This window comes from Mustela nigripes, chromosome 1, assembly GCF_022355385.1.
Source record: "Mustela nigripes isolate SB6536 chromosome 1, MUSNIG.SB6536, whole genome shotgun sequence".
Lineage (NCBI taxonomy): Eukaryota > Metazoa > Chordata > Mammalia > Carnivora > Mustelidae > Mustela > Mustela nigripes.
Genome location: NC_081557.1, coordinates 6,227,942 through 6,294,149, shown reverse-complemented (window position 1 = coordinate 6,294,149; position 66,208 = coordinate 6,227,942). Strand labels below are relative to the sequence as shown.

The 66,208-nt window shown below is 54.1% G+C and overlaps 7 protein-coding genes across 11 annotated transcripts in view; 4 read left to right on the top strand and 3 right to left on the bottom strand.

Annotated features, from left to right (window-relative positions):
* CTSW (cathepsin W) overlaps window positions 1-831 on the top strand; it is a 4,259-nt gene extending 3,428 nt beyond the window's left edge. The window contains exons 8-10 of the mRNA XM_059401358.1: window positions 177-241; window positions 316-519; window positions 600-831. Of these exons, the coding sequence (XP_059257341.1) occupies window positions 177-241; window positions 316-519; window positions 600-710 (380 nt within the window). The 3' untranslated portion in view covers window positions 711-831. The remainder of the gene's footprint in view (window positions 1-176; window positions 242-315; window positions 520-599) is intronic.
* A 182-nt stretch (window positions 832-1,013) lies between these two features.
* Window positions 1,014-5,232, bottom strand: FIBP (FGF1 intracellular binding protein). The gene is made up of 10 exons (XM_059401368.1): window positions 5,060-5,232; window positions 4,668-4,866; window positions 4,355-4,481; window positions 3,175-3,275; window positions 2,582-2,715; window positions 2,142-2,250; window positions 2,002-2,065; window positions 1,650-1,736; window positions 1,465-1,562; window positions 1,014-1,135 (listed from the first exon to the last, which is right to left on the bottom strand). Exons 1-10 carry the CDS (start codon window positions 5,142-5,144, stop codon window positions 1,066-1,068), a joined length of 1,074 nt encoding a protein of 357 aa, XP_059257351.1. The 5' UTR covers window positions 5,145-5,232; the 3' UTR covers window positions 1,014-1,065.
* Window positions 5,233-7,341: 2,109 nt separating this feature from the next.
* CCDC85B (coiled-coil domain containing 85B) lies at window positions 7,342-9,038 on the top strand. Its single transcript, XM_059401344.1, has one exon. It carries the CDS (start codon window positions 7,489-7,491, stop codon window positions 8,095-8,097), a length of 609 nt encoding a protein of 202 aa, XP_059257327.1. The 5' UTR covers window positions 7,342-7,488; the 3' UTR covers window positions 8,098-9,038.
* Window positions 9,039-9,135: 97 nt separating this feature from the next.
* On the bottom strand, window positions 9,136-14,844 carry FOSL1 (FOS like 1, AP-1 transcription factor subunit). Its single transcript, XM_059401331.1, has 4 exons — window positions 14,409-14,844; window positions 12,245-12,442; window positions 10,426-10,533; window positions 9,136-10,011 (listed from the first exon to the last, which is right to left on the bottom strand). Exons 1-4 carry the CDS (start codon window positions 14,496-14,498, stop codon window positions 9,592-9,594), a joined length of 816 nt encoding a protein of 271 aa, XP_059257314.1. The 5' UTR covers window positions 14,499-14,844; the 3' UTR covers window positions 9,136-9,591.
* A 13,048-nt stretch (window positions 14,845-27,892) lies between these two features.
* C1H11orf68 (chromosome 1 C11orf68 homolog) lies at window positions 27,893-30,179 on the bottom strand. 3 transcript variants are annotated; one of them, XM_059401268.1, is made up of 2 exons: window positions 30,010-30,179; window positions 27,893-29,315 (listed from the first exon to the last, which is right to left on the bottom strand). In XM_059401268.1, exons 1-2 carry the CDS (start codon window positions 30,162-30,164, stop codon window positions 28,559-28,561), a joined length of 912 nt encoding a protein of 303 aa, XP_059257251.1. In that variant the 5' UTR covers window positions 30,165-30,179; the 3' UTR covers window positions 27,893-28,558. The 3 variants fall into 3 exon arrangements, with proteins under 3 accessions (XP_059257251.1, XP_059257269.1, XP_059257258.1); XM_059401286.1 differs by having other exon boundaries at window positions 27,893-29,318; window positions 30,010-30,106; XM_059401275.1 differs by lacking the exon at window positions 30,010-30,179 and adding an exon at window positions 29,601-29,619 and having other exon boundaries at window positions 27,893-29,318.
* Window positions 30,180-30,316: 137 nt separating this feature from the next.
* DRAP1 (DR1 associated protein 1) lies at window positions 30,317-32,664 on the top strand. 3 transcript variants are annotated; one of them, XM_059401319.1, is made up of 7 exons: window positions 30,317-30,623; window positions 30,872-30,944; window positions 31,057-31,150; window positions 31,452-31,571; window positions 31,671-31,785; window positions 32,025-32,113; window positions 32,190-32,232. In XM_059401319.1, the coding sequence occupies exons 1-7, from the start codon at window positions 30,582-30,584 to the stop codon at window positions 32,215-32,217; spliced, it is 561 nt and encodes a 186-aa protein (XP_059257302.1). In that variant the 5' UTR covers window positions 30,317-30,581; the 3' UTR covers window positions 32,218-32,232. The 3 variants fall into 3 exon arrangements, with proteins under 3 accessions (XP_059257302.1, XP_059257284.1, XP_059257292.1); XM_059401301.1 differs by lacking the exon at window positions 32,190-32,232 and adding an exon at window positions 32,445-32,664 and having other exon boundaries at window positions 30,319-30,623; XM_059401309.1 differs by lacking the exon at window positions 32,190-32,232 and adding an exon at window positions 32,445-32,664 and having other exon boundaries at window positions 30,321-30,623; window positions 31,692-31,785.
* A 3,323-nt stretch (window positions 32,665-35,987) lies between these two features.
* Window positions 35,988-65,942, top strand: TSGA10IP (testis specific 10 interacting protein). The gene is made up of 9 exons (XM_059386964.1): window positions 35,988-36,071; window positions 56,954-57,145; window positions 57,885-58,018; window positions 58,119-58,840; window positions 59,001-59,148; window positions 61,455-61,625; window positions 64,392-64,491; window positions 64,702-64,826; window positions 65,517-65,942. Exons 1-9 carry the CDS (start codon window positions 35,988-35,990, stop codon window positions 65,638-65,640), a joined length of 1,800 nt encoding a protein of 599 aa, XP_059242947.1. The 3' UTR covers window positions 65,641-65,942.
* The last annotated feature ends 266 nt before the right edge of the window (window positions 65,943-66,208 follow it).

Here is a 66,208-nt window from a genome sequence, read left to right as displayed (position 1 = left end):
CGTGGGCAGGCCTGGGGGCAGGATGACAGGGACGGACAGACAGACCAGGATAGAGGCAAAAAGACTGGGCTAGAGACAGAGATGGAGGCACAGAGTGGTGGGGGTGGGGGAGAACCAAGAGCCAAGAGCAGGGGGCACACGGGAAGCAGGGCCTAATGGCACCTTCTGCCCCTCAGCGATGGCCAACTACCTGGCCACCCATGGCCCCATCACCGTGACCATCAACATGAAGCTACTGCAGGTGGGAGAGGGTCAGGAAGGGGGGAGGGGCACCTAGGGGAGGTGGCCCCAGACTGAGCTCCTCTGCCTTTGCAGCAATACAAGAAGGGTGTGATTAAGGCCACACCCGCCACCTGTGACCCCTACCTTGTGAACCATTCTGTCCTGCTTGTGGGTTTTGGGAAGACCAACTCAACGGAGAGGAGGAGGGCAAAGGGAGGCCACTTCTGGCCTCATCCTCACCGCCCAATCCCATACTGGATTCTGAAGAACTCCTGGGGTGCTGAATGGGGTGAGGAGGTGAGTGTGATCTTCCCAAGGCGACAGGGCGGGTCAGGCCTCTCCCCTACTTCTGGCCCCATGTCCCCTTGACTTCCTAGGGCTATTTCCGGCTGCATCGTGGGAGTAATACATGCGGCATCACCAAGTACCCGCTCACAGCCCGTGTGGACCTACAGGGGAAGAAGGCCCCAGTGTCCTGCCCCCGCTGAGCTTGTGCCGCCGAGCCTCAGCCCTCTCCCACCATGCCCGCTGCCTCCTCGTTGGCCCCAGCAAAGGCTTTTGCCCATCCTCCTGATCTTGCTATGGCTTGAATAAACCAAGATGAGCTCCTTCCCTTGCATGTGAACTCAGCTGGGGTGGGGAAATGGGTTGGCAGAGCACAGACACCCCACACTCTGACACATCTTAGGCTCTGTGGGGCCCCCCGTCCCAAGCATCCCTATGCACAGTCACCGGGATGCTCAGAAACAGGTGTGCGTGCGCCCAGGCACACTCCTGTGCACAGGCTCCTCCAAAGTCGTGGCAGCTTTATTGTCAGTTCGGGCAGGGCGGCGGGAGGGAACCTCAGTCATGATAGAGGCGCAGGAGGCAGCCACGGAGGGTGCCCATGTAGCGGTCCCAAAGGGCCTGGTGCCTGCAACGTGAACAGTGACAGTGGCCATCACCTGAGTCCCCAACCACGGATGCTGCTCCAAGAGCTTCATACACCTAAGCACTCCCTCCCTCCTCACACTGTTCTTACGCTCATTATCATCATCCTCCCATTCTATGGGTGGGAAACAGGTGTGGAGAGGTTCAGGACCCTGACCAAGGTCAGGTCCCAGTCTCTAAGTGGGGTGGTCCACACAGAGACTTCCACCCCGAGGGCAAAAGACAGAACCCTGAGTCTGTAGGAGGGCTAGGCCCTGGCAAGAGGCTGGCTACAGCCAGGCCAAGCTGGAAAGGAAGCCTGGGCTCTCTCACCGGAAGCCATCCAGGGAGTGGACGGACGCCGAATACTGATTCAAGAAGAGCCGCACGTCACTCAGTGGCCAGTGGTCAGAACGGCAGGGTTCCACGAACTGTGGGCCCAAGGAAAAATCTAGTATCAGTACAGTCCAGGGACAGGCCAGGCTGGGGATCAGAGGGCAGCAGGCAGGATAGCTCACCTTCTCCACGAGGTCCACAAACAGGTCTCGGACATCCTTATTGTGGGTCAGCTTGGCAGCCACATTCACCAGTCCCCGGGACAGATTCTGTGGGGCAGATAGCCTGGAAGTTCTGCCTTCTGTCCCAGAGGCTGCAGGCTGAGCCCAGAGGCTGGAGGAGGGGCCAGGGCCCTCCCCAAATCTACCTCCCTCCCTCAAGCCAACAACTCCCCCAGTTTGTTCCCCGCTGCCCAAGGTGGGTAGGGGGCGGAGCAGGGCTACCCGCCATTCAATCTCCAGCATGAGCAGAGCTGGGGACAGTGCAGTGAGGCTGAAGATATCCAAGGGACAGAGGCCGGATTGGGCCACAGACCTTGAAGTTGGCTTCCATCTCAGAGAATACACCAAGCTTTCCCCGAAGGGCAGTACACACCAGGCTGCAGGGAGACAGGGTAAGTCTGGAGATGCCTGGGCCCCCACTCGCGCCCCGGCCCGAGGACCCTCCAGGGTCACCTCTTGTGTAGGTCCAGAAGGTCCTTGTCAGCCACAAGTATTTTGAGCTCCTTCAAGTCCTGGAGAAACTCCTTGTCTAGATCCACGTCCATGTCATCCACCTGGGAGTCTGGGGAAGGCCAGCAAGGGAATTGGGGTAGGGGTAAAAACGTCTCCAGTGATGTCCCAAGCTTTCCACGCCTGCCCCCTCAGCACACCCCCGTGAGACAGAAAAGGAAGTGTGAGAAGGGCGGAGTCACTTGCCCCAGGCCACAAATCAGTGGCGGGCACTCTGTCTGCAGATGAGCTGTGCAGGGGGGACACGGGACTAGGAGTAGCAATGTCTGCATAAAGAAGAAAGGTCGCTGGAAACCGGGGCCTGCAGGAGAAACTGCTGGTGGGGACGCAGGCCCTGGGAAGTTGGGGAGGTGTCCGGGCAGCTGGGTGTGTGTGGGCCTCACCCACGGCTCCGAGGGTCCAGTTCTGGATCATGAGCTCAGCACAGTAGGCAAAGTCGCCAAAGCTCAGATACTGCAGTTTTTTCTTCCCTGTCTCGAAGCGGTTGTTGGCAAAGAAGACGATGGCAGCGTAGTCCCTGCAGAGATAGGAGAGTGGGCCTGTCAGGGTTTCAAATTCCTTTTTCAGGAGCAGCTGGCACCGGTGACATTGGCCGGGGCATCTGATTTCTGGCCTGTCTCTGTCCCAGCTCACTATGCGACGTGCTTCAAGCTACTTCTCTCTGGGCCTCCCTGTATGTGTGTGTACAGAGGTGGTTTCATCCCAGGTCTCCTAAGGGTGGGGGAGACCTAAGGATAACAGTTACCATTTACCGAGCCCTTCCTAAGCCCCAGGGGCTACACCACAGGCTTTACATGTGACAGCCCCCTGGTAAAGAGCCGGTCTGATCCAAAGCACAGACGGGGAATAGGAGAGCCACTGCCCAGTACAGCCAGGGGGTCAAGTGGGTGGGGGTGGGGAAGGTGGACCTGCCTCGTGGCCCAAGGAAGGAGCGAGCAGGAAGGGGAGATGGCTGGCTTCTTGGCTGGCCCCTCACCTGGCCAACCGGTCAGACAGGAGGAAGTGTTGCTGAATGTTGTCCACCAGGGAGCCCCGCATCTCCTCCACCACCTTGAAGACTCGTTTAAAGTTGTCAAACTGCAGGGCAGTTAGGGGAGGAGGGAGGGAGGACTGGTCAGAGGCAGGTCATCTGATAAAGCGATTACTGAACATCCCTCCCTCACCTATGCATCTAACCAGTCAACAGATGCTGACTTAGTGCGTAGTATTCTTTTTTTTTTTTTAAAGATTTTATTTATCCATTTGACAGACAGAGATCACAAGTAGGCAGAGAGGCAGGCAGAGAGAGAGGAAGGAAGCAGGCTCCCTTCCGAGCAGAGAGAGAGCCCGATGCGGGACTCAATCGCAAGACCCCCAGATCATGACCTGAGCCGAAGGCAGAGACTTTAACCTAAGCCACCCAGGTGCCCGAGCATGTGGTATTTTTAAGTAAACTATTAACTGCTAATACCTGTTATCGATTCAAGCATCTTGCTCTGGATAAATGTTTACTCACTCTTACCTCTGAATTCCTCTTATTTTATATCATGCTTTCCAGCCCTTCATGAGCTCATGCTGGAACTGACCCTCCTGGCTAAGATCCAGGAAGTAAAAAAAAAAAAAAAAAGAGCAAATGCTAAGCTATACATAAGGAGTACACAAAAGACAGAGAGAAAAAATAGTAAAGGCCCAGAAAGGTTGCTTCTGCCTTCTGGGCCACCAAAAAGCCTTGTGGAGAATGTCCAATCTGACCCTCTGCTTTGTATTTCAAGGGGGCAGATGAGACGAAAAATAGTATACCCTCCAGCGGAGTGGCAGGAACAAAAAGAAAGCCAGGGGCTGGAGAAATATAAGCTGAGAAGGCTGGCAAGAGACCAGATCACAGAAGAGCATGACAGTCAAGGCCAAGAGGTGTGGCTACTATCCAGGATGGAGTGGGAAAGCCAATTAAAGTTTACGAGGAGGGGAAAGCTGTGGTCGGATCTGAACTTCTGAGAGAGCAGCTCCCGCCAGGGAGTAGGAGATGCTTTGGAAGAGCAAAACAAGGGACAAGAGACTGGGTATGAAGCCCCTGCCACAGTCAGACGTAGGAAAGGAGAATGGAGCTGGGGCAACGACCAAAGGGTTGGAGTGAAGACAGGGGATGTTGTGTTGGGGGACAGGGATGCAGTGCCCACTTGTCTCCGGCAGCTCTTGAGGGTGATGCCTGTTTTGGTGCTGATGTCGTCCAGGTCTTTCTTGGTGCCCTTGGACAGCTTCTTGCCCAGGACCTCCCGCACAAAGGCCTCGTCAAAAGCATAGTACCTGCGTGGAGGCAGAGGACACCACTGACTTCTACATAGGAGGGAAACGGGGGGTTCTAGCAGGACCTAAGTTTGGCCCCTCCCAGTCACAACTTTCTCAGACCGTGTGTAATTACGTCCCATCCCAACCCGGGCCTCGGTTTCGCCCTGCGAAATGGGTATATGGTCAGACAGGTTGGCGTCCCACCTCTCGATTAGCAGCGCCTGTCGGGAGGGCGGGATCTGGAAGATGAGCTGGTGCAACAGCTTAGGCGGTGCGTGCAGCAGGCGCTCGAGCATGTGGAAAGTACGGTAATGGTCCATGGTGTCGCTCTGCAGCACCGCTGCCGTGGCGCCCGTCTGCTCCAGGATTCCCGAGCGCACCCTCAGGGCCACCGCGTCGCTCACTGGGGAGTGGGCGCTAGCTTTAAGCCCCGCTCCGCGAACCCCCAGGCCCTCGGGGGATCCCAAGTCCGACTCCTACTAAACATCCCTCACCCCTGCCCACTTCCCCAAACAACCCGAGTCCTGGCCCCGCCCCCTCTCCCATCCCAAACAACCGCTCCTCCTGACCCGCCCCGCAGACGGCCCCACACACACCCGAGTAACCATCCAGCCAGAGGCGATACACGTCCTCGTCGATGAGGGTCGTGTTCCCCACGAAGATGTCCAGCTCGCTGGTCATGGCGACGCCCGGACCCGGGCGCAGCGGCAGCGCCCCGTTCGGAGCGAGCACGGCCCGGGCCGGGCGCGCCGCCTGCAGGCTACTTCCGGGAGCGCCGAGATTCGGCTCCGGGCACCCGGAGCCAGAGACGGACCACTTCCGGGACAGAGAGGGTAGGGGCAGAAGCGGCGAAGAGGAGTAGCCCCTCCTCCTAGCGGGAGGGGCAATCCCAGGCTCCTTGTGTCCCCCCGCCCCCCCCCCCCCCCCCCCCCCCCCCCCCCACCAGGCCCGGTAGTCCTACCAACCCTCACTTCCATCCTGGCCCAGTCTGCAGGAAGACTTCGGGAGTCGGGGCCGACGGACAGTCTCCCCTGCGCCGGCAACCTTCCCCTACACTTCTTTCTGGCTTTTCTCCTACTTTCTCATCCCTACTTTGATGTGTATCTTAAATGTAGGGGTTTCACAGGTCTCTATCCTAAATCTTTTCTCTGCAAAAAATATGTTTGACTTAATCTCCAAGGGCCCTTGCTGGGAGCCCCTCACTCCATTCTGCGGCTGAGATCCTCATCTGGGCGTAGGGCACCTGCTCCCATGGTTTTAACTCCCTCACTCCCTAACTCCTCCCCCCACCCTCCCCGCACTAATAATGACCTCTCTTACTCTGCAGCTCAGAGCTCTGGCTGGAGTCCACGTCAGGAGGACTGCCTAGATGCTCCTCTTTCTACGCTGTCTACGCTACAGGCCCCTCAAAAGCTAGACAGCCCTCTTTCCAATCTGTTTCTTTCCTGCGTTCCTATCTCAGTGACAGTCCCAACATTCACCCAGTTCTCAGACCAGAACCCTGGACTTTCTCCCGGAGTCCTCATTCTTCACGTTCAGTTCTGCTGATTTGCCTCCTGAATATTTCTAGGATGTTTTGTCCTCTCCACCCCTACTGGCACTGTCCCAGCCCAGTCCTCCTGCAGAGCTCTACCTTGCCCATTGACACAGTGTTCTTACTTGTCTCTCTGCCTACATCTCTTCCCCATAATCCATCCCACATAGAGCAGCCTGAATAATTTTTTTAATGCACGTTTTAAAATGGTACTCCTCTGCTTAAAATCCTACTGGCCTGTGGCAACGCTCCAGCCCACTACCTTTTTAGCTTCTCTCCCTCCCTTTAGCATTTTCTCCACACAGCTACCTTTCGGAAACATCCAGCTACTTTCAACGTCCCTAAAGCAGCTAGGCCCCCAGCATCTTTCACCATGCTATTCCTGCTCCCTGAACTAGCTTTCTCTTTATTTGGCAATGCCCTATATGTCTTTCGGGGCCCCTCAGATTACCACCCCTTTGGGGAAACCTTTTTTGGGGGGGTGGAGCTCCCTCAGACCATGCCTATTCCCCATTTACTTCTGGTTTTACACAGCCTGTTTCCCCCACTAAATTACGACCCCATTTGGGCCTGGGTGGCTCAGTCGGTTAAACCTCTGCCTTCGGCTTAGGTCATGATCTCAGAGGTCCTGGGATTGAGTCCTGGATCAGGCTCCCTGCTTAGCGGGGAGTCTGCTTCTCTCTCTCCCTTTCCCCCTCCCCTGCTCATGCTCTCTTTGTCTCTCACCCTTTCTCAAATAAATAAAATCTTAAAAAAAATAAATTACAACCCCTTGAGGACAGGATCAGAATCTTAGTCAAGTTTATTTCTGTCTGGGCTTTGCACACAATAAAAGTTTATTGAATAAATGAATCCCTATATGCACCTCCCCCCAGGGCAGGAAACGTTCCAACAGCGTGTAGGCTGATGATGAGTCAGGCACGTTTGGGCTCAGAGTTCCGAAAGGCTGGGAGCGATGTTCATTGAGCCGAGAATCTCCAGTATGAACTAAGTTAGGAAAGTTGGTAACGAGAACCGTCTGGGTTCCGTCGGGGAGTGGGCATGAGTCTGTGGCCGACGTCGGAGTCTTGGTTCTCAGGAGCTGAGAGGCCTAGGCGAGAGCTCGAGGCAGTTTGAACTGGGAAGTACCAAGCGCCTAGTTTGGGGTTCGCGGAGGGTAGTGGCGCTCAGACCCCCGGCGCAAGGGGGTCTGTAACTCCGCGGTCTGGAGTGGGCGGGGAAGGGGAGCTCCCTTTCTCTGTATTCTGCGCTTAAATCCCGCCCCTTTCCGGGGAGCCTTCCGTGGATTGGCTGTCCTTCCTTAACGTCACACGGCCCCGCCCCGGCGCGCGCCCCGCCGCGTGCCCACCCCCGGGCGGCTGCTGCAGCCTACGCTACACAGGCGCTGCCTGCCGCCCGCGGAGCCGGAGCTCAACCGCGAGAGCGCAGAGCTCGACGTGGGCTCCTGGGCCGCGGCGGCGGGCAGGCGATGCTCCAGAGGCCTGAGCAGCCATGGAGGCCGAGGCGGGCGGCCTGGAGGAGCTGACGGACGAGGAGATGGCGGCGCTGGGCAAGGAAGAGCTGGTGCGGCGCCTGCGGCGGGAGGAGGCGGCGCGTCTGGCGGCTCTGGTGCAGCGCGGCCGCCTCATGCAGGAGGTGAATCGGCAGCTCCAGGGTCACCTGGGCGAGATCCGCGAGCTCAAGCAGCTCAACCGGCGCTTACAAGCCGAGAACCGTGAGCTGCGCGACCTCTGCTGCTTCCTGGACTCCGAGCGCCAGCGCGGGCGGCGCGCCGCACGCCAGTGGCAGCTCTTCGGGACCCAAGCATCCCGAGCTGTGCGCGAGGACTTGGGCGGTTGTTGGCAGAAGCTGGCCGAGCTGGAGGGCCGCCAGGAGGAGCTGCTGCGGGAGAACCTGGCGCTTAAGGAGCTCTGCCTGGCTCTCGGCGAGGAGTGGGGCCCCCGAGGCGGCCCCGGCGGCGCTGGGGGCTCAGGCGCCGGGCCGACACCCGAGCTTGCCTTGCCTCCCTGCGGGCCCCGCGACCTGGGCGATGGAAGCTCCAGCACCGGCAGCGTGGGCAGTCCCGACCAGTTGCCCCTCGCCTGCTCCCCAGATGACTGAGCGCTCAGCTTCCTTCACGTCGACGCCCGACCAGACTGCTTCCCAAGCGCCGGGACTGCGGTGGACCTCGGGACCTGGACGCCGTGCCGCCTGCGTACGAGGGGCCGCTGGCATGGATTTGGAAACTCTGGCACTAAGGAGGGCCCCTCGCTTTCGCTGGTGGGGCAGCAGGGGAACTGGAGGCTGGAGCGGAGGGACTTGCTGGGGGCGGGGTGGGGGCTAATAAACTGGAACGGAAGCAGAGCCCGTGGCCTGGGCAGCGTCTGTTTGGGACTCGCCGGGGTGGGAACGAGGGCGGGGACGTTGAGACAGGGTACCATTGCCATCTGGAGGGGCTGCAGAACTAAGGCGGCTGACTACCCCAAGACCTCAAGCCTGGGGCGGGGTGTGGGACCGTGGTGAGCCCCTGGCTTCCCCCATTAGGCCTCGGGACAGGCCGTGATCCGGCCCCTGAAGTGGCTCCAGCTCCCTTCCCGGCTCCTTCCTGTCCAAGACAATGGGGCAGGAAGCAGGTGTTGGGGGCCTAGAACCCAGTCTGCAGCCTCCCCCGAGGCTGGAAGGGGCGTAACAGCGCCCTCCTATGGTCCGCGCAGGAGCGCTGTGGGCCTCCCAGGAGGAAGAAGATAATCCTTTTGGCTTGCGCCCAACAGCACTCTCTTTCTCCCCTCAGTCCTGGAGATGAGGCAGCGCAGATGTAATCTCATTCGTCAGATAAGACAACTTAGGTCCAGAAATATCAAATATCAAATAATTTGTCCAAACTCGTTCAGTAAGTCCGTAGAGGTGAGACTGGAGCCTAGGGCTTCTGATTCCTCTGGGTTCAATGAGACCAGGCCAGAACTTCAAGCCTTTTATTCCATTTTGGTAGGTTTGTATAAAAATACTCTATGTAGGAAAATAAATAGCAGCTGCCTTCCTTGTGGAGGCTTGGATTCCCTGGAGCTGAAGTCTTCTCCGAGCTGGGGGGCTGCAGGTTGGCTCATCACAGAAGACTCTGGCACTCTCCTGCCATTCAGGAGGGGCCAGCAGAATGCCCTGGTTCGATCACTTGATGCTGCTGGCAGTGTGGGGCTGGATGAGTTCTTTAGTGTTCTAGGCTGGTAGAGTATCACCTGTCAAGAGCAGGATTGGGTGGACTAGAGGAAGAGGGCGATGAAGACTGTAGGTGTTGTCTGGAAGGGCTTGGGGGCTCTAGAGGACCTCGAGGGCTCTACAAAGTCCTTTTTGGTTGCCAGGAGTTCCCTCGTACAAATGGGAAATATTTTGTTTCCGATTTAGTGCAAATTCTGCTAGAGAAGCCAGCTCTGGAAAAACAGTGGGTAGCTTTGGTGGCCCCAAGCTGACTCTCCGAGGACCTGGAATATGCCCAGTGTCATCTGGAGGGATGGAGAAGAGCCTGCTGGGATGGGCATGGGATACAGTCCAGACCAGCTGGACCAGTGGGTGGGGAGACATTGGCTAGAGTGGCACCCGCCAGTAGGGGGCTGGGGTGCCTCATAAGGCAAGGAGGGTGGGGGAGCCCAGAGGGTCAGAGGATGGGTCCCCGCTGCTGCTGCTACTCCTGCGATGGGCTGAGGCGCAGGGCTCAGGGGTGCTGGGGTAGGTGAAGACCGGACTAGGGGTGAAAGGAGTCAGGGAGGGTGTGGTCATGAGCGTGGGGGTGTGCAATGCTTCGGGTTCAAGCACGGGCCCCGAGGAAAGAGAGATACAAGGTACAGGGCGGGAAGGTGCTGGGGGGCTGCTGGTGCCGCCGGTACCGCCCGCGCCGCCAGTGTCGCACTCCGTGGCCCCTTCCGGGATTTTGCAGATAGGGCGGTGGGCTTCGAGCACCAGCTCCAGGCGCTCCTTCTGCTTCTGCAGCTCCTCAATCTCTCGCTGCAGACCGGACTTCTCGTCCTCCAGTTTATCGGTCTCCTGCGGAGGGTTAGGAGTGGAATTAGAAGATAAGGGCTGAATATGGCGTAGCCTCGGGAGGTGGTGGTAATTGGGGGAGGGGGTGGGTCTCCAGTGAGTCTGGACTACAACTCCCATGAGCCCTTGGGAGAAAAATGGGCTCGGCTCCCATCAGGCCCGGGAGCATCTTAGAAGGAGGTTGTCTGCCGAAGCTTTAACCCTCCTCTCCCTCTGATGGGAGTGAGATGGGCTGTAACTAATTTTTAATCGCTTTTCCCTCATCGTTTTCTGCGAAGGAGTGCTCCGACGGGAGCCTGGGGGAAGGGGCCTTCATATCCTGGTGCCCTCTGGGACCCCTCAGGCTCTGGGGAGCCACGCCCCTCTGAGCTTCGGTAGACCGGGGCCTGGACACCCTCCGCGCCGGCCGGTGCTCACCGCCTGCAGGAAGTCGGTCAGTTCCTTCCTCCGATTCCTGCACTTGGCTGCCGCCAGCTTATTGCGCTCGCGCCTCACTCGACGGCGCTCCTCCTCCTCCGGGCTGATCTGGATGGGTAGAGGGAGTAGTGAGGTAGACCCTGGGCCACTGGTCGCCCGGCACTCGCCTTGTGGGGTGGCCCAGGGCTAGGACCCTGGGCGACGGTATGGCAGTGCAGCCCCCCCTCTCCCACCGCGCTTCAGGGACCACACAGCACCGGGACAGGTTCCCCGCACTCGCGCTTTAGTGAGATTGAATTAATCAGATTTTTGCCTCGTCTGATTACTCTCAGAATGCCCCCCCTCCCCAACACCCACACACTCCACAAACCTTTACCCCTCTCCATCTCTCAGGACTCAACTGAGATACCTCCGCTCTTCCAAGAAGGTTTCTCTCTCATTTCCCACCCAGAAGTGGCCTTTCTTACTCTGAACCCCTGGGGCCCAGCCGCTCTTTTTCAAAGGACCCTCATTCTTTTCAGTCTCTTGATAACCAAGTGTCCTCTTCCCCAGAGGCTGTGAGCACTAGGAGAGGTTGATGAGTGTTGCCGCTGAGTAAGATGTCTTTTATTAGGAACCTATTACATGCTGGTGTAGAGCTTTACACAGATTCTTAACCAAACTTCCCATGTAAGGAACTGAAGCCTGGAGAGGATGAATAACTCGTTTATGGTCCCAGAGCAGAAATTAAAACCCACTCACTCTGTTCCACATTGAGAGGGCAGGTGATGGAGACCACCTCCCCCAAAAGAACCCCACTTAGAGCTCACAGCCCCAGTCTAGGAGTCCCAGAAAATAAGAGCCCCATAAGCACAGGGCTGAAGAAGTCCAGGAGCCTGCCTTGGGCTCACAGCGTGGCCCTCTTCAGTTGGTCAAAAAGGTCTGTCTTAACTGCACATCTTTGCAAGAACCTGAACTCAGGTCAAGCTCCTTAATGTGCAAGCCTCACTCCACTACAGTCTCATGTACCAAAATGAAGGAGGAGCCGCCGCTCCCTCTATCTCTTATTTATTTTGGCAAGGAACTGTATTTTATTTTATTTTTTTAGCACTGTGAAGGCAGGAGCCTTGGTTGGGGAGCCAAGAGTCCCCAGCTCACTCTGCTTCGAGCCTGTTAGCTCTGGATGAGACAGTGTGGCTTGATGGTTAGGATCTCACTTTCTAGTTGGAAAGACCTGTCTCATTGCTCACTACTTGCATGATCTGGACAAGTGACGACCTCTGTGTGCCTTCATTTCCCAGCTGTAAAATGGAGAAAACCAGAGTGCATTCCCCAGAGGCTTTTTGCAAAGATTAAATGGGACAGAGAGACTTAGACCCAGAGAGTAGCTGCAGGGAACCCTCCCCTTTCTGTTCTCTCCCAGCTCCATAGACGGCATGTGCTCACCATCCCCGTCCATGTCAGCGGGTAGAGAACCCTCTCCCGTCCACCCACTTCTCCATCTGTTGCTCCACGTGTGCACCTTACATTCTCATCTTCATCCCTGTTCTTGCTCTGCCAACCTCTCTACCCGGAATGTCTTTTCCTTCATCTCTATCTATGCAAATCCTCCCCATCCTTCTAGGCTCCAGAAAGCTTTCCTTGATCTAGAAGTGACCTCTTTGCCCTCTGGATCACCGCAGGGGCTCCTATTACTTTCTGCCTTGACCAGGAGTCACCAATGGCCTTACCTCCCCACCTCCCCCCTTTCTAAGCCCATGTGCCTTCGGCCGAGAACTTGTCCTCTGCCCCTCAGCACCCCTGTGGGCATCTGCACCAGCGCAATGCCTCTGCTACGTACCTGTTCACAGGGCCGGCGTCGCACCCCTGGAGGTGGCCCTAGGGCCCGGATGACTCCTGGCCGGGGCTGTGGGGGGCTGTACGGGGGGTAGGCCAGAGGCCTGGGGTAGCTGCTGGGTCCGAGGAAGTGAGGCTGCACCATCCACTGCAGCTCCTGGCTGCCACTCACAGCATGGACACTTGGCACGAGGTGGAACTTCTGAGGGATGCGACACGGAAAGCCAGGGATGAGGTCTGTGTAGAGTGAGGTGCCGCTGCTGGGCAGAAACCACACCGCCGTCCACCCTCAGTGCAGCTGTTGGTTCTGAGAGACCGGAAAGAGCACAGCCTGACAGAGAGACTGACTTGGTGACCAGTCTCTGCTTACGAGCTGTGTGACTTCGGGCAAGTCTCATAACCTTGCTGTGCTTTCATTCCCCTATCAGAACCAATACTTACAAAGTATGGATTCCAGGCACCATCCCAACCACTTGACAAATTACTGACTCATCTAATTTGCACAACAGTGTCTTCATTTTCAGACAGGAAGACAGTTGTCCACAGACACATAGCCAGTAAGTGGGAAGTGGAGTTTGGGCCCAGACGTACTCCTGTATTCTGCCTGAATCCCATCTGTACAAAGAGGAGAATTCTGGCTCCTATCTCCAAGGCTGGCTGGGCGAGAGAATGGGCGTGACAGGGCCTGGGAAGTGGCCGGTGCCCAGTGCATGGGGCTGTGGTGGGCAAGAGCCACTGGCCTGGGCTGAGGCTGTCCCAGTTAACTCTTAGCTCAGCCCCTTACTGGCCGTGACTCAGGACAAGCTATTTAACCTCCATCCTTGTTTTTAATATGGTTGTAGGTGAGGATTATGGCATCTCATTGATGCGAAGAGATGCCCTTTAGTAGCTCTGAAATCACAGTTCACTTGGCAGCTTTAGAAAAATTTACTGGCACAAAATAATGGTGGGCTCTCAACTCAGTGAATTCTTAGATTCAATGAAACCTCCCCGAACCATACGGGCTGCACTGTAAGCGTTCCGTGTATTACCTGCCAAGATTTTCCTTCAGCCAGAAATCCGAGAAAAGGGTTGAGATGGGGATTCAGTTTTGGGGAGGACTTGGGGCTGGGCCTTGGCGCCCAGGCCTTCGGGAAGCTCGCCACAAGCCCAGGCAAGTCCAGACAGCGGTGTCCCCTGCCCAGCGCTGCGGGCCTAGTGGCCCGGTGACCCCAGTTCCGGGACTGAGGCACTGCCCGCGGCATCTCCCGCTCCCGAGTAGTCGGGCCCCGGGCTGCTGCGGGCCAGGAAGGGAGGGGCGCCCCGGGTGAGTCAGCCACCGTGACTCGGCCGCTGTGACTCGGCGGAACGGACGCCGCTCCTTCCCTCCCCTAACGACACGTGCGCGCTGCCCCTCGACAGGAAGTGGGCACCTGCAGCCACCCAAGTCCCCCCAGCCTGCAGCGGGGCGCCGTTTGGTGCCGACAGTCGGGAGACGCGGGAGCTGCCTGCTGCAACACCCCGCGCACTTCCCGGCATCTCGCAGCCTCCTCCGGCCCCAGCCTGTAAATTAGAGGCGGAGAACCAGTCTCCCGGAGTCCAGCAGGCTCCACTGCTCCGAGAAAGGAACGGGGACTTGGCGACAGGGTACAGACAGACAAACGGGCACAGAGAAGGTCACAGACAGTGTCGAGGATTCCCGGTCTGTCGGAGGTAGCCTGCCGCTGGATGTCGCCCCCCTCCTGTGTGGGGACTTATCGGCGTCAGCTCAGACTCCGGATCCCGGGGGATTTAGTCCGCGATGGATCAGATCCTCTGCTCCTGTCCGAGCTGGGACTAATCCCGGACTAAGGGGCGCCTTTCTGACGCGGACAGGACGAAGAAATCAGTCGTGGACGGGAGGAAAGAAAGAAGGTAACAGAGACAACAGGACAGATAGACAGTAGACAGCGAAGGGAAAGGGGGCAAGACAGAGGGGACGTTCGCAGATCTTTGTCGCGCCTGCCGCGCGCGTTCCCCTGGGCTGTGGGGGAAACGTGCCTCTAGACGCGGGAGAATCCGCGGCCACGGCCACGGCCCAGATCCTGTCCCCACTCCTGTTCGCGGCCCCAGTCCCAGAGTGTGCGGAGTCGACCGCAGTGTCCCAGGCGCTGTCCACCCGGGAACCCCAGGCGTCGGGTCCCTCTCACCTGCTGGCCTGAAGTGGGGGGCTGCGCCGGGCCGCCGTACGCACCGCCGGCCCCGGAGCTCGGTCCGGGTTCCCCGAAGTCTCGGAACATGCCCTGGCTGGCTGCTTCGTGGGGTCCGCGTCGCCGGCTTCGGTTCTGACTCACTTGCTCCTCGCGGAGTCTTTTCTTTTAATGAATGAAAAGTTCTCGGGCTGAACCACTTCGATTGGGAGGGGGGAGCGGGCGATTTTCAACGGCGCTGGACACCTCAGGGCTCCACCTCCCCAGACGCTCCGCCTTTTGCCAATCCGCACTGAATTTGTCTACGCCTCCTACAGTCCAGTGACCGCCTTGTCGTGGGGAAAGGGACGGACCTGGAGTCCCCCAGGACAGCGGCGGGTCAGCCCCTTCTGACGTAGTTGCCCATACATGGTGCAATTTCCTCGCCGCGCCCAGGTGGAGCCGAGGATTCCCCCGCGGATTTACGCACCTGTGAGCGGCTGGGCGCCGCACCCCGCCCGCGAGCCCAGGCTTTGGACCGGCCTTCCCATGCGCAGGCGCGGAGCCCACTCATCGCCGGATCCGGCCTTAGTGTTGGCATTCGTCAGAGGGCACGAAAGACTCACACCTTGTGGCGGGTGGGAGGTTGGAATGATGAATGAGAAAGGGGCCTGCAAACAGTAAAGTGGATTATAAATGTGATTGTGCTGGTTATTATTTTATTTACGGGGTGCTTACGTCGTACTTAACTGCCGTCCAAGGCTTCACACCTGCTGGCATTGTTTTAAGGTTTAGGTATACTAAAAAGTGGGTAAATGATAAACCAGGGTTACCGAAGGGTGGTCTATTTTAAACGTTTACGATGGACAAGTTAATGGTTTGGACTACCCACAAATACAAGGTGACTCGATTGTGCTACTCCTGGGATAATTTCAGAAGTTATAACAAGTTTTGATTCAGATCCTGCATAAGCGGTTAAGAGACTGCGGAGTCGGCCATGGGACGCATTTGTCCTATGCTCTGTTAAATGCCATCTTCTTTAAATACTGTCACCGCTCCTTGGGGCTCTGTGGTCACCAGCCTTATTTGGAGATGTGCCAAATTTCAACAACTAAAGCCAACACCGTGGGGAGTTGGTACCATGGTCCTCCCCATTTTACAGATGGGGGAACTAAGGCTGAGGTATGTTGAGAAGAAGTGCCTAATGTCACAAAGCAAGGGGCTGAAGCAGGTTGCCAAATCAGGGCCGTGGGAGCTCCAAACCCACGCTCAGGCAAGATTTCTCCAAGTCCTCCCACACGCTTTTTTTTTTTTTTTTTTTTTTTTTTACCAGTGCAGAATGTCAGTGCTGAGAGGACCACCCCAAAGCTTCTGGGCTTCTTCCCATTCTACAGATGGGAGAACTAAGGCCCAGCGGGAGTAAGGGGCTGCCGGTGTCCCACAACTACAGAGAGAGAGCTGGGCTCTCCTGCTTTCCACGGCTACCTCCGTTTGGCCAGCTCCAGTATTGTCATCAAGGAAGGAAGAGTTTGGGGGAAAAACAGGGTCCTGGGCTGCCCTTCCTTGGGGACTGAGGCCACGGGTCTGTGGGTGCACTCAGGGCTCAGAGACACAAAGCCAGGTGGTATAGCTCAGCGGTAGAGCATTTGACTGCAGAGATATAAAGCCAGCTTGGCCCTGGGCTTCCAGTCCCAGAGCTACCATTTTCTGTCTCTATGACCCTGGGTGGGTCACCTTCCCTTTGAGTCCCAGTCCCAGTGGGAATAATTGAGCCTCCTGCTGACCTCATGGGGTTGCTATAGGATCAAATGAGATCATAAATGTGAAAGTGCTTTGTAAGCTGTAACGTGCTGTGCACTCAGAAGGTGGTTCCCAGCTCGGTGCCTCTCCCTTACCCTTGTTCTACTCGAGGCTTGTCTTTCTCTAAAAAGAAAAGAAGCTAACAGCGGTTTACCAGGCTGAGAAATATAGAGGTGAGAGAGACAGAGGGAGAGAGAGAGAGAGAGAGAGAGAGAGAGAGAGAGATTTGAGCCAGTGTGATCCGTGGAAAAGAACATGCCTGCTGGAATCAGACAGTTCCAGGTTCTGGAGTTTGAATTCTGGTTTGGCTGCTCACCAGCTATATGACCTCGATGAGACACACCATCTCTCAGAGCCTCTGTAAAATGGAAATATAATGATGACTACATCTCAGGGTTGTTCAAGAATAGAAATAAAATAATATCACATGTTTAGCCCTGCATATAGCAAGAACTTGATGAAGAGCAAAAACAAATACACGTGTTAATACAAAGTTCCAGAAGCGGGAGCCCTTGGGGTTCTGATCACAGGCTAAGGCAATCACGCAGCACACACACACACACACACTAACTGATGTTTGAACTCTTTGGCTGAGCCCAGGTTGGATGGGTCACCCTGTCCCACTTGCCCAGCATCCTGGGGGCAGGGACAGAGCAAGGCCTCCGATCTCAAATCAGTGTGTGTGTGTGTGTGTGTGTGTGTGTGATTACATGGTTTTCTGAAAGTCCCTTCTTGCTCTAACCGTTGGTGGAGCCACAAGGAGGTCCTTTCAGAGGCAGCACATTCCAAGCTCCTCAGTCATTAACTCCTGCTTCGTGGCTGCAGTAACGTTCCTGGCCCCTGACCTCACCAGCTCCCACCCAGGGAGGCCAGGCGTGATTCCCAAGGGGCCACTGTGATTGCAGGAGTCTGGGGGCCCGGAGGTCTGAGACACCAGGGCACTGACCCCTGGCACCCTGTGTGAGCCTGGCTCAGTCACCTCCTTCTCTGAGCCCCAGAGAATGCCCATCTCTTGGGGTTGCAGGGAGGAAAAGGAGGTAACGGATGAGTGTGCTTGGCACCCAGCAAGCTCTGTCAGTGCCCCCAGGCTGTAGGAGGGGATGTTTATGTGTTTCATTTTCCACTCACTTATTATTTTTTTAAAGATGTGTTTATTTATTGGAGGGGGAGGAAGAGAGATTGTGGGGGGGGGGGAGAGAAATCCTCCAGCTGACTTCCCACTGAGCCTGGAGCCCGGCTCAGGCTCAATCCCAGGACCCTGAGATCATGACCTGAACTGAAATCAAGAGTCGGACACTTAACCTACTGTCACCCAGGCACCCCTCCATTCACTTTTTTTTCTTCAAGGTTTTATTTATTTCAAAGAGAGAGAGAGAGAGAGAAAACAAGCAGGGAGGGGGATAGAGGGAGAGGGAGAAACGGGCTCCTCTCTAAGCAGGAGCCCGATGTGGGACGCGATCCCAGGACCCTGGGATCATGACCTGAGCTGAGGGCAGATGCTTAACCCACTGAGCCACCCAGGTGCCCCTCCATTCACTTTTTAAAGCGAAGTTTATTTATTTTATAAACAGGGTTGAAATTTACATAACATACAATTAACCATTTTGAGCGTAGACTTCAATAGAATTCTGTGCACTCACAGTGTTGTGCAACCACCACTTCTCCCTAGTTTTCAAAACTTTTTTATTATTCTAAAAACCATCCCATCCCCCTAAAGAAATCAGTCCCAGGGTGTCTGGGTGGCTCAGTGGGTTGAGCCTCTGCCTTCAGCTCAGGTCATGGTCTCAAGGACTGGGATCGAACCCTGCATCTGGCTCTCTGCTCAGTGAGGAGCCTGCCTCCCCTTCTCTCTCTCTGCCTACCTCTCTGCTTCCTTGTGATCTCCCTCTTCGTTAAATAAATAAATAAATAAATAAATAAATAAATAAATGAAATCCTTAAAAAAAAAAATCACTCCCAATCCCCATCTCCTGGGAACCACAAATCCTCTTTCTGTCTCTGTGGATTTGCCTATTTTGTACATCTCATATAAATGGAATCATACAATATGTGACCTTCTGCATCCGGTTTCTTTCACTTAGCATAGTGTTTTCCAGGCTCATTTATGTTGTAGTATGTGTCAATACTCTGTTCTTTTTTTTATTGCTGAATAATATTCTATTGTATGGATATACCACTATTTATTTATTCATAAGTTGATGGATATTTGAATGTTTCTCCTTTTGGGATATTATGACTAATGGTGCTATAGACATTTGTGTACAAGTTTTTGTGTGGACAGATGTCTCATTGATCTTGGGAATGTACCTAAGAGTAGAACTGCTGGCTCATATGGTAATTCTCTGTTTCACCTTGTGAAAAACTGCCAGACTGTTTTACAAAGTGGTTGGACCATTTTACATTCATACTGGCGGGTATAAGAAGCTTCTAATTTCCCCACATCCTTGCCAACATTTATTATTTCCGTTTTTGAAATGAAAGACATCCTAGAGGGTGTGACATGGTATCTTGTTTTTTTTTTTTTTAAGATTTTATTTATTTATTTAACAAACAGAGATCACAAGTAGGCAGAGAGGCAGGCAGAGTGAGAGAGGGAAGCAGACTCCCCACTGAGCAGAGAGCCTGATGCGGTGCCCGATCCCAGGACAAGGATCATGACCTGAGCCAAAGGCAGAAGCTAAATGAGCCACCCAGGCACTCCTGGTATCTTGTGTTTTAATTTGCATTTCCTTAATAACAGATCATGTCCCTTAATGATGAATATTTTTTCATGTGCTTTTTTGCTATTTATATATATTTTAGGAACAAATGTCTATTTGAATCCTTTGTCCATTTCTATTTTTTTTAAGTTGGCTCCATGCCCAATGTGGGGCTCAAACTCATAACCCCGAGATGAAGAATCCCATGTTCTACAGACTGAGCCAGCCAGACACCCCTAGTTGGTGGGGTTTTGTGTGTGTGTGGTTGTTGCATTATAAGAGTTCTTCCTCTATTCTGGCTAGCAAACCCTTACCGAAAATATTATCTGTAGCTATTTTCTCCCAGTCTGTAGGTTGTCTTTTCACATTTTTCATAATGTCTTTTAATGCACAAAAGTTTTTCTTTTTAAAGATTTTATTTATTTATTTGATAGACAGAGATCACAAGTAGGCAGAGAGGCAGGCAGGGAGAGAGGAGGAAGCAGGCTCCCTGATGAGCAGGGAGCCTGATGCGGGGCTCGATCCCAGGACCCTGAGACCATGACCTGAGCTGAAGGCAGAGGCTTTAACTCACTGAGCCACCCAGGTGCTCCTGCACAAAAGTTTTTAAATTTTTTATGAAATCCAATTGTTTTTTCTTTTGTTGCTCATTCTTCCAGGGTCAGAGCTATGAATCCACTGCCAAATTTGAACATCTACCCCTATGTTTTCTTCTAATTGTTTTATAATTCTGTTCTTATATTTAGGTTCCTGGCTGAAATGAGGTTTGATACACATCTAGTGAAGTGTGCTTATCCAATATGTTCAGCTCATGCATGCAACCCCGTGCAGCTACTGCCCTCATTACGATAGAGGACATTTCTAGCAGCTTCCAAGCTCCTTGTCCCCACCCCATCCCCCTCAGTCTCCACTCCCCACCCATGGGTACCGCTCTTCTGACTTCTAGCATCATCGATGACTTTTGCCTGTTCTTCATATAAATGGATGTGTCCTTTGGTGGCCGATCACACTCTGTTCTCCAGGATAAGTGCCCAGGGGTGGAATTATTGGGTCACAGGGTACATGGACATTTGCCTTTGATTTTCTCCAACAGTCCTTCCAGAATGGTTGGACCATTTTACCTGCCACCAGCAGTGGGTAAGAGTTCTAGCCTCCCCCCACCTGGAGGTGACATCTTAGTTCACTTCGACATTTCTTTCCCTTGGATCTGGCCCCATCCTCTCCTGGACACTCTCCACAGCCTCCAGCCAGGCTCCTTCCTCTCCATTTCCCACCCCGGCAGCCTGAAGAACTCTTTTAATATTCTGACCATTTCGCTCTCAGACTTGGACCCTTCTGAGCACTGGCACCTTTTGAATTCTATGCAGGAGGCCTGGAAAGGAGCCTGCTGTTCTTTTAGGTTGATTGTGGGGTTCGTAGGGCCATGAGGATAACACTAGGCTCACACTCATCAAGCTCTTACGAACTGTTTAAAGTAATGTATTAATCCTCACAACCATCCTGTAGAGATCGCTAATAATGTTATACCCAGTTTTCAGATTAGAGAATGGAGGCCCAGGGGAAATTAAGCAACTTGCTCAAAGCCACGCAGTGAGGAAATGGTGCAGCCAGGATTTGAACCCAAGTAGTCAGTCTCGAGTGCCTGTTAGTCCTTCCCACCTCGCACTCCTCGCTCAGTTCACTGCCTTGTTAGTCTGCCCTTTGAAACGGGCCAGAACCTTTAACATGGCATTCCAGGTCCTTCCAGAGGTAGGCTGCCTGCCTAGGCTCTACCCACTTACGCGATGTGCCCCAAACTTGCTGCTGAACGGAGCCTCTTGCCTTCACACAGGCTGTTCCCTGGGCCCGAGATGCCCCTCCTCCCCCCACCCCACCCCAACCCGGCCAAGCCTCTAGCATTCTGCAGGTCTCCGTTTCTCCACCGCTTCCTCAGGAGGCCTTCAGTGAGTCCCTAACCAAGGTTGAATTCCTCATGTGACGCGGTCCCATAGCACCCGCAGGATTCCTTTTTTCTTTTTTTTTTTTTAACCTGCTCTGCATAACTATAACATATTTTATATTTAAAAATTTTTTTGTTTAAAGATTTCATTTATTTATTTGACAGAGAGAGAACACAGGGAGAGAGGGAACACAAGCAGAGGGAGTGGGAGGGGGGAAGCAGGCTTCCCACTGAGCAGGGAGCCCGATGCGGGACTCAATACCAGGACCATGGGATCATGACCTGGGCCGAAGGCGAATGCTTAACGACTGAGGCACCCAGGCGCCCCTATCTTTAAAATATTTTAAATATTCTGTGTTTGGGGGGATTTTCTAGATATTATTTTAAGTTATTTTATTATTTTATTTTTTAAAGATTTTGTTTATTTATTTGAGAGAGAGAGTGAGGGCAGGAGCAGGGGAGAGGGAGCAGCAGACTCCCTGCTGAGCCGGGAGCCCAACGATTGAAGGTAGATGCAGGCCAAAAAAAAAAAAAAAAAATCAACTTCGTTGAACTCTATTTTGCATCAAAAACATGTATTGGTCAGTTGTTTGACCATCTTAGACACCCGTGTGAGCATGTCCTAATGAAGATACAGAACATTTCCATCCCCTCCCGCCCGGAAAGTTCTCTCCTGCCTCTTTGCAGGTCCCCCACCCTCGCCAAACGTCCCTTATCTCAGTTCTATTGCCACAGATCAGTTCTGTCTCTGGCCTCCGGTGTGAGCTCTTTTCTGGCCACCCTCTGTCTTGCACCATGATGCCGAGACTCCCCCAGATGCGTGGCGCAGTAGTTCACTCCTTTTGATGGCTGGGTCCGACCCCATTGCGTGATGGACCAGTTTCTGTATCCATTCTCCTGAATGAACTGAATATAAAGTCAAGTGGAGCCGGCTGTGGGGGAGGTAGAGATGATTAAAGACTTGGTCTTGGCCCCAGGGCACCGACAGCTTCAAGAGGTGATCAGACACTGAGGAAAACAGCTGGAAAACTGCCTGGGCTGTTTCCACCTGGGCAGTAGGTAGGCAATGCTGGGGGCAGGAGCGGGAGAGCACCAGGGGCTGGAGAGGAACCCCCAGGACAGAAGGATTCTTTCCCACTGGGGGAGGGCAGGCTTCCCGGCAGGGGTGTATTTGAAGCTGGGGCAGCTGTTCCTGGGGTTGGAGTTGGTGGGCACAAAGGCCTGGGTTGGGGGGCGAAGAGAGGGGAAGCCCGGGGACTCTGAGGTCCAGAGCGCGTGGTGGAATCTGTGTTGGGCTGTGAAGCGGGAGGGGTGGGCAGAGCCAGGCCAAAGCCAGGGTCCTTGAATGCCCGCCTGCCCGAGGAATTTGACTTGGGCTGGAAGACAGGGGGACAACTGAGTGGTGTTTGAACATGGAAGTGACTTGTGCCCTGTTCTCTGAGGCTGGAATCCAGGGTAGAGGGGGCTGGAGTCCCTTGTGGGGAGGTCTTCTGGGCCTGGCCCTCTAGACTCTCAAAGTCAGAGCCGGTCATGCAGTGGGCCCCGGGCCAGGAAGAGGGTGAGGTATGAGGAGGGCTGGGCTGCTGTGTCCAGGGCCTGGGTATCACCCTATCCGTTCCCCAGGTGCCCATGGAGCACGCACAAGTGCCTGTCCCTCTGCTGTCCTTTGAGGCTCATGTCACCTTGCCGCAGACTCATCCCTCTGAAGCAGAGGAGGACCCTGAGGCTCCAGAGAAGGAAAGGGATGGATTAAGCGGGAGTCAGGGACTGGGCTACCATGTCCCCACTCTTGTCCTGGGGTTCCCTCCCCCACCAGCTACCTCTCCAGCCCAGGGCACCCTGGAGAGCATCAAAGACCTGGTCCCCACCGCCTGCATTTCCGATCTGTTCTGCAACCTCAGACCAGCTCCTTTTCCTCTGGGACCCTCAGTTTTCTCTTCTTACAGATGAGTAATTGACACACTGTGGGCCCTGGAACCAGAAGTTTCTGTGGAGACCCACCTGGGGGAGGGGGAGGGCAGGACAGACCCCTGGGTCCCTCACCCCTGTTCCAACCTGCACAGCTTGGGGAAGCAGTAGTGGACAACCACAAGAGCTCTGGAGTCAGGTGGCCTGGGTTTGAGCCCCAGCTCGGCCGCTTTCTGGCTGTGTGATCCAGGCCATTCTCTTAACTTCCCTATGCCCTCACTCTCCTCTTTGTGAAAATAATATAATGATTGTACCTGCTTTTCAGGGTTGTTGGGGAGTAAATGAGATTAGGTGTGGATGGCACTTAGCAGAGGACTGGTTTCTTGTAGAAGGGTTCAGGGCGTGTTCGCAATTTCTTGCTGTCAAGTTTTGTGCCAGGTGGACCATTCCGTCTGCACGGGGGGCATCAAGGGTCCTGCTGTCAGTACTCAGAACTGCTCTGCCTGCTCAGCCTAGCCCCTTAGGTTCTTGGAGCAGCTCCTGCTCCCTGCACACCTAAGCCCCGGGTAGTTAGGACCTGTCACCAAGTTCTTGGGCTCTCCTCACCCTCTGGGACCTGGGGCTTACCCCCACCCCTGGGCTCCAGGTTGCCAGTCCCTGCTCCAGGCCAGGAGGGGGATGAAACGCTCATCCTGGGATAAAAGGCTGGCAGACGTAGGCTGGGCCAATAAACCACCCCACCCTCGCTGGGAGGACCTCTGGGCATCCATGTAAACTGAGTCATGGGGGGCCAGGGGGGTGAGTCATGCGGCCTGTGAGTGGGAGCCAGATGGGGCAGAACATGCCTATGGAGGGCCTTTGGCCATGCCTCATAAAGCCACAACTCTCAGGGACCCTCTGACACCCAGCAGGACTCCAGCCTGCTGGGGCTGAGGGGCAGGGGTCTAGAGGTTGGGCTCTAAGCTCACAAGCCAGCGCCTGTGTGTTCCTTCCTGCGTGAGCGTGTCTGTGCGGCGCGGGGAGGGGAGTGAGGCTGGCAGACCGGAAAGGGAGGCTCTGGCTCTGGAGGAAAGGATAGGGGTTTGGAAAGGAGTCAAAGCCCTAAGAGAGGAAGATTTTGGCGGGAATGCATCTCTGCCCTCTCCTGGCCTCTGGGGGTTTGGCTGATTTCTTTTTCTCCTCTGCAGGACAAGCTTTCTCTTTTTAGCCTGGGAGGAGCCAGGGCCCAGTGGGTGACATGTCTGTCCTCTAGAGTCCCCAGGAGCCAGAGCCGCTCAGTGACACCTCAGTCACTAAGCTCCCTGCCGCAGGGGTACGTAGGAACACTCTGGGGGAGTTGTGGAGGCTGCTAGAGCGTTCCTAACCTTGACCGTGGCCAAGTTACTTTACCCCTCTTCTGGCTGCAGTTCCCTCCTCCGTAAACCGAGGGCTGTGAGGACCAAAATGCATTAATGTGTGCAAACTGCTTGGAGGAGCGCCAGGTACCGCCTAGGTCATGTGCCCGTTTGTTCTTACTATCTGAGCCCCAGCGTTCTCAACTAAATAAATGGGAGCGGGGAGGGGGTGAGAGGCACCCCTTGTCGGGCCATTGCTTTGGATTCAGTCTCTGACATCATTCCCTGGGAAGCTGCCCCTCGTCCCCCACCCCACTGCCTGCTGACCCTGTCCCTCTGTCCTGCGGTGGGGGGTGAGGTCACAAGGGAGAATGGGTTCAGTGGGTTGCCGGGCTGTGTGCCCTCAGGTGACCCCCTCAGTGTCTCGGGGATGCGCGTCAGAGAAGTGGGGAGTTTCCCTTCCCGGATGAATCAGCTTTGTGACCCAAGCCTTGTCCCTGCCAGGGCCCCTCCCAGCAGGCGGGAGTGGGGTGCAGTTGCCCTGCTGGGAAAATCCCCCAGACCTCACCAAAACCTGGGCTGAAACTTTCTCCCAACTCAGCTGTTTCCTGTCTTCCGTACCCCAGCTGAAATCAGGGGTCGGGTAGATATTCTCCCATCCCCCAGCCAGCCCCTCTAGAGCCGCCTCCCTGGTGTTTGGGGTACACAGGACATGGGAGTGGGAGGAGGTAGATTGTGTGTGTGTGTGTGGGGGGGTCTCCTTTCCCGGGCCTCAGTCATCCTTTATGTGGTTTTATAAAAGAGGGCTGAGCATAGGGGTTTGTCCAAGTTTACTCAGCCTAGCCCATCCTGGGCCTGGGCTGTTTCTTTGCTCCAAACAGGGCAGAATCCCCTGCCAGCCCGAGGGGGGCGATCTTGGGGAGCTCCTGGCCTGGTAGGGAAGCCGTCCTTCCCCTAGGCCTGGGAGACGGGCGAGCCTTCCTGCCCAGGTAGGCTTAGTCATTGTACTCTCTGGGTCTCAGTTTCTCCATCAGTCAAATAGGAATCTTAAGTCTTGGCCCAGTCTGTTCTCCCCGGCAGTTCTGAGAACCCACTTTGTGTGCTTTCCAGGTCAGGTCCTAAGTCCTGGCTGGGGCTGGTTTGCCTTAGCAGCAGCCCCTCATTCCGATGGCGCTTTCCTGCAGTGGCGGCTCAGTCATGCCGTCAGGGTAGAATGGTCTGGATTCAAACCTTAGCTCTGCCCCTTACAGCTTTGTAACCTGGAACCAATCACTGAACCACTTTGGGCCTCAGTTTCCTCGACGGCAAAACGGCAATAATAACAGAGCCACGTGAGACTTTGAGGAGAGGATGGAGGGAAACATTCAGCACAGTGCCTGGCTCTTGTTATGAGCAGAGGAAACAGGCCCGGAGACAGAGTGACTTTCATTCACTCATTCACTTCTTCGATGTGTATCTGGCACTTGTGCTCGGCCAGGTCCTATGCTGGACCCTGTAGACCCCCTGCGGGACAAAGTGGAGCCATTGTCCTTGTGGGGGGGGGGCACACAGATGAGAGCCGCAGTGGGGTGGGTGTTATGGGAGCCTGGGGTGTGGATGAATGAGGAAGGAGAAATCTCTGGGAGGAGGGGCTGTGAGGTGTGAGGTGTGTTTCGCCAGGAAAGCACGGGAGGGTCAGGCACACCAAATGGAGGGCATGAGCAAGGCACCAAAGTGAGAATGACCAGCATGACTGCAAGAAAACAGGCAGCTGTTAGCTTCTGGAGCAAGAAGGGTGAAGCAGAGAGTGGAGCAGAGGAGTCCGGGGGAACAGGCAGGGCTGGATTCGGATTGAAATCTGGATTCGGATTTTAGTTGATTTATGGAGAGGTTGCTCCGGCCAAGCACTGTGCTAGGCTCTTGGGACAGGGCTGAGATTTTGGATGCTGTTCTTGCTTTCCCTAAGCCCGCCAGTCTAGGCACACGGCTCGGGGACCAAGGGAGATGGCATCAAACGAGTGATTACATAAGTAACCTCCCGACCCTTGCTGAACGACAGGTGTTCAAGCAGAAGGAACAGCCTGAGACCCAGGGCTGCATGCCAAGGGGTGAAGGAAGTGCCAGTTGGTTCCAGTGGGGTGAGCACAGGCGGGAAGGGGCACCTGAGGAGAGCTGGGGCTCGGCAGGGGTCTAGGGTCATGGCTGCTTCGGGAGAGTGGACTCCAGATTGCAGGCTATGGGGAACCATGGAAGGGCTTTGAGTAGGAGAGGGGCACAGGTAGCTCTGCAGTGGAGCTGGCTGCAGGGGGATAGATGGGGTCAGTCGGAGAGAATGGGGCCGCGGAGGCAAACTGCGGTGGTGTGGGAGGGAGAGTGAGGGCTGGGCTAAGGCAAGGCCATGAGGATGGAAGAGAGAGGGTTTGTGAAATGCTCAGGAAATGTTAGGAAAGGACCATCAGATGCTGTTGATACCACCTGGGCTGCTTTGTGGGACCCATCAGGGCCTGGCAGAACCCCCCCGAGCCCTGGCCCAATTTGGTCAAGTGCAAAGCATTGCTTGTCTGAGGGATGCAGGGTAACGGGGCTCCAAATCAGGGACCACCTGGGACTTCCCAGGGCTGGGCTGAGGCAACTCAGGCCTGGGGAAACTCGGGGTGAGGAGGAAGCTGGGGAGGGGGCTGAGGCAGCATCTCATGACTCACCCACTTCCACCCAGTCAGCCCGGTGGCATCTCCGCTCCCCTGCTCCAAATTCCAATTTGGTGAGGCTGCTGGAGGCTGAGTCAGCTCCGGCACGGCACGAGAGCAGCGTCCCAAGGGGCTCCTTGCCAGAAACCCTGGCCCCCAACCAAGGCCAGGGCCAGGCTCCCAGACTACAGTAGCCTCAGCCGCACGGTGCTGCCGACGATCCTGTGAGTGACTGTGCCTTGGGGGTTGCGAAGAACTCACAGTGGGAGAGGCCCTGGGTAACAGTCCAAGGAGGAGGCAGAGGCCGGGGGCCAAGTCCTCCTCTGCCCAGCTCACCACACGACTCTGCGAGATTTCCTGTTCCCTCTTGGCCTCTACTTCCTTGACCACACAAGGGGACCCACATTTCCTAAGCAGTTTATGAGACTTAAATAAGACACATGAAGTGCTTTGCAAACTGCCCCGTGGCCCAGGATAGTCAGAGTGGGAGGAGTGAGGCAAAACGTGAGAAAGTCCGGAGTCCCTTACAGCTGTGCAGGCTGCTTACCGCGTAAGAAGTCCAACCTAGGCTGTCGAAATCTAACCCGTCCTCCGCTCACCGGGCTGTATTCCCTAACCTAGAAATGCTAGGACCAAGAGGGGACCCTGCCCTAACTGACACAAATACACCCAGTAGGGCCCAGTAGTAGCTCCTCAGACTTTGCTGGCTCAAGCCCCTAGATTTATGGGAAACCACTAAGAAACCGATTCTGATTCTTGGAATGGAGGAGAAGCAGGACTGGTTTTGCAGAGGCTCCCAGAGAGGCTCCCAGCCTTGGCAGGGAGATGAATCTTATTACTGGGGAGCAGTTAGGGGTTCCCAGGTAGGGTAGAGAAGAAGTCTCTCCTGGTCCTGCCCCTCTCCAGAAACCAAAGCAGGCAACCAGTATTTTTTCTTTTTCTTTTTTTTTTTAAAGATTTATTTATTTGACAGAGAGAAATCACAAGTAGACAGAGAGGCAGCCAGAGAGAGAGAGAGGGAAGCAGGCTCCCTGCTGAGCAGAGAGCCCGATGCGGGACTTGATCCCAGGACCCTGAGATCATGACCCGAGCCGAAGGCAGCAGCTTAATCCACTGAGCCACCCAGGCAACCAGTATTTTAAAAAACACTCAAGACACGGACCCAAACTGGGTTTTATTGAAATGCCAGGAGCAGGCACATGTCAAAGTAGTAAAGGAAGGAAGGAAAGAAGGAAGGAAGGTGGTGCAGGCTGTGAGGTGGTGGGGGAGGGGCGGGCCCCATGTCCATGGCCCTGGCATCTCTCTCTGCCAAGGGCTGAGTGGGTACAATTACCCAACCCCCCCAGCACCCCCCCGAGATAGCATGCTTAGGCCTGCAGGGCCTTTGCCCCCTGGACTGTGAAGGCTCCAAGAGGGACCGGAAGCACTCATTTTTGTCTCTTGTGAGGGAGGAGAAGGAAAGGTTTCAGAAGGAGAGGTACAGCCGGGGATGAGGGTGGCCGGGGCAGGCTCTCCTCCTGGGAATCTGTACCCAGTCTGCGGTCCTGGATGACAGAGGGAAGCAGCAGTGAAAAGAGCTGAGGGTCCGGCCCTCAGGGAGCCAGAGCCTCCAGCTGGTGGGGACTTGAGTCAGCCCTGAACAGAGGGCACGAGTTCAAGGGAATGGAAGATGCAGGCAGTTTCCGGTTGGCCGACTGACTGACGCAGTCCTCAGAGCTGGGGGGCTCAAATTCCGTGGGACAAAGAGGAGGAAGACGGGAGAATCCATCCCTAGCAGGGAGGGGGGACGAAGGGGGCAGAAGGTGGTCTCCCCTGACCGGCCGAATTAGGTCAGTTCCACATTGTTGGCGCGGTCCAGCACACGGGAGCCACGGGTACTGCCCCCCAACTGAAAACGACTCTCGTAGAGTGTGGGGCAGAGGTGCCAGCGGTTGGCTCGGTAGATGCCCAGGTAGGTGTAGACGTCAGGCTTGTAGGTGAGCAGACACTTGATGCCTGCCGCACGGATGGCCGCATCTGCCTCTAGCACACCCAAGCGGTCCGTGAAGTCATCCGTGTAAACACAGATGACTTGGCGCCCCCCCTCCCTGGCCCGTGGGCTCACCTTGGCCACCTGAAGCCGGCCCTCCACCACAGCCCGAGCAATGCCGGCCCAGGCGTGGTCCAGCTTGAAGCCAGGTGCCAGGTGTATCAGCCACTTGCCAGAGAGCACGTGATGGGTGATGGCCAGCTGGCGTAGGGTGCTCGGTGTGATGGGCCGCCCACTGGTCTGCAGAGCTTCCCAGGCTGCCTGCAGGCCCTGCACATCACCGGAGTTGGGGACGTAGCCCTGCCCATATGCCGCAATCCAGCCCACAGGCTCAGAGTTGGGCGAGCCAGGGTCTCCATAGCGAGTAACTTGGGAGGGTGGGTACTTGGCCAACCACGCATCCAGCTCGGCGGCAGGTGTGGTGCGGGCATCAAACACCAGCCAGGGGTCCATGTCCGCTGCCATGGCCTCCGCGGCCAGGTGCTCAGCAGTGAAGCCATCCTCACGGCCGCCTGGAGAGTCTTCCTCCTCCATCTCTTCACCAGGCTCCATCCTGCTATGGAGGAACCGAGTTAGGGCAGGCCCAGGACACATCTACAGCTTGGCTGGGCCCTAGCAGGTGCGGCCAATGAGCTAAACTCTGTGGCCTTGGGCGAGATTTAAGGTCCCATGCCTCGGTTGCCTCATCTCTACAGCTGACAGCTCTTCTGTCCCCTAGAGCTGTCGAGCCTTAAACACCCGAGGCGGAATAAGGGCTCCATAAAGGCTGTTGCTCAGCTCATTATCACTCTCCCTGATGCACAGACCAAAAACTGAGGCTCAGAGAGAAGGGACTTACCCAAGGTCACACCTGCAGTGAGTGACAGGGCCGAAATGTGAATTCAGGTAGGGAAGCAAACAGCCCAGCTACACCTCCTGGCCCTGCCAATAACTGGCAGGAATCCAGAGCACTGGGATTTAACGAAGGGAAGCAAAGAAGCGCACGTTCGCGCAGCATCGAGTAAGGCCCAGTAGGGCCAGACCCTCGAGGATGGCGCTGTCGGGTCCACCTGAAGACAAGCAGGCTGAGGCCCAGAAAGAGCAGTGCCCGGTCCAAGGCCAATGGGGCGGTAGCCGGACTGGAACCCAGGCTTGTTAGAGCCTAGGAGAGCGCCAGCCTCGGGCCAGCCGCGCCCGCCGCCATTAGCGCCCACATCCTGAGCCGCGCCCCCGCCCAGCCCTGCCCCGTCCCGCAGCCCCGCCGTCACCTTCGGCCTTCGCCGCGCTCGGCGCCGGCCCAGCCCCGCGCCCTGTTCCGCTCCTGCCGGGGCTCTGCGCCGCCGCCGCTGCCGCCGCCGCCACCGCCACCGCCACCGCCGCCACCGCCGCGCCCCGCCCCCGCCACGGCCGCCGCCGCCGCCATCTTAGCGCCCGCCGTCTCAACAACAACTTTATAGACAAGCGCAGCACGGGGCGGGGCCACCGGGCCGGTCGGCCGCGCCGCGGGGCGGGGCCTGAGTGGGGAGGGGCTGACCCCGGGGGCGGGGCCGGGGTCTGGGGGCGGGGCTAACGTTCGTTCTCCTAAGCTTGGGGGGCCGGCGGGAGTGGCGGTCCGGTCCGGGATCGTCGCGCACCGCCGGGGAGGCTCCAAGGGGAGGGCTCTCCGGCCCTGAGAGCGGCGTGCTGACCGGCGGCGCTAGGACCTCGTGGGGAGCGGCGGGGGCGGAGCAGGCGGCACCAGGACCCGGGGGAACCGCGACAGGCGGGCGGCGAGCAGGCCCGGGGGCCGGGAAGCTGCGGACGGCGGCGCTGGGCCCGGTGCGGCGAGAGAGGCCCTGAGATGCCGAGCAAGAAGAAAAAGTATAACGCGCGGTTCCCGCCGGTGAGCACGTGGCCAGGCCCGGGAGGAGCAGGCCGGGCTCCCGGGAGGCTCGGGCCCAAGCCGGGCTGGGTGGGGGGGCGGGCGCGTCGCGGTGTTCGGGGACACGGACGCCCCGCCCCCTTCCGTGCTCTCCCGGCGTCGGGGGCCCCCCGCCCCCTTTCTCCCGGATACCCTCTCTCATCCCCCCGCCCCAGCACCCCTTTCTGGGACCGAGGTGACAGGGTCCGAGTTTTCTGCCCCCTTCCCAGGCGCGGATCAAGAAGATCATGCAAACTGACGAAGAGATCGGGAAGGTGGCAGCGGCGGTGCCTGTCATCATCTGTATCCTGTCGGGGCCTGGCCAGGTTGAGGGACGTGGGGTAGGGAGGAAGCCCGGGGTCGCCTTCTTTAGGCTGGGGATCCCCCCACCCGTATTCTCCTTGACGCTCCTCAGCGCGGGCGCTTGAGCTGTTCCTGGAGTCCCTGTTGAAGAAGGCTTGCCAGGTGACCCAGTCCCGAAATGCCAAGACCATGACCACATCCCACCTGTGAGTGGCCCGGAGCTGGTCGGGCCCAGTGGGACCCTGCCCCAGGAGGTCACACACTTAGGGGAGGTGGGAGGCTGCTGAGAGACCAGCAGTGCCTCAGACACTGGTGGGTTTGAACTGGGGGAGGATGGGCTGGGCGCTCTAGCCTAATGGGAAGGTCCCTTAGTGGAGATGGGGTGGAGGTTTTCCAGGCTCCGTTCTCCTGACATCCAAAGACCCTTACTGTCCCTTCTTGCTGAGGGCCCAGATATCTGCCCCCCCCCCCCCCGCCTGAATGCCATCTTCTCTCCACCGCTTCCAGGAAGCAGTGCATTGAGCTGGAGCAGCAGTTTGACTTCTTGAAGGACCTGGTGGCCTCTGTGCCTGACATGCAGGGAGATGGGGAAGACAACCACATGGACGGGGACAAGGGTACCCGCAGGTGGGGAGCCAGGGCCAGGGGCTCAGGCAAGGAAGGCCAAGGCCACCCGGGTTGGGGGTGGTTGGGGGGTGGTCAGGGAGTGCTGAGATCTCTGGGCAGATGGACTGTCCCTTCCCGAAGGGGCCGGAAGCCTGGCAGCGGTGGCCGGAGGAATGGTGGGATGGGGAGCAAAAGCAAGGACAAGAAGCTGTCAGGGACGGACTCGGAGCAGGAGGTGAGTGAGGCTCCCCCAGCCCCCTGCCCTACCCTGTGGTGTGGAGAGGGCGGTCTTCTGTCAGGCCTTGCTGGCTGGACACCTGGTCCCGTCCTCACTTGGACTCTCTTGTAAACTGGGCCGGTAAAGGTTAGGCTGTCGGAGCTCAGTCTTCTGTCCTTGCCACTCCCGAGGGTCTAGGCTCTCCAGGGATGAGCTCGTGCTTTTCTTGTCATCTCTGCCCCTTGCCTTGCTCCCAGGATGACTCTGACGACACAGACACGGATGGGGAAGAGGAGACATCACAGGCTCCAGCCCAGGCCAGCCATCCCGCTGCCCACTTTCAGAGGTAAGCACCTCAGGGGCAAGAGAGGGGGACTAGCGGACTCCATAAGGCTGACATGTCCTTTTTGTCCTCGTGGCAGATCTGGAGGACAGGAGGGGAGGAACTGAGGAGGGCTTAAATGCAGGAGACTGCTCTCAGAAGGTCTCCTCCCTGACCCGCATCCAGCCCCACTGAGCATGTGACCTGTTCTAGGTCCTTCCCTTCTCTGGGCTTGGCCACCCCCTGGTACACAGGGCCACCGGCTCCGTGCTGGCGGGGGTGAGGCAGGGCTCGGTGGGCAGAAATGGGCACCAGAGAGGGGCCTGATCTTTCTCTCCTGCTTTCTGCCCTGCAGCCCCCCAACACCCTTCATGCCTTTCACCTCGACTCTGCCTCTGCCCCCAGCCCCCCCGGGCCCCTCGGCGCCTGACGCAGAGGACGAAGAGGACTATGACTCCTAGCGCCCTCTGCCCCCCAGGCCACGCCCCCTTTTAGTTGGTTTTAGTTGCTCTGGGGGGGGGGGGAGAAGATAGAGCTGTTCTTAAATTTATTAAAAAATTAATAATAAAAGGGAACACCCGTGTCTGTCCCAGCCTGCGTCCAGGGCTCCGTGGCCACCTTCCTGTCCATCCGCCTGCTTTCCCTGTGCTGAGCTGAGGCCAAGAGCGGTGGCGGGCAGGGCAGCTGCTGAGTGAAAGGAGGGTCCCGAGGCCCCGGTTCGGTCAGGGCGGGGGCAGGGGCGCTGGCGGAGGGAAGGTGGGCAGAGTGGTGGGGTAGGGCTGGAGCCAGGGGAGCTGGTTACTCTGGGGGACCACCTGTTCCGTTGTGCCGTGGGACCCTGGCGAGGCTCCTCTTTCTCTGAGCCTCTTCTGCCCCTTCTGAACTGCTGCAGAGGGACAGATTGGACAAATAACGGGAAAAGGCCTTGCAGACCACAGAGCTCCGTGCCCGATGCAGTGAAGGGCACAGGGGAAGGGCCGTGGGAGCAGAGGTAGGTCGGACTGTCGAGGGCTCAAAGATCCCCTTTCAAGCAGGGCAGTGACCCAGGTAGTCAGTCCGCCCCCATTTCTGAGCAGACCCTGGGACGGAAGGCAGATGTTTGCCCTCAGGGAGCCGGGGCTGGTGAGGCCGTCGGGGGGAGACACGGTGGCCAACGGGCAGACTCGAGGTGTGTGTCATCAGTAGACTCACGGGTGCCTAGAGCTCACTGGCTAGGGGGCAGAGAGGGAGGGAACCCTTAGGGACTGTCAGCTTGCTTTCTGCAGCGACTTGGGCAGGGGCCCTTTTCCAGCTGGAGGACCCAGAGAAAGAGCGAGGTTAGGGTCAGGATCCCAAGTTGGGCTGTGGTGAGTTTTGGGCGCCGTGAAGCTGCCAAGGGGAGACATCGAATGGGCTGTGGAATGTTGGAGGCCTGGAGACAGACGTGTGAGCCTTGAGAGGAAGCGACCCTGCCCCAGGGAGAGAGGGGAGGGCCTGGGCAGGCCACCAAAGGACACAGAAGAGCAGCCACACCCAGCACCCTTGGGAGCCACAGGTGGTGCCCGCCCAGGTGTGTCTGGGAGGAGGGAGAGGTCAGCTGTCCCAGCAGCTCACAGGCTTTAGGGAACGCTTGGTGGTGGCTGATGGCCCGGAGCAGGAGGTGAGAAGCCGAGGCGAGGGGAAACGAGCCTCAGGGCTGAGAAGCAGAGGCTAGAGCCGTGGCTCAGAACGAGGACAGAGAGACGGTTTGGGGTTTTGTTTTCTAAGTTAGCGGAAACACAGGCCGTGGGGAAGGAGGGACTGACGGATGGGAGGGAGACTGAGGCAGGGAGGCGAGCTGGCCTGAGGCTGACCCCCGCCTGGCCAGGGCGAGGGAGAGGACGCTGAGTGGGTGTGGCAGGGACACTGAGGTATTCAGTTTTGGTGCAACAGTGTGACTTCTTTGGGGCACAGGAGGCCGGGTGCCAGGCGTGGATGGGCCCGGGCATCCAGAGCCAGGGGGTCACCCTGGTCCTGTCCTGCCATCTTTTGGGGAGCATCTCTCTTGTGCTCACCCTATAGTGAGCACCTCTCCCTGAGGTGGACAGGTGGGGACATTGCAGCACACCCTGGCCCCTGTGTGAGGGGTGGAGGCCGTGTCATGGCCCTAGCAGGCCAGTCAGCGGCCCTGACCCTTGGGACTCAGGGTGGACTGTTGGGGAAGGGTCTTGACAAGACAGTCAGCTTTGCCATGGCAGCCAGAGGCGGCAGGGAGCCCTTTCCAGAGTCCTGGTGAGGGTGACAGTGGCCACGCTGGGGTAGCAAAGCTGACAGAACGTAGATTGGGCGCTGCCGGCAGTTGGTTCCCATCCCGACGGGTGATCCTGACTGAGAAGGAAGCCAGCGCTGGAGACCCAGGAGCCTCAGAGAGACCCATTTCTGATGATACCAGGACCTGGTCTTGCCTGAACCCCGTCTACCTTAGACTTCCTCATCACGTGAGCCAATAAACATTGTCCGCCCTCAAAGCCAGTTGGCTTTCGGTCACTTGTGACTGCAAGAGCTCTGGTGGCAGGGACCACGAATGGGAAGCGGTTTCCAGCAGCCGGGAACGGAAGCGGTCTTCCTGGCAGCCAGCTGGGCCCAGTCCGGGCAAGCTGGACCCCGGGGTCTGCAGCGCCGAGGGCGTGCCATGCACGTGTGACGCACGTAGGTGGGAGAGGAAGCCGCCCTCGGAACCGGTGGCTGGGCCACGGCTGGAGATGAGGTTCTGAACGGAGAAGGTTCCAGAATGGAGAGGCTGGGAACGACTAGAGAAGGCAAGAAGCCCAGGATGCTGGGAGCAGCCTTCCAGGCAAAAGACTTGAGGAGGCCCAGGTGAGGGGGAGATGCCCGGGAGCCTCTGTGTTGTGGGCCCTGCTGCTTCAGGCGGGGCGGTGGGCTGAGGGGCGTAACCTCTGGAGCCAGGCCCTGGGTTCGAATCCTGACTTCTCCATGTGCTAGTCTCAAGCGAGTTCTATAGCTTCTCTGTATGTCAGTTTTCTCTGTAAAGTGGGGCTACGGGTTACCTATGTTAGTTATCATGCTCTACTACATATACTAGTTACTAGGGCAAGCGGCTGACTTAAAATACATACGCTCAAAGGCAGTGAACTTCATCGCTGGCTCACATGAGACTCTTAAGGAGATTGATCTGATCAACAGCAGTGTTTCTCCAAGAGGGATTTCAGGGCCCAGACCCCTTCCACCTTGGGGCCCCACCATTCTCACCCCATGAGTTTCAAGGGACAAGCTCGTAGCCCACAGAGGTGTTTTGGGCCAGGGTTGGAAGTGGCCCCGTTGCTTCTTCCTACGGGAACTGTCACAGGGTCCCACCTGAGGGAGGCTAGGAAAAGTGGTCTAGCCACCCAGTGGGTCCGACCTGCTGGTTCTGCTCACAGGCCTTTGGGAAGGGCCTAACCCAGCATTCACAATGTGTTAGGAGTGCAGCCTCCTGAGTGAGGGCAGGGCGGGCCCCGGGGAGACAGTATCCTTGACTGGGCCTGGCCCCGTGGTGCATCCTGGGAAGGGGAAAGATGGCTGTGCCCGGTGGGCACCCCTGGGCACCAGGGGCCAGCAGCTTGCCGACATTCCAGCACATTCCACCTACAGAGCTCTGTCTGGGCCCGGACGATCTCCCTTCATTCTCTGTTTCCACTGGGGGTGCCTTGGGCATTGAGCCAAGTCCTATCTGAATGCCTCAGCCCAGCCTTGGCCCCACTCTGGGGTATAAGTGTGACCAGTGTGTGAAACGGGCAGCTGCTCCTGAGACAGCGTGGCCACTGGGGGCTGTCCCCACTCAGGTGCAAAGTATGGACCCACCCCCGCCTTGCCAAGCATAGAGGCCCCCAAGCATTCCTTGATCACCCCATGTCCTCAGGCAGCAGGGACAGGAGAGGCCATGGTCATCCACCAGGAGCAGGAAACAGCGTGCTGTCGCCAGGGGCTGGCATGGAAGCTAGTGGCCCCAGAGCTCACACTGCTGGTAGGAATCTCAGATGGTGTGACCACCTTAGAAAACAGTTGGGCAGCTCCTCCTCGAGTCCACTGACCTACGCTTCCCTGCAAGCACGGTTCCGTTCCTAGGCATGTGTCCACCGACAGACATACAGGAATGTTCGTAGCTCCCGGCCAAGACAACCCACATGCCCAGCAAGAGAGAATGTGACTAAATGATGGAATACTGGGCAATAGAAGAGCCACAGAAAAGCCCTAATCACCATCGCACGCAATAGCATGGGCAGATCGCGTGGACGTTCTGTTGAGCCAAAGAAGCCAAACACAGGACTCCACATGATGATTGTTCATTTAAATGACGTTCCGGGGCAGACAGTGGGATTCAGCATGATGCTACCACGTGGGGGGAGGAGAGGGGCTGGGGGGTGTGTGTGTGCGCAAAGCAGCCCTCTGGAAATGTTTCACTGCTCGAACTGGGTGGTGCTTGTATGTAAAAGTACATTAAAGCCACACATTTCAGATGTTTGTTTGTAGGATGACCTCGTATCAATTTCATCTATCTCTTGGGAGCCCGTGGTCTGCTAGGTACTGATGATTATGGATGTTCTCTGGGTTTATTTCTGATTGGGGGAGAGAGACAATGAGGAAGACATAGAGTATGTCAGATGGCGGGGCGTGCCCTAGAGAGAAGAAAGCACAGTAAGGGAGGGGGCGGGAGTCCGGGGACAGGAAGGGTGGCCCCAGCCATCCCATATAGGCTTCAGGGGAAGCTCTGACAAGGTGAGATTAGAGTAGAAAACCAAGGAGAGGGCTCCAGGCAGAGGCACAGCGAGGGCAAAGCCCTGGGGGGATTGTGATTTGATTGGGTCAGGTTTCCCTAGGGGCTTCCCCACCCCCCTCCCACGACCTTGCCCACTGCCTGGGAGCCTGACTTAGGAGCCACCAGCCCTGTATTTGGGCTGCCTTGGCTGAGGGGTGTTTTTGCCGCAGCCTGTCAGGAGGCCTCAGAAGCTTCCTGAAGGGGAAGAAGGTAGTGGTGTGGGCACAGTAGGAGCACTTACCCATATGCGCGTTCTGTGCAGGGCTCAGGGGCCTGGTGAGTGGGGAAGTGGGAGTTAATGGCCTGCCTCCTCCTCTTACCCGAGGGCCATCCTTTCTCAGGTACAATAGGTTTGGCTCCAGGACATGAAGGGAACCAAGCTCCTACTGTCCCAGGCCCCCCCCCCCCCCCCCGGGCCGCTGTGGGCACAATGGCAGGGGGATGACACCTGTGACCCAGATGCTCTACCAGGGGCTGGTCCCTCCTCTCCCTGGGCAGAGCCTTTGGGAGAGTGGCGGGGGACTCTGGACTTCCTTGGGGGACTCCTCGTAGCTAGAGAGTGGGGTGGGAGTTGGGTGGACCTCACTTCTTTAATCAGAGTGAACTCTATTCTGAAATCATGTTCCTTGCTATTTTGTGTGCATGTGTATGTTCAAATGTCATTAAAAAAAAAAAAAAAAAAAAAAAGGAATAAGGACTAGGATCTTTGCCCCCGCCCTGGTAATCGGAAAGCTGCAAAGGACAACAGGAGATCCCACGTGGCACCTGCCAGACCAGCGAGAATAGGAAGCCTCACGAACAGGGATGCTGGTGAGGAGCTGGTAAATGGAAGTCTGGTGCTTTCGGTGGGAATCAGGATGTTCGAAAGGGCATTCTGACACCTGTGTGCCCCCCACCCCCTGTCCAGCAGGTCCACTTCTGGGTAAAAGCTCTCACAAACTGATGTGTCCTCGGGACGGTTTGAGGTGGCGAAGAGCCAGAGGCTAAGTGTCAGATAGCAGTGTGGACAAGGCTTACACACAGAATGTTGCGTGAAAAACAGAAAAACACAGGACAAGATCCTCAGCAGAGCCTTGTTTATGGAAACTGAAATCACAGGAGCAGGACAGTCTTGTATATTTCTGTCAATTACGCTGTGACCTGCAGCAGCAGGCGGAAGGTCTCTCTGCTGCAGTTTCCCCATCTGTAAAGTGGAGACCACAGTAGCAACTCCTTCAGGGACACTTGATGATGATACATTAAGTGCTTAGCAAAGTGCCCAACACACAGTGAGCACGAAGTAAATGGTGCCTCCTGTCTCTGATGCATTTGGAGGTCGCCGCCAAGAAATCAGATTGGAAGGGCGAGTGTCAGACACAAGGTGGAGGAGTGGCTATGGGATGCTGGGATAGGAGTGAAAGGAAAGTTTATTTCAAAGGGAGGCTTTTTTGGGGACACTGGTGATGTGCTGAGTGCCCGAAACCGAGGAGCATGCTCTGCTCCAGGCAATGTTCCCAAGTTTAAATAAAAACAGAAGATATTGCCAGTTGTCATTTTCCAAAATGGGCTAAACCCCACTTATCTCCCTAGACAGGATCTCATAAGGACAGGAAAACAGTGGCCCTGCGTGTTTATGGGATCATGTATGTTTTTATCATTCACTCACTCAACAAGTATTTCTGAGCCCCTGTTCTGTGCCAAACCCTGTTCTGGGCTCTGGAGAGGAACACACAAAAGATTTTTTCTTAAACCATTTTATTATTTTTTTTATTTTGTTTTATTTACTTATTAGAGAGAGAGAGAAAAAGTGCACGCACACAAGCAGGGGCGGGGAGAGGGGGAGGGAGAAACCGCTGAACAAGAAGCCAGGACCCTCAGGATCATGACCTGAGCCGAAGGCAGAGGCTCAACTGACTAAGCCACCCAGGGGCCCCAAACACACAAAAGCTTTGACCGCCTGTTGTTTCGGGTCTGACTCTGGAGTCTTTGCTGAGGGTCACATTGAGCTGCGAGCTGCTTCAGGGATGTCTTTGGGACTCAGCATCAGAAGACAATCAAGACCAAAATCAAGAACTACTCAACTTGCCCTTTTGGAGAAGCTGCTTCCCCAAGTAGAACCAGACCAGGAACTGCTGGCGGGACTACCTGGATGTCCACCACAGTGACTGAGAAAGGGGGTGATGTCTCCGTGTTCGAGCAAGTCCCCTCCCCAAATCCTGGGTGTCAACCTGGGACAACCACCAGCAGAAGGCACGTATCCTGGGAACATCTCAGCAGGCTCCGCCCACCCCTCCTCTGTCCTCTACCCTTCTCCCAGGGTGGCGATGGGGGGCCTGGGTACACAGTGACCCCCACACCGGGATCCTGAATCATGATGCAAATAATAACACTCATTGGAAACGTGTAAGACTGTGTCTGTGTCAACAGCTAGATGATCGGGCAAGGTGCTGGGGTTGGAATGAGTAGGAAGAGGGGCTTCCACCAGGAAGAGGGGCTTCCGGGTGACTGTTTTTTCTGTTTTTTTTTTTTTTTTTTTTTTTTAATGTTATTAAATCGACCACCACCTCTATACCCCCACCAAAAATTGGCAACCTGCTCCCAGGGGGGCTTCTGCTCCAGGTGGGGATGGTGTAATTGCCCACCACAAACAAAAGTGTGATATCTAAGGGCTGGGCGGTAGGTGCCGGAAGGGGAAGAAAGCAGGGAGAAGGGACAGGAGACAGATGGGGTGTGAGTCGGCTCACGGTTCCAGACGCTCAGAGGTGTGGCCCTGGCCACTGGGTCCCTCCCCCTTCCTTGTTCTGTGAAGGGCGCGCTGTGGGTTTCCAGCCACCAAGTCTCTGCTGTGGCCCTGGTACCCGGTACCCAGGCAGGGTTCACTCTCCCCTTCCCCTAAGTGCTTCAAGTTCTGTTTCTGTCTCCTGGGTTCTCTGCCCCTGCCTGTCCCCTCCCCACCCCGAGCCACATCTGACCTTGCAGGGAAGCCGGTCACTTGGGGGGCAGGTCGGGGAGAAGCTGATGCTGGTGGTAGGGGCCTCCATAGGACGTCTCTCAGGATACCCCTAAGGGAGTAGAACACCCCGTAAGAGTTTGGGCTCTGTGATGCTACCTGTATTTCATAGCACAATGTTCATCAGCCTTGTAGTCACATTACCTTGTAGTCCATAACCTGACATCTCTGTGCCTCAGTTTCCTTATTATGAACGTGGCATCATCATTTTCCCTACGTCGTGGGGTTGTCGTTAGGATTAACTGACATGTATAGAGATCCGTTGACTGTTCCGTGCCAGGCTCAGTTCTAGGCACTAGCATTAGGCGGGGAGCAAACCCAGTGTACTTAACCTTTGGTGGTGTGGGGGGTCTCACCTCTTATTGCTCTTGGAATTGCTGGAGAGCTCTGAAGGCGACCCATGCCCAGGGCCCATCTGCAGAGATTCTGATCTAACTGGCTCGGAGGCCCCAGGCATTGGTACATTTGATGCCTGGGTGGCTCAGTCAGCTGAGTGTCTGCCTTCAGCTCAGGTCATGATCCCAGGGTCCTGGGATCGAGCCCCACATCAGGCTCCCTGCTGAGCAGAGAGTCTGCTTCTCTCTCTACTTGCTGCTTCCCCTGCTTGTGCTCTTTCTGATAAGTAAATAAATACAATCTTTAATAAAAAAAAAAAAAAACATAAACGCTTCCCAGATGGTTCTAATGGGCCTCCAGGGTTAAGAGCCCCCCAGTGCTGTGTTTTTCTCCACTGTGAGTCCAGGTTCACCTTTGTAAGCTCGGTTTCAATCTTCTGGCTGCCTGTCTCCCTGGGTTTGAATACTACTGCACTCATGACTGGAAAATTCTTCCTCTCCTCCCAAAATAATTATCTAGCCACACTAAACTGTCAAACCCAGCTCACCTCCTTCCGCCAGTATAATTAACTCCTTGTATGCCACTCATCTCACCACACACACGCGCCACACACACACACACACACACACACAACTCAGCCTTCGCAGTCCCTAAACTACATAGCCTTTAAAGCTCAGCTCAGGGGCGCCTGGGTGGCTCAGTGGGTTAAGCCGCTGCCTTGGGCTCAGGTCATGATCCCAGGGTCCTGGGATCGAGCCCCACATCAGGCTCTCTGCTCAGCAGGGAGCCTGCTTCCTCCTCTCTCTCTGCCTTTCTCTCTGCCTGCTTGTGATCTCTGTCAAATAAATAAATAAAATCTTTAAAAAAAAAAAAAAAAAAAAAAAAGCTCAGCTCAAATGTCACCTCCTCCGGGAGGCCTTCCTGGGGGTCTGGCTGAAAGCAGGCTCTCCTTCCTTTCGGTCCTGGGTTAATGTTTGCATGATATACCTTCTCCCATCGTTTCCACTTGAACCCATCTGTATCTTGACATTTAGAGTGGGTTTCTGGCGGGCAGAATATGATTGAATCTTGCATTTTTTTTTTTGAATCTTGCATTTTTAATGCAATCTGATCATCTCTTCTTTTTAGTTGGCATGTGTACACAATTTACGTGCTTTTTTTTTTATTGTACCAAAATACATGTACAATTCACCACACTTTTAAGGGTACAGCGCAGTGACATTAAGTACTTCCTCTTCCACAGTGCTGTGTGACCATCACCACCCTTGAGCTCCAGAATCACGTCATCTTTCCAAATTGGAACTCTGGCCCCATTCAGCACCAGCTCCCCATTTCTGCCTTATCCCCTGGCCCTGGGGACCAGTGTTCTCTTCACTGTCTCCGGCTTTGACTCTCTTAGGTATCTTAGCTCACACGTGGGATCACACGACATTTACCCTTATGTGTCTGGTTTATTTCACTTAGCACAAGATCTTCAAGGTTCATCCATACTGCGGCATGGGTCAGAATTTCTTTTTTTAAAGGTTGAATAATATCCCATTAATCTATACACCACATTTTATTTACGCATTCATTCATGGGGGGACATTTGGGTTGTTTCTAGCTTTTGGTCACTGTGAAAAATGGTGTCACGAACACGGGCGTACAAATATCTATTCCAGTCCCTTCTTTCAATGCTTTGGGTTATAAGAGCAGGTGGGGTATTTCTGAGTCACGTGGCAGCTCTGTGAGTTTCCAAGGCAGCACCGTACTCTCTCCCAGGGCAGCCGCACCCTCTCACCTTCCCACCAACCAAGCACAAGGTGTCAATTTCTCCAAATCCCCACCTGTTACTTTCTGCATTTGTTTTTTCTTTTCTCTTGTAGCCAATGATGCTGGACATTTTTGCATGGGCTCATTGGCTATTTGTATATATTCTTTGGAGAAATAGCAATTCAAAACCTTTGCCCATTTTTTAATGTGTTTTTTCCCCTTGAAGTATAATAGACATACAGTGTTATATGAGTTTCAGGTTTACATTAGTTTACAACACAGTGAATTGACGAGTGCTCACCATGGTCGGCGTAGTTACCAACTGTCACCATACGGCATTATTACAGTATTATTGGTGATACTCCTTGTGCTATAATTTTCATCCCTGTGACTTATTTATTTTATAACAGGAAGTTGGTACCTCTGAATCCCCTTTGCCCATTTCGTTCATTCCTCTACTCCTTCCCCTCTGGCAACCACCGGTTTGTTCTCTGTTTTCACGAGTCTGTTTCTGTTTTTCCTTTGTTTGTGTGCTTGTTTCGCCCATTTTTATATCGGGTTGTTTGTCTATTTATTGCTGAATTTTAAGAGTTCTTTATATATTCTGAGCACAAGTTCTCTATCAAATACATGATTTGCAAATATTTTCTCCGATCTTGTGGGTTGCCTTTTCACTTCCTTGATGGTGTCCTTTAAAGCACAGAAGTTTTTAATTTTGATGAAATCTGATTTATTTTTTTTTCTTTTTGTTACTTGTGCTTTTAATGCTCTTAAGTTATAAACAATTGCCTAATCCAAGGTCATTCATGTGGGGTTTTTTTCCCCCAAGAATTTTATAGTTTTAGCTTTTACATTTAAGTTTGGGATTCATTTTGAGTTAATTTTTCATATATGGTGTGAGGTAGGGGTCCAACTTCACTCTTTTGCATGTAAAAATCTGGCAATCCCAGTATCATCTCTTGAAAAAACTCTTCTCTTCCCATTGAATAGTCTTGGCAGCCTTGTTGAAAATCAACTGACCATAAGTGTAAGAGCTCTTATTTCTGAATTTTCAACTCTATTCCATTGATCTCTGTGTCTGTCCTAATGCTAGTACCATGCTGTCTTGATTATAGTAGTATTAAAATTGGAGAAGGTGAGTCTTACACCTTTGTTCTTCTTTTCCAAGATTGTTTGGCTCTTCTGGGCCCCTTTACTTTCCACAAAACTTTAGGATCAGCTTCTCAATATCTGCCAAATGTAGCTGAGATCCTGATGGGGACTGAGTTGAATCAATTTACATGGTATTGCCATCTTCTGGGGTTTTTTTTTTGTTTTGTTTTTGTTTTTGTTTTTTTAAGATTTTATTTATTTATTTGACAGAGATCACAAACAGGCAGAGAGGCAGGCAGAGAGAGAGGAAGGGAAGCAGGCTCCCTGCCAAGCAGAGAGCCCGATGCAGGGCTCGATCCCAGGACCCTTTTTGTGGTCAGATTTTCTCCTGGTTTTTAATCACATTCCCCCCCTTCTTTGTACGTTTATTAATTTTTTATTGGATGCCAAGCATTGTGAACTTTACATTATTAATCTGGATTTTATTGAATCTCTTTGAAGAGTATTGGACTTTTTCTGGTAAATGAGTTACTTGAAGGTTAGGTTTGATCGTTTCGAGATTGATTTCAAGCTCTTTTATAGTGGGTCTAGAGTAGCTTTCATTAAGGGTTGATTTAAGTCTACCTCTAAGGCCTGGCCCATCTGGTTCTTTACTGAATTTTCTATGTATTCAGTGAGATTTCTTTACTGTGACTGGCAAGAATCTTCTTACCAAGCTTTCTAGTTCTGTGTGAGCTCTGGGAATTATTTGTCTTCAGCTCTGCAGTAATTGTTTTTCTCTTGAAATGTGCTCTGGTCCAGTTTTGCGGGGTTTCACCTTGTGCCATGTGCAGACTAGTATCCTTCCTAAAGCTTCAGGGGATCCCTTGACAGGGTCTGGGGCTCTTTTTCTACATAGGTACCTCCTCTTAAATGTTCCACCTCAGAAATTCTAGCTACCTTTTGCCTGTCCAAAGTCTGGCCTCTGACTCCTTAATCAGTGAGACTGATGGACCCTGTTTGGGGTCCTCTCCTTGCACGCAGTGGGGGTTCCCCTCTAGGCAGACAGCACATGTCGATGACCCAGGTAATGGTAAGGCTCACCTGCTCTGCTTCTCTTTTGTCTCATGGATTACAGTCCTGTGTGTTACCGGGTATCTAATATCTGAAAGTAGTTGTTTCTTTTGTTTGTCCAGTTTCTTAGTTGTCTGTGGCAAAAGGATAATTTTGCTCCAACTTATTTCTTCATGGCCAGAATCAGCAGTCCCTCCTTGGAATACCCCAAGTCCTTTGTCTGTTGCTCTTCCAAGGTTCTTCCCATTTCTGATCTTATCATAATTGTCAGTGCGAGTTTTACCTCCCCTGTTGGGCTGTGACCATCTCAAAGGGCAGAGGGCTTGTTTTATTCATGTCTGCATCCCTCCTAGTTGCCTGGCATATGGTACACATGTGGTGGGTGTTTGATCTGTCCTGTTTATCTTCCTTCAGGCCACCTCAGATCATATCCCCACCTCAGAGAATTCCTCCCCACACTCCAACCCGGGGGTAGTGCCAGAAATGCTGGTCAGTCTCCCCTTCCCACTGGGTTCCTGTGATTAGTGCAAAGATGGCCATGAGACTCGATGCAGGACATATCAGAGCCTTTCTCTGGCATTTTCCTTTCTCTTTCTCTCTCTCTTTTTAAAGATTTTATTTATTCATTTAACAGAAAGAGAGAGAGAGAGGGAGACAGCAAGAGAGGACATACAAGTGGGGGGAGCATCAGAGGGAGAGGGGAAAGCAGGCTTCCTGCTGAACAGGGAGCCTGATGTGGGGCTTGATCCCAGGACCCTGGAATCACAACCTGAGTGGAAGGCAGTTGCTTAATGACTGAGCCACCCAGGCGCCTCATCCCTGGGATTTTTCTACCCAGGAAGAGTCTTCATTTCACACTGGGCAAAGGTCCAAAGACAGCAACCTGGCACTCCCTGAATCCTACATTCCCATCAGAGAGAATAAAGGTGACAGAGAGAGGGAAATGGAAAAGAAACGGGGAGAGTCACACACACACACACACACACACACGTGCACACACACACGCACACACACAGGCAAAGGGACCTGAGTCCCACCATCCAGACAAAACTGAGTAAGCTCAGGCTTACTCTTGTCCTTTTTATGAGTTAGAAAATAAGCCAGTCATTTATTTTAGTCTTAATATAGTTCTGTCCGTCGCAAATCAAAGGGACCTGACAAATAAAATCAGCTCTAGACACTTGCTGAGTGAGTGGAATTAATTCAAACACTTGCCTCATACTCAAAGCATGTGAGGTAGTTTCCAAAAAGAAGCAGGAAGATAAGAGAAAAGTAGACATGGGAAGTCAAAAATGTGAAAACAGAATTTAAAAGAGAACATGAAGATCAAGATGAATAATATAAATAAATACGGGCACCTGGGTAGCTCAGTCGTTAAGTGTCTGCCTTCGGCTCAGGTCATCATCCTAGGGTCCTGGGATCGAGCCCCATGTCAGGATCCCTGCTCGGCGGGAACCCTGCTTCTCCCTCTCCTATTCCCCAAGTTGTGTTCCCTCTCTTGCTGTCTCTCTCTCTCTCTCTCTCTCTCTCTGTCAAATAAATAAAATCTTTTTTTAAAAAAAGAATATAAACAAATAAAGATGAAGCTCATAAAATGTTCTTGGCTCTATTAACTACATATCATGTTCATCTCTGAGCTTCCTGGCAGCCAGAGCAAGATGGGAGGTATAGTCACTTAGCTTCCCCAGCCCCCTCAACCCCAAGGAGAAGAGAGGGGAGCGCCTTTAAGTTCTTCAGGGAAAAGAATGTTTGTCCTAGACTAAAGGAAAAGCTTCAGATGGGGCTCTGTGAGGAGGTACTGGGGGTACTGGGTGGTGTGGCCGAGGCCGACCCCAACCACATTCCAGCAGGCAAAGTCTGTAATGAGCCTCCTGTAGGGTCCTAGGGAACAAGTAAGGTTGCCAAGTTTAGTCGTTAATTCTGTTAGCCTTGCCTTGAACTTTCAGTGGCTCTAGTCACAGCTAGTCACTCCCTGCTCTTTGAAACACTTTCTTCATTTGGCTAAGAGCCCTCACTCCTTCCACTTCTTCCCCACTGGGCTCTTGTCTGGGCTCCATGGCCATGTCTCCCTGACCTCTCTCGACCTCTGAATGCTGGCAGACCCTGGTGTAGTCTCCAGACCTCTCCTCTCCTCACCTGCCTCTCCGGGCACCAGCCTTCCAGTACCTGCCCTGGATGACAGTCCCTTGATCCACACTGGCCCTCGTGTCCAACCTCTCTAGCAGTCAGAGGGGCCTTTTAAAAATGTGAATCACAGGGCCCCTGGGTGGCTCAGTGGGTTAAAGCTTTTGCCTTTGGCTCAGGTCATGATCCCAGAGTCCTGGGATCAAAGCCCTGAATCAGGCTCCCTGCTCAGCAGTAAGCCTGCTTCCCTCCTCCCCTGCCTGCCTCTCTGCCTACTTGTGATCTCTGTTTGTCAAATAAATAAATAAATAAATAAACAAAATCTTTTAAAAAATAAATAAAAATAAAAATGTGAATCAGCTCACATCAGTTCCCCTCTCAAAACCCTCTACTTGAGGGCTACTTTCACCAAACAAGATTCATGGGATATAATTAAAGATTATTTCTGTTTCCCACTGTCCCTCTAAAGCTCATAAGAGCACTTCTCTCTCTGCCCACAAATGAAGTCATGACTTTCTGTGCCTTGTTTGCTTACAGTCTTATGACCACCTGAAATCATTCAGAAAGTTCTGTTAGACGGCCCAGCTTTGTGCGGTAGCCAAGTCTCCAACCTTGGTGATGGGGTTTCCCCCTCCCCAGCCATTATGGCCCCCTGCTGAGCTGATGAGGCTGGGGAGGAGTCAGGTCAGCCCCTCTCCCTTCCCTCCCGCTCCCCCAGCTTGAGAACCAGCTGCTGTTGGAGCACAGAAAGGAGGGAGGGCCGAGGATTGCAGAGAGCTCGTCCCTGGTTGGTTCTGGATAAGACAGCTGGTTGCCCTATGCATGGCAGCTGTTGGAAATGGGCCACCTCCACGATTGTAAACCCTGGAAAGTGGGCAGGGACTCTCTTTTGGCTGGTTCCGGTTTTCTTCTGCCTGGCACATACCCAGCTCCATCAGGTGGACAGGACTCCTGCTCCCTGGCCGCAGGCCAGGGCCCTCTGTAGTTCCACAGCCTCTCTGAAGTCTCACATGATCCTGACCCCCGGACTGCCATGGCTTCAGGGAGTCCCTGCTGAGCTCTCCAGGCAGCTTCCTTAAACCCCTTCTCCCTGGACTCGGAGATTAGAAGACAGGCCATCGTCCCCATCCCTGAGGGCAGTTTTGGGCCTCCCTTCCCAAGTCTATCTCCGCGCAAGGGTTCCCTTTCAGGATCCACTCTCTCCCTTTGTACTCCTGAGGTGGCCCTGGTCTTTCAGGAGTGACAAAATGAAGGGGCACCTGGGTGGCTCAGTCAGCTAAGCATCAGACTCTTGATTTCGGCTCAGGTCATGAGCTCAGGGTTCTTGAGACTAAGCCCCGAGTTGGGCTCCGCAAAGGGCTTGGAGCCTACTTAAGATTCTTCCTCTCCTTCTCCTTCTGCTCACCGCCCCCACCCCCCACCCAAAATGGCAAAATGGGTTTTTCCAATATCCTGTCACACTTCCCATCATGTTTAAGACAAATCTAGAGTCCTTCCCATGGCCACCAGGCTCCGTGTGATCTGACCCCTGAGCCCCACAAAACTTTAAAATACAAATATCAGGGGGAGCCTAGCTGGCTCAGTTGGAAGAGCGTGTGACTCTTGACCTTAAGGTTGTGAGTTTGAGCCCCACGTTGGATCTAGAGATTACCTAAATGAATGAATGAATGAATAAAAACTTAAAAAAATAAAATATCAAAGAACATTACAAATAATCGGATATTACTAAATATGAAGACAATCAAAGTGAATTCCTTTCCAGAGAAATACAAAATGTCAAAGTTGGCACAAAAATTATCAAAAATTTCAATAGATCAGTAACCAGTAAGGAAAAGTATCACCTAAGACACCAATACAAAAGAGTCCTAAGACGCTTTCACAGGGACCTTCCGCAGACTTTTCAGGAACAAATGGTCCTTATCATGTATCAGTTGTTCCAAAAGACAAGGAATGAGAGAAAGTTGCCCAGTTCCTCATATGACTCCCAAACTAGCTAAGGACAGTGTTAGAAAAGGAAAGTATAGAGTATTTCACTCTGAATGCAGATGTTCAACTATGATCTACTTGGATAAAATATAGGAGAATGCCCCACCTAGGGGTAGGGAAAGGACTTCTTCTCCTCCCCCCCCCCCCAAATATTTTATTTGGGGCACTTGGGTGGCTCAGTGGGTTAAAGCCTCTGCCTTCAGCTCAGGTCATGATCCCAGGGTCCTGGGATTGAGCCCCACATCGGGCTCTCTGCTCAGCAGTGAGCCTGCTTCCTCCTCTCTCTCTGCCTGCCTCTCTGCCTACTTCTGATTTCTCTGGCGAGAGAGGGGACAGCAGAGGGAGTGGGAGAGGGAGAAGCAGTGTCCCTGCTCAGCAGGGAGCCTGACTCAGGGCTTGAATCAGGACCCTGGGATCATGACCTGAGCTGAAGGCAGACACTTAACGACCAAGCTACCTGGGCGCCCTGGGAAAGGAATACTTAACATGCAAAATACAAACCTCTATTCAGACATTTATGGATCCAACTACATCAGAATTAAGGATTTCTATTCCACAAAGACCGTCAGAGCTAATATTGACAGATAGGTGGTTGGAATCTAGCGAATGAAGAACATCTCCCAGTCAATAAGGAAAAGACAAGAAACACAATAAAGAAATAGGCGATCCATATGAACAGGCAACTCACCGAAGGTTTGGCTGAAAATGGCAAGAAACTGATGACGATGCAGTCTAAGAAGTAATTGTATGATTCAATTAAAATTACGATGAGATACCATTTTATGACCACCAGGTGAGTGGAAATTCATAAAAACAAATCATACCAATGTTTGGTGAGGGTGTGGGCAGACAGAAATCTTTGGTCATTTCCATAGGCCTGTAAGCTGGTAGAGTCTCGTGAGAGCACTCTGAAATGAGATACACAGTCTTCCAAGACTCCACACTTTTGATCCTTGGCAAATAAGCCACAGAAATTCGTGTCCAGGTGTTCAAAGAGAAATGTATGAGGGCGTTGGCTGCAGTGTGCTTCGTGGAAACGGGATTCAGGGGCAACCTTGGCATTCATCCTCGGGAGAATGGATTAGTGATGTGGAATGGATGCAAACGGTGGGACACCAGGTGACAGTCAGAATCAGCACATAGCTTTTAAGAGCACAGTGTTCAGCCGTGCCTGGGTGGCTCAGTGGGTTAAAGCCTCTGCCTTCGGCTCAGGTCATGATCCCAGGGTCCTGCGATAGAACCCCAAATCGGGCTCCCTGCTCAGCAGTGAGCCTGCTTCCTCCTCCTCTCTCTGCCTCTCTGTCTACTTGTGATCTCTGTCTGTCAAATACAGAAATAAAATCTTTTATTTTTTTTTTTATTGTTTTTTTTTTTTTAAAGATTTTATTTATTTATTTGACAGAGAGAGACCACAAGTATGCAGAGAGGCAGGCAGAGAGAGAGAGGAGGAAGCAGGCTCCCTGCTGAGCAGAGAGCCCGATGCGGGACTCGATCCCAGGACCCTGAGATCATGACCTGAGCCGAAGGCAGCGGCGTAACCCACTGAGCCACCCAGGCGCCCAGAAATAAAATCTTTTAAAAAACCCCCATAGTGTTCAAAGAATAAGGAACAAAAATGAGATCGACAGCATAATACTATTTATATACACTAAACCCACAAATGCATAAAAATGATATTAGATCATCCCCAAGGATCCATTCATATTTAAATGGGATGAGAATGGGGATTGAATATAAAGAAGAACAAAACAAAAATCAAAACAATGAAGTGGCCTTGTATCCATCGAAGATCCTTGGTCATCGCGAAATCAGGAACCCATAAACGCTGCTCCCTGCTCCCGAGGGCTGGAAGAAGAGAAACGTGTGAAGGGCACGAGCAGGCAGTTCACAGAATGAGCACAATTGGCTCATAAAGTTATGAAAACACACTAATCTCACAGATAATAAAGGGAATGCAAGTTTTAGCAACAAGAGCCCATTTTTTCATCTATCAGATTAATGATTTTTTTTAAAAATTATAATACACCTTGCTGGTGGGAATGTAAACACGGTTGGTGGAAATCTACATTGAGCATTTAGGGGAGTGATTAGGCGTTGTCAAAATGTAAATTGCTCAGAGCCAGCAAGTGTGCTTATAGGAACTTCTCTTGTGGAAATACCCCAGGTGCAATGGTACATTTGCAAGGCTGTTGCTGCAATGTCCGTAGCAGGGAAGCTAGTGAGGGCCACGTGCGGTCTGACAGGAGACCAGTTTAATACATTATGTTGGTTGTGCTGTGACGCCCTGTGACGATGGCAAACCTGGAGGGGGCTGTCTACACGTGCTGACCCGGAACCGTGAGCATAACGTGCTACAAAGCAAAAAGAGTGTGATCTTGTTTTTGTTGAAAAATTACACACACACACACACACTCACACAAAAGATATTAAAATGACCCACTGTCTCAGGTCTCAGTTTCTGCACTGAAAGTCAAGCATCCCTAAGCAGACTCCAGACCCCTCTTGCCAGCAGAACAGGAGGAGAACGGAGAGGGTGCCGCTAAGCCCCAGCACCCACCCCAGGGCTGGGGGTGGATGGGAGGACAGAGAGGCAGGGACAAGGAGCCTGAGAAGCCTGTGCTGGTGGGCTGGGCTTCCTCCCTCCTCAGGCTTTGACAGGGGCTTAGAAAACTTGGTTCCCAGAAATTTGCAAAGATCCGAGGGTTGGAGTCCAACGGTGCCCAGGGAAATGGAAGTGGAAAGGTGACACGCGGGGTAGCCACTGCTGTCGTGGTGACAGGGTTGCACAGGGAGCAGCTGCCTATGATCCGAGAGTGAAGCAAGCCCTCCAGTCTCAAGGGGCAGAAGACGCTGGAGGTAGGGAGCCAGGCCAGGGCCGGCTTGGCGGGAGGGCGTGCCCGATGGTAATGGGGGTGATGGGGACTGTGTGGAGAAAGGCATTCTGGGTGCAGAGCAGGGAAGCTCCCTGTGCCAGAGGCTGTGGCTGAAGTTGGGGTTGGGGGGACAGCTTTGGGTGAAAGTTCCTAGGGGGGCCTGGGTGGCTCAGTCTGCCTTCAGCTCAGGTCATGATCTCAGGGGCCTGGGATCGAGTCCTGCATCAGGCTCCTTGCTCAGCAGAGAGCCTGCTTCTCTCTCTCGGCCTCTGCCTGTCACTCTGCCTACTTCTACACACACTCTCTCTCTTTCTCTGACAAATAAATAAAATCTTTTAAAAAAATAAAATAAAATAAAGGAAATGTGTGGGGCCCCTGGCTGGCTTAGTCAGGAGAGCAGGCAAATCTTGATCTCAGGGTCATGAGTGTGAGCCCCAGACTGGGTATATAGTATTCACACAAAATCACACAAAATTTTTTTGTGATCACACAAAAATAAATAAATGAAATTTTAAAAATTTTTAATTAAAAAAATAAAAAAGATGCTGGTGTCCGTGTCTGTCAGTTACCGAAAGATTACGTTGCGTTCACATCACCTAATAAGCCCCTCTTAGAGCCCAATCTGGACGCCAAGGGAAGGTTCATGAGAGGCAAGGACCTGAAAACATTTGTAAATTCTTCCCACAAGGTTTCTGAGAGGCCCGCACCCCACAACGTGTTTTTGTCCATCCTGTCGCTCACAGACCGGTTATGGAGGGTCCCGGATGTGTGGGCTCTGTGCCAGGTGCCAAGGATACAGCCGTGAACAAACACGAGGACCCTTAGGGAGCTGAGAGCTGCTGGGAAGGATGGACAAGCAAGGAAGCTGATCCAGTGGAAGGTGTATTCACTTGCTAGGGTTGCCATGACAAAGCACTAGAGACGGCAGAAGCTTAACCAGTAGGAATCTATTTTCTCACAAATCTGGAGGCCAGAAGTCCAAGGTCCAGATACTGGCAGGTTTGGTTTCTTCTAAGGCTTCTCTCCTTGGCGGGTGGGTGGCCACCGTCCTCCGTGTCCTCAGACGGGCTTTCCTCTGGGTGTGTCTGTGTCCTGACCTCCGCTTTCCTTTTTTCCATTTTAAGATTTTATTTATTTACTTGAGAGAGAGAGAGCGTGAGAGAGAGATTGATTGACAGAACGAGTGGGAGGAGCAGACTCCCCGCAGAGCAAGGAGCCTGACACAGGACTCGATCCCACAGGACCTGAGCTGAAGACAGACAATCACCTGAGCCACCCAGGCGCCCTGCTCTCCTCTTATAAAGACACCAGTCATGCTGATGAGGACCTCATTTTACCGTAATCGCCTCTTTAAGAGCCCTATCCCCCCATACAGTCAGATTCTGAGGTGCTGAGGGTTGGAATGTCAAAGTCTGAATCTGGGGGTAGGGGGACACCAGCCCAAAGCAGGAGGGGAAGACGAGAAAGTGACTAGTGCAGTGGGAAAAAGCCGAGGGAGAGGGGGCGAGTGTGCATTTATGGGGCAGGTTGTGGTCCTAAATAGGGTGGTCTGAGCGAGGTCTCGGAAAAGTTGACATTTGAGCACTACCTTGCAGGAAGGTGAAGGGCTGAGCCACACGGGAATCTGCGGGGAGGGCATCCAGGGAGAGGGAAGGGCCAGGGCGGAGGGGAGACCATGGGAGAAGCAAAGGCGGTGGGTGGGGTGAGCACTGGAGGACGAAGCGGGAGAGGCAGGGGAGTGGCGCCAGGTGCATAGACCCCACAGGCCACTGTAGGACTTGGGGCTTAAGTTTCAAGACCACCACAGGTCACATCGACACGGAGGCTTCTACCAACAAAAAACAAGCAAACGAACAACAACAACAAAAATCCACCAAAAAAAAACCCCAAACAAAAACACTGACACCAAAAGAGTGTAGCAAGTGTTGGCGAGGACATAGGAAAATTGGTCCCCTTGGGCACTGCTGGTGGGAATGTAGGAAAAGGCAGGATCAAGTATGGGAAACAGTACAATGATCCCTCAAAAAATTAAACATAGAATTTCCGTCTAACCCAGCACTTCCACGTCTGAGTCCCCCACCGCGAGAATGGGGAGCAGGTGCCTGGAGAGATGTCTCTACGTCCTTGTCATGGGAGAACTGTTCACAGCAGCCGAAAGCTGGAAGCAACCCAAACGCCCATCAGCAGGTGAATGGGTAAACCCACAAGCGGTAAATACACTCGTGGATGGGGTGCCTGGTGGCCTTCAGTCATTACGCGTCTGCCTTTGGCTCAGGTCATGGTCCCAGGGTCCTGAGATCAAGCCCCACATCAGCCTGCTTCTCCCTCTCCCACTCCCCCTGCTTGTGTTCCCTCTCTCGCTGTCCCTCTCTCTGTCAAATAAATAAATAAAATCTTTTTAAAAAATACATTCATGGAATATTATTCGGCCTTAAAAAGGAAATTCTGACATATGCTACAACATGGACGAATCCTGAGGATTTTATACTAAGTGGAAGAAGCCCGTTTGGAAAGAACAAATGTTCTATGATCCCACTTATAGGAGGTCCCTAGAATAGCCAAAGACAGAAAGACAGAAAACAGAATGGTGGCTGCCAGAGACCGGGGAGTTGGGGAGTTATTATTTAATGGGGTTAGAGTTTCATTTTTTAAAAAAGATTTATTTATTTATTTATTTATTTATTTATTTGACAGACAGAGATTACAAGTTGGCAGAGAGGCAGGCAGAGAGAGAGAGAGGAGGAAGTAGGCTTCCTGCTGAGCAGAGAGCCCGATGCGGGGCTTGATCCTAGAACCCTAGGATCATGACTGGGCAGAAGGTGGAGGTTTTAACCCACTGAGCCACCCAGGTGCCCCTCATTTTATTTTAAAGATTTTGTTTATTCATTTGAGAGAGAGAGGGAGAGTACAAGCGGGGGGAGAGACAGAGGGAGAGGGAGAAGCAGGCTCTTTCCGCTGAGCTGGGAGATGTGGAGCTCGAGCCCAGGACCCCGAGATCATGACCCAAACTGGAGGCAGACGATTAACCATCTGAGCCACCCAGGTGGCCCTGAGTTTTATTCTTTTCATAAAGAGTGTTCCGGAGATTGATAGTGGTGAGGGTTGGGCAACATTTTGTAAATATAATCATACCACCGAATGGTTCACTTAAAAATCGTAAAATGGTAAATTTAGATAAGGGTTGAGAGTGGTGTGAGCTCAGATGGGGGCAAGTTTTCCAATCCTGAATCCACTTTGATGAGGATTAACTGCCGGATAGGATGGAGAAGAGAAGAGTCCAGGGTTTGGCTTGAGAACTGGGAGGATAGATAACCACTTGGCTAAGACGGAGAGGGCTCGGGTCAACCCTGTCGGAGGTTTTGCTGCAAAGGGGAACGGAGAAATGGGGGCAGTGCTGGGGAAGGAGAAGTGAGGTCAAGAGACAAGTGATATAGCACGTTTGCTTTGACAGAAGTGATTCTGAAGAGTGTGGAAGGTGGCCGCGGAGAGAGGGGGCCAGCTGCTGGAACCATCCTTGGACAGCCAAGAAGTGAATGTATATGAAGGTGATGTATGAATGTATTTGAAGTGAAGGAGAGTAAGAGCAGAGTGCCACTTAGGCCGTCTTTGGCAGGGGACATATTAGCAGAAACCTGAAGGAAGTGGGAGAGTGAGCCACAGGGATTCTGGAGAGAGAGCATTTCAGGAAACAGCAACAGCAAGTGCAAAGGCCCTGAGGCGGCACCAGCTGGTATGCTCAAGGAGCAGTGTGGTTGGACCAGAGCGAGTGATGGAGGCAGTGGGGCAGACAGATCAAGCAGGACCTAGGCGACCATGGGACTTTGGCTTTTACTCTATCAGAGATTGGATCCATTGGAAAGTTTTGAACAAAGGCATGACCGGCTTTGGTCTTAACAGGATCATTCTGGCTGCTGAGTAAAGAACAGAATTGGGCAAGAGAAGAAGCCGAGTGAAGGGTCTATTGTAGTGATCCAGATGAGAGCCAGTGGGGGTCTGAGGGAGCATGTTCCTCGAGGAGGTGGGGAGAAATGGTTGGATTCTGCATGAATTCTGAAGGCGGTACCCGCAGGGTTTGCTAGCGCATGGCATGTGGAGCGTGAGAGATGAATCCAGGATGCCACTGGGGCTTTGGTCCAAGTGACAAGATGGATATGACAATTGGCCGAGATGGGGAAAGCCTTACTTTCAACATGCCAAGAAAAGATGCTCACTCATCATCCACGTGGGGTGTCAAACGGCTGGTGGACAGGCGTCTGGACCTTGTGGGACAAGTCAGGGCTGACATGTATAAACTTGGGGGCGGATGCAAGGTGAAGGATGGCTTGTGTCCGACCAGAGGAGCTCCCTTGACAAGTGAGAGTGTCTAGAGAAGGGAAGAACATCTCATGAAAATACTGATCTTACAGTCCCATACTTGCCCTCTGTCTGGGAAGGAGTGGCCCAGAATTCATCCAGGAAGTCAGCTGGGCTGGGGTCTGAGATCAGAGGAGCGTCCACAGAAACAAAGCTCGGGGAAGAACACGCCTGTGGGTAGGGCATCTGGTGAGATTTGCCTTCCTTTACTGGTCTCACTGGGGCTGCACCATTGCCTAAGAAGCAACAGCTCTTTGTAGCAGTTAGGACGAGCTGTGGGAATGTTCTCTGTGGATCTGCGTCTATGAATGAGTGAATCTATGTACGTGCATCTGTCTATCGATGTGTCTGTGACCGTGACCCCAGGAGGCAGGTGCTGTCCTAGAGGACACAGAGGCACAAGTTGGGCTGGGATCTGAACACCAGCGCCTCCTCTGTTTTCTTAACCACCATGGGCTGCTGCCTCCCAGTAACGGTCCGTTATTGTTAGAAGTAATCATTACAATAATTATAACAAACATTTGCCCAGTGCACTGCCTTGATGATTTCATTTCATCCTTGCAACAACTCTACTGGATGGGCCTGCGATTGCCAGGTTTGCAGAGGGGAGAGGTGACTTGCCCAACGTCACAGAGCTGGTGAGTGGCCAAGCCAGGCCTCCAGACCTGCTGCTCCGCCTCTAGGGCCTCAGTTTGGCCCTCCATCGCTAAGCTGCTGGTCACACGGGTCAGGCCTAGGCATCCCGTGGGGATTTATCATGTCAAGGCATTTTAGTGATGCTTAGAAGTTTGGGGTAAGATTTAAATGCTCTGATTCCCTTGGGGCGCCTGGGTGGCTCAGTCAGTGAAGTCTTCGGCTCAGGTTGTGAGACTGGGGTCCTGGGATCGAACCCCACGTTGGGCTCCTTGTCGGCGAGTCTGCTTCTCCCTCTCCCTCTCCCTCTCCCCTGCTTGTGCTCACTCTTCCTCGCTCTCTCTCTCAAATAAATAAATACAATCTTCAAAAAAATTTTTTTAAAAAGTTCTGACTCCCTCCGGAGCCTTCTCTGGGCCCTGGTTGCCTGCTGCTTCCCCCTGGGTGTGACCTTTTTTGCCCAATCAGGACCTGGGAGGCCAAGCGAGAATTCAGCTTGGCTCCTGTAAGGCCTCCATCAGGGCTGGGGGTGGGTGGCAGCCCAGGAGGTAGGTGGAGGGAGAGGGCCCACCTCGGCACCACCTGGCCACCTTCCTCGGGTGTGAGGACCCTTCCAGATGGTCAAGTCTAGAGGTCGCTTGCACAGAGAGGTGGAGAAACACAGGCCGAGTGAGGACAGGGGACTCACACCAGGTGCATGAAGAGTGCTGTAGAGGCCGGGCTTGGCCCCAGGCCTCGGGACTCCCAGCCTGGACTACTCCTTAGCCTCCTGCTGAACTTTCCCCCACCCCAGAAGGATTGGCCCCACGTACATTTTTGGCCTCACCTACCCTGGCTGGCCCTCCCTGGCCTGCTTTTTGCCAGCGCCCTTGAGACTGGCCGAGAACTGGTTGCCATAGAGATGGTGGGGCGGGCAGTTCCAAGGCTGGCGGTGCGGGTGCGGGACGGGGCAGGACACCAGTATGCGAAACACCCACCAGCAGCTGAGCAGGACCACTTCGGCGAGACCAGGGCAGGACACGCGGCTCCAGGCTCCAGGGACAACCATAGGGCTGCTCAAGTTTCTGTCAGACACCCCCCAGGCTGAGCAGGTGAGGGAGGCCCCATGGGGGCACTTCCAACTGCCTGGAGGCAGGCTGGCTGCCTGGGGGCGTAGAGGCCGGGGCTGAGGGAGACTGTAGCTGAGGCCAGGTGAGAGACAGCCAGGCCCAAGGCAGGCAGGGACCTCAGGGACGCTTCAAAGTTTCAGGGTGAAGATGAGGAACACACCCAGAGGTGACTCCCAGGCTAACAGTGGAGCGATGTGGGGATCCCTGCAGGAGGAGGAGGGTCTTGGGAAAGATAATGTGTTTCTGCCACCTGGACTTAGACAGTCCCATGGGGACATGTCCCCATGGGGCATTCGGAGGAGCCATCCCAGACCCAGAGGCAGCATTGTACGATGGTGACATAATCTGGGCTCTGGGGACAGATTCAACGCATTCCGATCTGACTCCACTTACTGGCCAGGTGACCTTGGTCAAGTGATGTCCCCTCTCTGAGCCTCACTGTTCTCATCTGGGATGAGATGATATCTCACGGGGACAACAGTGGAACAGAGGGTCCTTGGGAAAGTTAAGTGAGGTGATCCGTGAACATGCCGCGCACCCAACAGGTACTCAGTAAGTAGCATCTTTGCATATTGGAAGTAGTAATGATCAGTCAGTTTTAGTGGTAACAAGAGCCCGGCGGGCCAGCCAGGGGGCACAGGTGAGGAGGGTCCCCTGGGGAAGGTGTGAAGCCATCCAGGAGGCTGCTCGGAGCTGGGCCTCTTCTCCTGTCTTCACCTAGGGGAGGACCGGGAGTGGTGATGGTGTGATTCGGGGCCAGCAGCCAAGGTCTCGGAGCGCAGGGCAGACGACAAAGAAGGACCGGAGGCTGCAGGCCCGGAACAAGAAAGGGCATGGCTCTGCTGAGGCTGAAGAGTAAGCAGCTGCACGCAACAGGCTGGGTGGGTTGCTGGATCCCCCATGGGGGGCCGGTGCCTTGACCTTGACCCCTGCTCCCTGTCCTCTCCTTCCTCAGTCTCGTCCCTTCTTCTCCTCGGAAACCCTCCTTCCCCTTCCAATGGGCCTGGGAGAGCTTCACCACTGACAGCCGGGCTCTGCATCAGCCTAGCCCCTTCTCAGTCCCTGGCTACCAAGTTACGTCCTTGCCCCAAGCACTTCTCAAGTATAAGACCAGGTGCAAGTCCACGGCCACCCTCCCAGAGGCCCAAGGCTTCTGCTGGAAGACAGAAGTGCCAAACCTGGAGAGGAGCCAGCAGCTCAGGGCCCGCGGTGGCAGCCCCATCTCCTCCGGCAAAGGGAAGAGCCAAGAACTGGAAGGGCTCAGTGAATGGGACCTCCAGCCACCTGGGAAGAGGTCAGGGTCAGGATCCGAGTCTGAGGAAGGCATTGAGCTGGAAGCCCTGGGTGTTGAGGAGGCAGAGAGGGGCTTGAGCCTCGGGGAACTGCCCTACCTCCTCAGGAGAGGGTCGATCTTAGAAGATGAGCGGTTTGCAGAGGTGACAGAGGAGGCTGAGGAGGGGGAGCACAGGGCCCCCTATAGAAGGAGGGCTGGTTCTCAGAGAAAGGGGCCCAACATTTGCAAGGAGGCCTCCAGTGAGGATGACCTGCAGGGCAAGGGGAACAGCTCGAGCTCCAACCTCAGAGGATCACAGAGGAGGAAGTCAAGGGCCAAGGACCTGGAGGGGCCGTGGGACCTGGAGAAGCTGCAGAGGCAGTTACAGCAAGACTTGGACTGTGGTGAGTGTGGGCTCTCAATGCCTGGGTCCCCAGGAAACCACACAGTTGGGAAGAGAGGTTGAGTTGGGAAGAGAGGGTTGTGCTGTGCTCCAGCTGCTGGGTGGGATTGCCCGGTAGCCTGGGAGGGAGGCTACTCTCTGCCTTGTCCCACTGAGGATAGGCCCTGAAAAGCAGCCCTGGAAGGCTCTGCGGACTGCTGTCCAGGCCTCCAATCGGAGTGGGAAGACCTATGCCTTGGAAGATGAAGAGACTTTCCTGTTTGCCAACTTTCCCAACCGTACCTTCCACAAACGACAGGAGGCCACAAGGTAAGGTGGAAGAAAAAGGAGGATGGAAAGAAAGGGCTGGGCGTAGTGGAGAAGCCAGTTCTCCAGAGACACTGACTCATTCACTCCTTCATTCATCCATTCTCTAATCTTCTAGTCATCCAATCTTCTGTGGATATGTCCATGCATCTACCCACTCATTCATTCACCCATTCACCTATCCATCCGTCATCCACCTATCCATCCATTCATCCAACCATCCATCCACCCTCCCACCTGTGCCCATTCACCCATCCACCCACTCACCCATCCATCCACCCGTCCATCCATTTACCTACCCATCATCCATTTACCTACCCATCCATCCATCCATCCATCCATCCATCTGTCCATCCACCCATCCAACCATCCATCCATCATCCATCCATCCATCCATCTGTCCATCCATCCATCCAACCATCCATCCATCATCCATCCATCCATCCATCTGTCCATCCATCCATCCAACCATCCATCCACCCTCCCACCTGTACCCATTCACCCATCCACCCACTAACCCATCCATCCACCCGTCCATCCATTTACCTACCCATCATCCATTTACCTGCCCATCCATGCATGCATCCATCATCCATCCATGCATCATCTACATCTGTCTGCCTGGCCACGTGTCTATTGACACAAACCACTTTTCATCCATTTCCCATCTTCTATCCATCCATTAGCCTATTCACTAAATGATGAATGCAACATATGTTGAATATCTATTCATGGATGCTTAGGAGGTAAAGACAAAAAGACTTGGCCTCAGCCCTAAGAAAGTCAAAGCCTGCTGGAAAAAGAGACAGATGGGCAAGACAGCCAGGAGGGCAGCAGAGTTAGACAACGGCTGTACCTGGGGCTTGGACAAAGGACCATGAGAGCAGAGGGGGAAGCCTGAGAAGGAGCACTGTTGCATTGTCTAGGTGAGGGATGATAAGGGCCTGAACCAACTGGCCACATGAATGGGGAGAGGATCCATGTACGAGACATCTGGGGGCTGGCTCAGCAGGTCTTGGTGACTGGTTAGAAGTGGCAGGTGAGAATCCACTGCCGCATTCTATAGCACCCCTCCGTTCTTACTTTCTCACCCCTGCTTGCTTCCCATGCTTCCCAGTGCACTCAGAACAAAGCCCAGAGTTCTCGGTAAGGAGGCTCCTGTCTCCCACACCAGCCAGTCCGAAGGGCTAGAATGCCTCATGCTCTCCCTCCCTCCTCTCCCAGGAGTGCCCCTCTCCCTCATTCACCCAGCTAACTCAATGCATCTTTCGACTTCCAAGTCAGGCGCCCTCCAGGAAGCTCTCCCCTGTTCTTGCCTCTGCCACAGCTCTTGCCACACAGCCTTGCACTGGGGTGCCAGGGTGCCTGTCTCTCCTTGTGTGCAGGCTTAGAGCTCTCTGAGAGGATAGGTGTCAGATCTTATCGGTTATAGCCTCCCTGGCACTCTACATGGGACATGGCCCCTAGTTGGTGCTCAAGAAATACGTGCCAAGTGAATGAGCGCATCTACCCTCCCATTTGTCCAACCGTGAATTGGATGATGCATGAATTCACCAACACTGAATTTCTCTTTATGTGAAGCACTGCCCTAGGGGCTGGGGAGACACTGGTGGCAAAGAGCAGGGCAAGGAACCCTGCTCTCACACACACTTTATTTGCAATGAAGGGTAATTAATAAAGAAATGAACAAAATGTAGAGCTAGAAATGGAAAATACCTGGGGGGTAGAAAGGGTGGTCAGGGAGTCTCTCTCTGACATCTGGGCAAGGACCTCATAGACAAGGAACTGGCCACCAGAGCTAGGGGCAGAATGTTCCAGGTGGAGCCACGTGTCTACTCAACCATTCATCCATCCCCTGACCCATCACGACTTTGTTTCTGTTTCTCACCCATTCATCTGTCTGTCCCTCAAACCAAAACTCATGAACCTAGTTCCTACCAGAGTTGGGGGTCAGAGGAAAGAACACGATCTGGCCCCGTCCTCAGGAGAGTTGTTTTGCCAGAAGAAGTCAGCCGTACGGGTGAGGACACAGGGGCACCAAGCCCCACGGGGCTGAGGATGTCCAGTTTGGGGCACACAGCTGGCTGGAGTGGGAGGCTTCCAGAAGAGTAAGGAAAGGCCTTGAGGTGGGCCTGAGGGTTGAGCCCCTGATGCAGCTCATCATGTCAGACTTCCAGAACAAACCCCAAGCCGCAGGCCTGCCATCCCTCCCTCAGGTCCCCATACTCCTCTCCCTGCCCCTGGCCTCCACGAGACCACTGCTCCCCCCAGATTTCTCCCACCCTCTTCTTTCCCTCTCCCCACCCAAGAAGCCTGCTGCAGGCCTGGGAGCGGCAGCAGCAGGAGGAGCGGCAGCAGGCCGAGCTGCGGAGGGCCCGGGAGCAGCGGGTCCAGCAGCAGGTGGCTCGCTGCCTGGCGGCCTATGCGCCCAGAGGGAGCCGGGGGCCGGGGGCCACCCAGCGCAAGCTGGAGGAGCTGAGGTAGGAAGCCGGGGCTTGGGAGGGCCTGGTGGGGAGAGGGCAGGGAGGCACTGCAAGAAATCAGATGCCGGAGAAAGGATGAAGGAGAGACCTAGCTCTCACTTTTCCTTGGGGCTGAGTCTCCACAACCATCCTCCAGCCCTGGCAGGCGGGCTGGGCCACTGATGAAGACCCTGAGGCAGGGGAGGAGAAGGGGCCGAGACAAGGTCACTCATCCCATGAACAGTACCAATCCTGCAGCTGTTAGAAGCTCACGGTTAAAATGGCTTATAGGTGCTACCACGTGTTCAAATCCTGTCCTTCCAATTTCAAAAGCCAGGCATGCTTATTATCAAAATGCAGATATTACTTTAAAAAAATGCAGATATTACTGAAATCATTCATGGAGCACGGGAACTGTGCCTCTGATCTCACTCTTGGCAATAGCCATGGTTTGCCATCAGGTGGGATCCTCTCTTATTCTCCTCCTATATGTTGACCATTAAAAAGAACCAGGCAAATGTGTATTTATTTTTTTTTTAAGATTTTATTTATTTATTTGTCAGGCATAGAGGGAAAGAGTGAGCACAGGCAGACAGAGAGGCAGGCAGAGGCAGAGGGAGAAGCAGGCTCCCTGCCGAGCAAGGAGCCCGATGTGGGACTCGATCCCAGGACGCTGGGATCATGACCTGAGCCAAAGGCAGCTGCTTAACCAACTGAGCCACCCAGGCGTCCCACAAATGTGTATTTAAAAGCAAATCTTTTTTAGACTCAGAAAACAGGCCCACGAAGTGGGCATTACCATCAGTCCCATAATTCGACAGAGGAGGAAATGGAGCTCAGAAAGCTCAAATAATTTACCAAAGTTCACAAATAAGCTGCAAAACTAGGATTCCAACTTGGACAGCCACTTAGCCACCCTCTACCCTGTCTCCAAGTGCTCGAATGGCCGGACTGTAGAGAAAGTGTGCCAGCGTCTTCGTCCAAAAGCCCCACCTAGTGAGACAGATAACACAAATAAATACGATCGCCAGTGCTGCAGACATTAAGTATCTACTGGAGGCAGCTGGCGGCAGGGTAGCCCTTTCCACATCTCATCACCTTTCATCCCAGGAGAAGGGCTAGGTCAAGGTTGAGTGGAGCACCGCGAAGAGACCAGAGGGTCCCTGCCCTGCAGCCGGGCCACCAAGGACTCAACAGGGTTCTGATCACCTCCTCTTTGAGGCTCAGTCTTACCGTCTCCAATTTTGAAGAGGAGAAAACCACGGCTCTTAAGAAGTCAGGGGTGTTTTAAAGGAATCCTTGCCAGACCTCAAGTTCAAGGTTTGTGTGTTTATTTTTTCAATAAGGCAGGAAGCCTGAGGTTCGGAACTCCAAGAGACAGATGTCAGTAGGCGGAGTGTTTCACACACACCTTTTTTATTTTCTATTTGAGAGCAGATGTTTTCCACGGGGCTCTCAGCCCTAACATCCTGTGACTTTTGCTCTCTCTGAGCTGTAAAGGCTCTGCCCTGCCCAGCAGGGGCGGGCTCAAGAGAGGTTGCCCTGTGGTAGGGAAGCTGTGTGCCTTCCTTTTCCTCCCAGATGTTGGACAGGGCTGAAATCCAGTCACAGGCTTCCTTTCTGCTCGGGGCTCCAAGACATGGACTTCCTCTCAATTCTAACAAACAGCATCAAGAATGAAGAAGGAAAAATATGCATGACATCATAGGCAAGACGGAGGCTGAATGCCAGCTCGTTCCCCACCCCCGCCTTTTGTAACTGCTGAAATTACCTCTTGAACGCTGAAGACTCCGTTTTGCAATAACTTCTGTCCCTGGCCATGGGTTTTCAAGTTCATCTATTTTTTGCAAGTGGAGGAGGGTTCCTTCCCTGGCACAGAGCCAAGGGTCCTGGCCCAGTAAGGCAGTGTTTTTCCAAGGGGTGGAGCCTGCATGTTTGCTTGAGGTCTTGGAGCCTTGTCTGCTTCTCCCCTCCCTCTCTTGTGTGTGGGTGCTGCCACCACACCCCAAGACCTCTCTCCTGTGCTTCACAGGATTCCTGGCCCCGTGTGGTGTGGCCAGAAGGTCCCTCTTGCTGCCCCGATATTGGGCTTGACGAGCAGACGTGTATCAGACAAGCACACAAATCGGGTTTTTGTACATGGATGTGTGCCTCCCCCGGGGAACCCTGATCTTTTCAGGAAGTGTTCTTTCCTTTGCAACATAATAATTCTGTTGTTCCTCCACCCCATTTTCTAAGCTGTGTGCTTACAAGAGCCACAGAGAATGGTGACAAACTTGTCTAAACCCTGCCACGGTGCAGAGAAAACTGAGCCCAGAGCCCAGAGCGAGGTCTTGCCCTAAGCCACGGCCCCCAGCCCCCGTTTCTCGCTCGCAGACGCAGTGTGAGAGAGTTCAGGGGTGTCAGCGCAGGCAGAGGAGGAGCTGTGCAAGCAGATGCCCATTTGCTTCGAAGACAGTGCCGGCCCCTCTCCCTTGGGGGTGGCTGGGAGCCTGGATGAGCCCTGGCCAGATGGCCTGTGGACTTGGGCTCAGTCTCTCACTTCCCAGCTGTGTGACCTTGGCCAAGTCCCTGCTGGGCCTCAGGCTCATCATGGGTAAAATGGAGCGTATAATTTCCACCCCACTGACCTCAGGAGGAATCCAGGGCAAGGAGGGGAGTGAAATCGCTTTGCAAGGTAAGGGTGGGGAGCATGAGGTGTCCTCAGTGAGGACGGGAGCACTTAAGGGTGGGGACGGCTTGCGTTCACGGCTAGCTGCCCAGAGGCCCGTCTCCCTCCCGCAGGCGGCAGGAGCGACAGCGCTTTGCTCAGTATCAGGCAGAGCTGCGAGGCATCCAGCACAGGGTGCAGGCCCGGCCCTACCTGTTCCAGCAGGCCATGCAGGTGAGGGCTAGCACCCGGACAAGCATGCTCCCTCCCTGGGAACGCCGCTTCTCCTGGGATGAGCGGATAGGGACGTAAGATGAGAGTGGCTCCTCTCCGACGGGGCCCCGGGCCACTGTCCATCTAGAGCCCCCGAGACCCTCTCAGTATCCCAGCACCGTTTGTCCTCAGCAGCCTTGGTGCAGAGCAGGAACCCTTCTCTCCACTCAGGTCAACGCCCGGCTCTCGGTCACCCGGCGCTTCTCCCAGGTGCTGTCAGCACTGGGACTGGATGAGGAGCAGCTGCTGGCTGAGGCAGGAAAGGGGGACAGAGAGGGCACCTCCAGGAAACCCAGGTGAGGCCACTTACCTAGCCAAAGAGCAGGCTGTGCCCACTAGAAGGGGAAGGGGTGCCATTGCCAGTACTCTGGGCCCTATAGGGTCTCCCTGAGCTGTCTCCCTACCCACCTCCAGCCTGGGCTGGACACCCAGCAAAAAGCTGAGAAAGCTCGTGGGCAACCACGCTGATCCGCCTTAAATCAAAGCCTCAGTCCTGGCCTGGTCCGCCCCTTGCGGCCTGAAGGATTCTGCCTAGCTCTAGCAGCCAGCAAGTCCTTCCCCAGGCCCTGTCCTTCATGTCTCCCCAGGAAGGCAGGATCAGGGTATGTTCTCCAGATCCCAACAAAAAAACTAAGGACCCGAGGGGCAGGGGCTTCCTGGAAGACACAGGAGCAAGTAAGCCACAGAGTGGCCAGCGGAGTGACCACACACCAAGGCCCTGTTAGGGATGGCAAACTAATCACCCCGCAAATAGTGTCCCTTGTGCTTTAGGACAACCTGGTGCACAGCAGGGATTTTGAGGCTCATGCATAAGGACGTTGAGGCTTGAGGAGGGGAAATCGTTTGCTCAGAGTCCACACAGCATAGCAGGCAAATTTGAGCCCACATGGGCAATAACCGCCTTTCCTCTCCCAAAGCCCAGTGTCCTTGGGCATGGGCATGGGGAGCTAGAGCTCATGGTCTCTATCTGTGTCTCCATCTTTAAGGAGCCACAGGTCAATGGGGGCGAGAATGGAGCACTCTTTTGAGAGTCCTCCAAAGACAGAGCGCACTGGAAGCCAGCCTGACAGGCACTCCACTCCAAGCCCAAACCAAGAGTCCAGCCCCTAAGAAAACAATTAAATGCTTTATGGAAAATACCGCGTGTAATTTCTGGTGCTGCTGGGAGAGGCTGCAGGTTGGGAGCGGGAGGTAGCAGGTGGGCAGCGGGCTTAGCTTGTCCCATCACCCAGGAGTGCGGTTCCGGAGCTGCTCCTGAGGGGGTCATCTCACACAGCAACAGCCACAACTCCTCTACCCCCTTTTCCACCATATAAGCTGGGTCCTAGGAATTGGAGAGTGAACACAGGACCTAATGGCCTCTGTCTTTGAGAACTGGGGCGGGTTGGGGGTGGAGTTTGGACCTTTAAAGGGGTGCATACCTCACACTGTAACAGATGGGTTGCACAGGGGCCTCCAGACCTAGCAACTGTGGGGGTATGAGGAGGGATTATGTGAATTGGGATTTTGACTTTTAAGTAACTTCATGTTAGACCCCCCCCCCCCCAGGGGGATAGGCAGCTCACATACACAGATGTGCTGAATTTTCTACTCAGTTTCAGGACGTGCAGAATACAGATTTAAAAACCTAATGCAGGGCGGGGGCTGCCTGGGTGTGGCAGTCAGTTAAAAATCCCAC

Excerpts from the sequence above, each read along its gene's own strand:
- FIBP (XM_059401368.1), bottom strand. The coding sequence starts at position 5,144 with ATGACCAGCGAGCTGGACATCTTCGTGGGGAACACGACCCTCATCGAC. Across the intron at positions 4,482-4,667 it reads CAGGCGCTGCTAATCGAGAG|GTACTATGCTTTTGACGAGG; the intron begins GTGGGACGCCAA and ends GCCTCCACGCAG. Across the intron at positions 2,251-2,581 it reads CTGGACCCTCGGAGCCGTGG|ACTCCCAGGTGGATGACATG; the intron begins GTGAGGCCCACA and ends GGCCTTCCCCAG.
- CCDC85B (XM_059401344.1), top strand. The coding sequence starts at position 7,489 with ATGGAGGCCGAGGCGGGCGGCCTGGAGGAGCTGACGGACGAGGAGATG.
- FOSL1 (XM_059401331.1), bottom strand. The coding sequence starts at position 14,498 with ATGTTCCGAGACTTCGGGGAACCCGGACCGAGCTCCGGGGCCGGCGGT. Across the intron at positions 12,443-14,408 it reads CCCCCACTTCAGGCCAGCAG|AAGTTCCACCTCGTGCCAAG; the intron begins GTGAGAGGGACC and ends CGCATCCCTCAG. Across the intron at positions 10,012-10,425 it reads TGACCGACTTCCTGCAGGCG|GAGACCGATAAACTGGAGGA; the intron begins GTGAGCACCGGC and ends AACCCTCCGCAG.
- C1H11orf68 (XM_059401268.1), bottom strand. The coding sequence starts at position 30,164 with ATGGCGGCGGCGGCGGCCGTGGCGGGGGCGGGGCGCGGCGGTGGCGGC. Across the intron at positions 29,316-30,009 it reads GAGCGCGGCGAAGGCCGAAG|GATGGAGCCTGGTGAAGAGA; the intron begins GTGACGGCGGGG and ends CCTCCATAGCAG.
- DRAP1 (XM_059401301.1), top strand. The coding sequence starts at position 30,582 with ATGCCGAGCAAGAAGAAAAAGTATAACGCGCGGTTCCCGCCG. Across the intron at positions 30,945-31,056 it reads GGCGGTGCCTGTCATCATCT|CGCGGGCGCTTGAGCTGTTC; the intron begins GTATCCTGTCGG and ends GACGCTCCTCAG. Across the intron at positions 31,572-31,670 it reads GGGGACAAGGGTACCCGCAG|ATGGACTGTCCCTTCCCGAA; the intron begins GTGGGGAGCCAG and ends ATCTCTGGGCAG.
- TSGA10IP (XM_059386964.1), top strand. The coding sequence starts at position 35,988 with ATGGTCATCCACCAGGAGCAGGAAACAGCGTGCTGTCGCCAGGGGCTG. Across the intron at positions 58,019-58,118 it reads GGCTCTGCTGAGGCTGAAGA|TCTCGTCCCTTCTTCTCCTC; the intron begins GTAAGCAGCTGC and ends CTCCTTCCTCAG. Across the intron at positions 64,492-64,701 it reads TGTTCCAGCAGGCCATGCAG|GTCAACGCCCGGCTCTCGGT; the intron begins GTGAGGGCTAGC and ends CTCTCCACTCAG.